The sequence below is a fragment of the Sus scrofa genome, chromosome 7 (genome assembly GCF_054392235.1).
Source record: "Sus scrofa isolate SSC_HxYL_T2T_F1_AM1 chromosome 7, Sscrofa_HxYL_maternal_Yorkshire_Landrace_v2.0, whole genome shotgun sequence".
Classification (NCBI taxonomy): domain Eukaryota; kingdom Metazoa; phylum Chordata; class Mammalia; order Artiodactyla; family Suidae; genus Sus; species Sus scrofa.
Genome location: NC_139389.1, coordinates 83,842,753 through 83,914,841, shown reverse-complemented (window position 1 = coordinate 83,914,841; position 72,089 = coordinate 83,842,753). Strand labels below are relative to the sequence as shown.

The 72,089-nt window shown below is 40.4% G+C and overlaps 2 long non-coding RNA genes across 4 annotated transcripts; one reads left to right on the top strand and one right to left on the bottom strand.

The window, feature by feature from the left end:
- Positions 1–18,798: 18,798 nt before the first annotated feature.
- LOC146401699 (uncharacterized) lies at positions 18,799–50,659 on the bottom strand. Of its 3 annotated transcripts, XR_014809250.1 has the most exons (5): positions 50,316–50,659; positions 48,265–48,378; positions 47,976–48,109; positions 30,826–30,933; positions 18,799–20,095 (listed from the first exon to the last, which is right to left on the bottom strand). It is a non-coding gene; the product is annotated as an uncharacterized LOC146401699 (long non-coding RNA). The 3 variants fall into 3 exon arrangements; XR_014809249.1 differs by lacking the exon at positions 30,826–30,933 and having other exon boundaries at positions 18,799–20,174; XR_014809251.1 differs by lacking the exon at positions 30,826–30,933.
- LOC106504468 (uncharacterized) lies at positions 31,764–44,969 on the top strand. Its single transcript, XR_001297958.3, has 3 exons — positions 31,764–31,962; positions 38,586–38,727; positions 41,350–44,969. It is a non-coding gene; the product is annotated as an uncharacterized LOC106504468 (long non-coding RNA).
- Positions 50,660–72,089: the final 21,430 nt, after the last annotated feature.

The following is a 72,089-nucleotide window of genomic DNA, read 5'->3' as shown; positions in this document are numbered from 1 at the left end:
AAAAGTATATCAAAGTCATGAAAAAGCAAGAAAGACTGAGGAATTATTACAAACAGGAGACACTAAAGAGGTAGATCAATTAAATGCCATATGGGATCCTGGGCCAGGAAACACTAGTGAAATTTGAATAAACTGTGTCGTTTAGTTAATAGTATTGTTTCAATGTCAATTTTTTGGTCTTGATCATTGTACTATGTTTATGTAAGGAGACATCAGGAAAGCTGGGAGTAATGCATATGTAAACTCTGTATGTACTGTTTTTGCAATTTTTCTGAAAATTTGAACTAATTTCAAAATAAAAAGTTAAGAGAAATCTAAAGAAATAAATTTTCAATTGGCTTTAAAAAACAATATTAACATATTTATATAAGCACTTCTAAATGGGAAGAACAAGAAATTCAAAGATATCTAAAGTATACCCCACAGGACCTTCATCAGACTTGTGAAACTGAAAAAAAAAAAGTCTAAACATATTTTTCTATTTCTTACACTTTGGTTCTTTAGGAAAATTTTTCTTGTTAGAGTTGTTAAAAAGAAGATTTTAACTGCAAGTTTAATAGTCTTGGTTACTATGTTTTAAGTAAATATCTTGTAAATAATATGATGTTTTAATATCTACTATATTGTTTTTTACAGGAAAAGAGCATGTAATATTCCTAACCAAGATGTCTTTTTGGACAAATTAAACTAACTTAATAATTTTGATTTAAAAGCAGCGCTATATCGTCTCCTTATTTCCACCATGTAAAAATGTTAGCACAACATTCTAGTTTATGAAAATCTTGGGTTTGTTTTCTTCCTTCCTTCCTTCTTTCGCCACAGCTGCAGCACATGGAATTTCCCAGGCTAGGGGTCCAATCAGAGTTGCAGCTGCCAGCCTACGCCATAGCCACAACATCAGATCTGAGCCACATCTGTGACCTACAACTCAGGGTCTTTAACCCACTGAGCAAGGCCAGGGATCAAACCCACATCCTCACAGAGACAGTGTCAGGTTCTTAACCCACTGAGCCACAATGGGAACTCCCTTGGGCTTATTTTCTCATGAAAAGCTTAATTTGAATTTCCTAAATTTTCTCTACTAGTTTCACTGGTCAAATAAACTAACATCACTTTAAGTTTATAAAATTACAAAATTATGTGCTGAACTAAATTACTTGATAATATGTAACATTTTTATAAAGAGAGGTTAATTTTTATGATTCCACCAATGTTTTAATACAGCAACTTAAAATGCAGTTTCCAGGAGTTTCTGTTGTAGGTAGGAACTCCTGGCGTAGGTCAAAGATGCAGCTCAGATCGTGTTGGCATGGCTGTGGTGTAAGCTGCAGCTGCAGCTCCAAATCAACCTTTGGCCTGGTAACTTCCATATGTCACAGGTGCAGCCCTAAAAAGAAAAAAAAAATACAGTTTCCAGATCTTTAGTTAATTTTCAGTCCTTAAGCCAATGTAAATTTGAGTTAACTCATAAACAACCTTTGGACAACATAATTTTAACATCCTATGCTTTTATTTAATTCTTTACACAGTAGCATTAAATACTAGATTTTAAAAGATGTACAAATGGGAATTCCTGTGGTGGCACAGTGGAAATGAATCTGACTAGGAACCATAAGGTTGAGGGTTCAATCCCTGGCCTCGCTCAGTGGGTTAAGGATCTGGCGTTGCTGTGAGCTGTGGTGTAGGTCACAGACTCAGCTCGGATCTGGCGTTGCTGTGTCTCTGGTGTAGGCTGGCGGCTACATCTCTGATTAGACTGCTAGCCTGGGAACCCCCATATGTTGTGGGCATGGCCCTAAAAAAGCAGAAGAAAAAAAAAAAAAGAAGATGTACAAATGCCTTTGGATTAAACATGGAAATTTGTTTTCTTAATGGGCGTTGCTTGTCGCTTCGAGCTAGTACTTCAGAGAAGATCCTCCCCTACATCTTGCATTTATGCTCCCATCTGGAGTGTATAATGGTCTATGTAGCTTGAGATTTTTGATATGTGGGAGGCTGGGCTTTGGGAGGACACACAAATATTTAAATAGCACATGACGTCAGGGAGTAACTGTAGCAACTAATTGAAGATATTCGAGAACAAAATTAATTTTGTCTGTATTTTACTTCGTTAGAGTATCAAAGAAGAGATAAGAGTCCTATTATGTGAACATCCAAAGCCTCTCCTCCTGAAAACAGGTGCTGCACACTTCAGTGGTGAGGGAGGATGTTGGTCTAGCACTTACAGACAGCTATTTGGCAATATTTATTCTAAACGGTGTATTGAATGTGCTGGTCTTAGCAGGGTGCACACTGCAGGGGGAGAGTACCATATATATTCATAACACTACCTTTCTTCCATGCTATGTTGCATCTTCATTTTCTACAGTAATGCAATCTTGGGTAGATCTGATAGCTTTTCTGGCCACTTTCAGTTATTAGCGAATAGTCTCATTTTCCAGGTATTAACAAGTTTGCTCCAGCTTCATAGCAAAGCTTTCATCTCATGCAATTTAAAACTTCTCCCCAACCCCTGAATTAGTCCTGACTCAGGCTGAGAAATCTGAAGCCTGGCGAGAGTCCTGGCTGCCTTTTCAGTCCTTTCATCTTGTTCTTTTCCCTCTGCTTCTCCCTGACTCTGTGGCCTGCGGCTCCCAAGGCTGGCGCTGGGGGGAAGAGGACAAGCAGAGGGTGGAAATGGTCTTTGGCAACTGAGACAGTTGTCATCTGGCCTTGGGGTCCTCTGTGTGTGTCCAAAGGCTTGTCTTTTTGTGGGACAGTTTGGAGAGACTTTACCTGAGCATTTTGGACCCCACCGACACACTCTCCCCCCGATGGTTGTGGCTCCCACCCTCAGATCTTGGCACCCTGCCTCCCTCCCCACCCTCACACCTCAAACCCATTCTCATAGGATCCTTTCCATTCTGGCTTCCTTCCCCAGGGCCCATAGCAGATCACAGGAAACAGACACCTTTGCCATTGATTGGAAGGGAGTGGCCGCTCTTCCCACTCTGCCCTCAGATTGTAGCCTTCACATGGTTTCCCTAGTGGTGACTCAAGCACTAGTGCCCACATCTCCCCAATTTCACAGGGTGCATGACAAACTCTCTGAGTGGCTCTGATGACCCCCCCCCCACACACACACACACACTTACCTTAAATTAAGAGGGAAATAAACCCAGAAAGGAGAATTAGCACACTGCTCTGTCAACACTGCAGTTTCTCTCTCTAAAAAGAAACCCTCTTTTCTGACATCCATTCCACCTCTCGATGAATTCCTAGCCTTCTCTTAAAGGACACTGAAGCGGAGGTGAGGCTACGGGTGGAAAGAAAATAGGTATTGCCATCTCTTCACAGATTCTGAATGGGGGAATTCCTGGCTATGTTTGGCCTTTGGGGCCTTTGCTGAAAATCTAAGACAACAGGAAAAGTCATAACTAATAACCTATTACTCCGTCAAAATTAAAAACACGTGTTTCCTAGGGAACCCTCCTACACTGTTGGTGGGGGTGTAAATTGGTGCAGCCACTATGGAAAACAGTACGGAGGTTCCTCAAAAAACTAAAAATAAAGATACCACATGATCCAGGGATCCCACTCCTGGGCATGTATCCAGAAAACACAAAAGCTCTAATTTAAAAACATACATGTACCCCAATGTTCCTAGCAGCACTGTTTACAATAGCCAAGACATAGAAGCAAACTAAGTGTCCCATCAACAGACAATTGGTTTAAGATATGGGATGTATGTGTGTGTGTGTAAAATGTGCATATATATACATATATATGTATATACACAAACATATATATAACCAATGAAATATTATTCAGCCATAAAAAGAATGAAATACTGCCATTTGCAGCCATACGGATGGACCTAGAAATTATCATACTAAGTGAAGTAAAAGTCAGACAAAAACAAATATATGGTTTCACTTATATGTGGAATGTAAAAAATAATATGAATGAATCTGTATACAAAACAGAAACAGACTCACAGACATAGAAAACAAACTTATGGTTACTAAAGGGCAAGAGGGTGAGGGATAAATTAGGAGTATGGGTCAAGAGATACAAGCTGCTATACGTAAAATAAATAAGCAACAAGGATTTACTGTAGAGCACAGGGAACTATATTCAATAACTTGTATCACTACAATGGAAAATAACCTAAAAAAAAATGTAACTGAATCTCTTTCCTATAGACCCAAAATTAACATGGTATTGTAAATTAACTATACTTCAATTCAATAATTCAATATTTTATTTTATTTATTTATTTATTTTGGTCTTTTTGCCATTTCTTGGGCCGCTCCCGCGGCATATGGAGGTTCCCAGGCTAGGGGTCAAATCGGAGCTGTAGCTGCCAGTCTACCCCAGTGCCACAGCAACGCGGGATCCAAGCCTTGTCTGCGACCTACACCACAGCTCAGGGCAACGCCGAATCCTTAACCCACTGAGCAAGGCCAGGGACCGAACCTACAACCTCATGGTTCCTAGTCAGATTCGTTAACCACTGCGCCACAACGGGAACTCCAATAATTCAAAATTTTAAAACACACATTTCTTTGGGTACAGCAATTCTACTTCTATGCATCTATTCCATAGATACATATGTACATGTATTATATATTCATTGTAGCTCTATTTTAAAAGCAAGAGTTTGAAAACAATATGAACACCAATTGCTAGAGGATTTACTACAGTGCATCCAGCCAGTAGAATACCACGTAGGCTTTGATAAGAAAGAGGCACCTTCAAGTTACCAATACAGTATGATCTCCCAAGATATATTTTTAAGTGAGAAAAGCAAGCCACCAATATGCAAAATTTGGTGCACTAAACAGCCTGCATATACGAGTTGATGGTAGTAAATGCACAGAATATTGTTGGAAAGACAAATGAATTCGATAAAAAAAAGTCAGCCTCTGAGAGGGGAAACTAGGGAGTGGGTGGAAAGGTGATTTATTTCTCACTGTTTGTACATTTTGAATTTTTTACTGTGTATATCTACTGCCCTTCCAATATATAAATCAATAGTCTCCCTCCTGCCCTTTGCCAAGCTATCCCTTGTAAGATTCTGAGCTCGATTTAGGAGCAGAGCTTTTTGCTCCTGATTCCTATTGTCCTATGCATTTGACCTGGCTGGGTAATGTAGAAAGCAGCCCCAAACTCCACTTCTCCCTTCTGCCTAAAAGCCAGGCTCTAGGAGTTCCCATCGTGGCACAGTGGTTAACAAATCCGACTAGGAACCATGAGGTTACAGGTTCAGTCCCTGGCCTTGCTGAGTGGGTTAATGATCCGGCCTTGCCGTAAGCTGTGGTGTGTGTAGGTTGCAGACGCAGCTCGGATCCCGCATTGCTGTGGCTCTGGCATAGGCCAGTGGCTACAGCTCCGATTCAACCCCTAGCCTGGGAACCTCCATATGCTGCAGGAAGCGGCCCTAGAAAAGACAAAAAGAAAAAAAAAAAAAAAGAAAAGAAAAAGCCAGGCTCTAGGACAATTATAATCACCCCAGCTGGCAGGTTCCCCTAGTGCCTTCTACAGTCTTTTAGAGCCACACACCCCCAAACTGTACCGCCACCCCATCCCATCCCATATCACTCCGGAAGTTAAAGAGAAGGAAAGAAAGTGGAGACGGTCCTTAAATTTTCTCACTCCAAGGATTTCCAACCCTCCTCTCTCCAGGCCTGGGTCACAGTCCACTGGTGACATTGCCCTAAGTTCTTTCTGCCAGAATAATCCTCTCCTCTTCTCTGCAGGAAGGAAGCTGGCGGATGGAGGAACAGAATATGAAGCCAGCCCTTGGCTCTAGCCCTGGCTCTGCCTTGAGTTAACCGTGAGGCCTCATTAGCAGTAGTACTAATGGCGCATTGACACGGAAATCCACCTCAGGCCAGGCACTGTGCCCATCACTCACATACTGCACTCAACTAATCCTCACGGAGATTCTGGGAAATAGGTGCCATTATTGATTCTGTTTTATAGATAAGTTGGCGACCTTGCCCAAGGTCACAGAGCAGAGCCAGGACACTAATATCTGCCAAGCGCCTGGAACAGTTCACTCAAGCTCTCCTGTACTCTAATCTTTTATTGGTACCATAGAGGGACTATGAAACAAGGTTTTCATGGTCCCTCACAGCTCTGATGATGTTGGAGACTTGAATGCTGTGACTCCCCAGCACCTGGGCCTTGTCTCCCTTCTTCACCCCCAGGGACCTCCCAAATCTTAGACAAAGGACTTTCCTGCTCAGCCCAGAAACCCTAATGACTCATCCAGACCTCTGACACTTCCCTCTGTGCATCTAACTCTCTCAGCCCTGGACCCCAACTTGGCCTGTTTGTTGAGTGTGTCTTGGTAAGCTTTTCTTTTTCTTTTTCTTTTTTTTTAAGGGCTGCACCCACGGCATATGGAGGTTCCCAGGCTAGGGGTCTAATCAGAGCTACAGCTGCCAGCCTACACCACAGCCACAGCAATGAAGGTTCCAAGCTGCATCTGAGACCTACACCACAGGTCACGGCAACGCCACTGAGACCCAGTGAGCGAGGCCAGGCATTGAACCTGAAACCTCATGGTTCCTAGTCAGATTCGTTTCCACTGAAACACGATGGGAACTCCTGTCTTGGTAAGTTTTTCAAGGGTCTTGGTAAATTTTTCCTCCCCTTTCCCACAAGGTCTGAAGCAGGACACCACACCGGCTTCAAGTCCACCTGCCCCACTGCAAGGCTCCCACCCTTCCTAAGTGTTCCTCAGTTTTGTGAGGATGTTTCAGGTGATCTCTGGTGAAAGGGCTTCAGACTTCCTCCGCCCCTGCCCTCTGGCAATGTCTCTGATTCCCAAGACAGACTTAGGTGCTTCTTCCTCTGTGACACTTAGCACCTCTACATTCAGTAAGTAGGACCCTAGAGATCATCCATTACATCACAGTGAATTCAAACTGTTTGTCTTTGTCCTCAGCAGATTATGAGATAACTGAGGGCGGAGACAAGGTCGTGTTTATCATTCTTTCACCAGCAAATTAGCACAGACCCCAACACATGACCTCCATAGATACTGCAAGGTTTTAAGCAGGAAAAACTCAGTAATATGTGTGCTTTAAAAGGATTGTTCTGGCAGCAACATGGAGGAGATGAGATGAGAGAGAAGGAGAAGTGTTAAAGGCAATGAAGATGAGGAAGAGGAGCAGAGGGTATAAACTGGCAATTTTTGGAACTACTGTGGCATTGACTTGGAACTACTGTGAGGGAGGTGGAACTTTCTATATTGACCTTGTGGTTCCCGGTTTGGGCATTGATGGATGTCATTGCCATTGCCTGAAATAAGAAAAAGTAAATGTATTAAAAAAAATCATATTTGGTTATAGGTTGACTTTGAGGTAAATGTTTCAGTAGAAAATATTCTATTTGGTGTTAAGACACAGAAGAAAAGTTTGGGCGAATGAGATATTTGAAAGGCACCAGTGTCTGCGAAAATAATCATATCGGTAAGAAATTCAAGCCAGAAGCAGATCTTTAGGAAGAAGAGTTTTCTGTGATTATTGGACATGCTTCCATTTCTACAAGGATGGGCATAAACCATCTAAAAACTACTGGAAACAATGTCTCCCATGGATGCCTAGCTGGCTACCAGCTGCTCTAGCTCCCAGCACTTTTAGCTTCAGTCAGATCCAAGCCGCTTTTGTGACCTACACCACTGCTCATGGCAACATCTGATCTTTAACCCACCAAGTGAGGCCAGGAATCAAACTTGCATCCTCATCAATGCTAATTAGATTCGTTTCCACTGATCCATGACGGGAACTCCCAAGACAGGATATTTTAAATAAATCCTAGCAGACAGTTACTTTGCAATAATGATACACTATGGCAGCAGCTAGTAGGTTGGCTCTGATGTCTTCTGTACACTGGACGCTGAAAGATCTTAAATTCCAGTCACAGTGAATCTGTCTAAAATCAGGTCCACCATTCAGATGTTGCTGGGATGTTTTCATCAGTGAGTGTTATTTTGGTTCTTGTGCGGAAAAGGCTCAGCGATAATTTGCCTTTGGCCAAACGGACCAATGAGAAAAATATTCATGACATTTTCTTGCATGTGCAGGCCAGACCTCTAGATTTCCAGAATCTGAAAATCAGGGAGTAGAATGGCTGTGGAAAACCAGCAATACACACAATGATTTCCATTTCTATACTGATAGTTATTTATCTCTCTGTCCTCAACAAACAGAAGTCATCCGTCAAGAGGAAATGATACAAATGAACTTATTTACAAAACAGAAATAGACTCACAGAGGTAGAAAACAAACCTGGTTACTAAAAGGGGTTGGGGGATAGATAAATTAGGAGTTTGGGATTAATATATATACACCAGTATATTTAAAACAGATAACCAACAAGGACCTACTGTATAGCACAGAGAACTATATTCAATACCTTGTAATAAACTATAATGGAAAGAATCTTAAAAAGAATATATATACACATATATATATACATAACTGAATCATTTTGCTGAACACTTGAAATCAACACAGCAGTGTAAATTAACTATATACTTCAATTAAGAAAATAAAAGAGGAAAAGATCCTGACTAGCTAAGGAAACATAAAATTGCAGAATTTTGAAGAACAAAAACTAATGAGATTATGGACTTTCTTGGTCAAGAATTGTGGACGAACTGTTAAAAATCAAATCATCTCTTGGCACAGTTTGTAAAATGTTGGGGACAGAGACTCATTAAGGAGAATGTATTTAGGAATTTTAAAACGCCAACATACATGACCTTAATTTCATTATGATAATGTCAGTAGATTAAACCACAAAACTTAGAAAAAAGAGGATCTGATACAACCACAAGCGATAATTTTGGTGGAAAGCAAAACATGACAACAAATGGATATGGTTAAATTACTGAGAAGGTATTTGAGAAGCAAATAATTTCACTAGTGTTTCAGAACAGAATAAACAACAATGCCTGGAAAGAAATGGAAATATTGTACTGTAGACACATGCTGAAATTGCTCCAAGGAATAAAGTTTCTAGGAGAACTTTTATTTAAATTACAAGTTTCTCTTAAGGTCTCACGTAAAGCACTTCAAGATCTCTTAGTGCCAGCCGACAGCCATGCCACATAGAGACACACCTAGCTTGAGCTGCCAATGTTTTACTACAAAAAAATCTCTCTCCAAAAGAATAACATCTTGTCCAAAGGCCAAAGGCCTCCGTCTTGTTATATTCTGTACACACAGAGAATGTCTTATGGTGTGTTGGCTTAATTTCACAAAAAACAAAGGGGAAGGGAGCCAAAGATATTGTTACTCGCTTACATAGTGATTAGTTGAGTGGATAAGTTACTAAACCTTTCATCTATTGTTAAACCTACAGGTTGCTTCCATATTTTGCTATAACAACAATGCCACACTGAACATCCTTGTATATACATCTTTGCTTTACTGTAGGATAAATTCTGAGATTGCTGAGTCATATATTAGTCCTGTAAATTATGACACAAAATAATTGAGTTATATTTGTTTTAAATCCTTTAGTTCAGATTTTGCATTTGATATTCTTGGTTTATATAAGAATTATGCTATGCATAGTTTTTATTTCACTCTCATATTTTGGTTCTGATTAATAAAGAATTATATAGACGTTCCAACGGTATGCTCAGAAATATGTAAAAAAATGTAAATTTCAATTTCATTTTTCTTTAAGAAATGTTTAAAACACAAAGCTATTAAAATAATGACAGAGATATGATCTGTCATTTGGGATTATTTTTAGTCTATTATGGTTTGTTTAAATGGTAAAGTAATAACAGCTTTAGTTACAGACACATTAATTAAATAATTCACCAAGAGGAATTATAATAAACTCTAATAACTCTGGCTTTAGGATCTCAAACATTTTCCTCTAACTTTAATTTGCCAATACCGTACATGGGTGATTTTAAAATAAATAAATTCAGGGAAGATAGAGGTCCAGAATTGCTGGCATTTAGTGTATAAATAAAAGCTAACACTATAGGAACATTATTGACCATCCTCATCAATAATAATGAAATTACTTTCAGTAATTAAAATATATTATCTTGTAGTAAACTTGAAAAAGTTCCTCTATTCACATTTACAAAAAGATGACATTTCTAATAGTACCCTTGAAAGGACATTCTGAAGAAATTATATAAGCTGGTAGGCATGTGAATGTTACTGTGTAAAAAAATTCAGTTGCTTAAATTCATACAGATGAATTTGATTTCGCAGTAAATGCACGTGCGAAATCAAATTATTTCATACATAAATTCCAATAAGTAAGATAGATGGGCTACATTTTTAAATGGAAGAAACCACGTGGTAAAAGTTTGTTTTAAAATATTCAAAACTTCTGTATGTCAAAAATCATAAATTATAAAATAGTCTGATATTGGTGTAGGAATAGAAAAGTAGAACCATCAGAACAGAGAGTCAAGGAACAGACTCAAGTGTGTGTGGGGATCTAATAAATGATTAAGGTGACATTTTAAATCAATGAGGAACAAATGGATCTTTTGTTTGGGAAACTGACCACTGAATGGGAAATCAATAAAGTTAGATCCTTATCTGACATCATATATATACATATATTCAAATGGATTAAATACTTAAATGTGAAAAAATAAAATTATTGAAGTACTGGGTCAAAATATAGGGAAATTTTTTTTAAAGGGCAAGGATTTCTAAATAACTTGAACCCCCAAAACTACAAAAGAGAAGACTTAATTATAATAAAATTTAAAACTTCTGCACAGTAGAAAATAGACAGGCAAAGTAAAAAGACAGATGACAAACTTGTAACACATGTAAGTATTAGCTGCTGTTACAGTCTAAGGAAGTGAGCCTCTTCCGTGTTCACAGCAAGTTAAAAGGAGGCCTGAAAACGTGTCTAGTTTCCATGCACACATATTTACAGAGTATGTGCTAGATGCCAGCCATGGTCCAAGGCACTGGAGATTCACACCTAAACTTTATGGTGAGGGTAGTAGGGTACCATTAAAATATTTTAAATGGTTCAGGGAAGTTCACGCTCAGATTTGAGTCTTAGAACAATTGTTTTTGCTATGGTGCAGAGAATCAATTGGAAAGGTTGTTGAGTAGGTAAATTTCAAGGTAGGAAAACCAGTTGGGAGGCTGGTGTGGCAGTCGCCCAGGTAGAGATGTTGCTGACTAGTATGGGGCTACGTTTGGGATGTGGGAGGGTGGGAGAGAAATGGTGAGTAGGCTAGCTAGATGGTAGACTAGACAAAACGTCGTAGATTGAATATGGGGGTTGAAGGAAATACAGGAATAAAATAGGATGTAAAGTTTCTGGCTTGAGTGACTGGGAGAAAATAGTGCCAATTTATGAAGATAAGGAAGGCAGTGGAGGAGAAGAGGGTAGATGAAAGACAATGAGTTTAGTTATGGGCATGATGAGTGTTTGGTAACGTGGAACATCCAAGTGGAGATGTCCAGAGACCAGCTTAGTAGAGAAAGCCGGGCTGACAAGTTATGTATCCCCAGTGTCTCAAGTTTCATCATCCAGGGACAATAGATTTAGTCTCATTGTTATTACTTCCCAAGTTCTCTGTGTTCAGATCTACCACTTACATGATCATAGGAATTCTCTTCTCCTGTACCAGCTCTTTCTCTCCGAGAATTTCCAGCCGTGCTCATGCAATGCATGTAAGTGTCCAGGAATTTAACCCACCCTTGCTTTACAGGATTAGACCTCTTCCCATCACTCCTGCCCCACTTATTTCACCACTCAGTTTGGCTGAGCTGGGAATTCATGACACACAATGCTTCAGAAACTTGTTACACTAAAGGCCAGGCCACACCACCAGATCACACTCAAGCTCTGATGAAGAGTGAGTTTATTTCACAGGGACCACTGCCCCTCTCTCCAACAGCGCATACACTTTGGGGACATATTGTGTTCCAGTGAGCCCAGACCCACCCTGCTCTCTGATCTGAGGCATCAATACTGATCCTGGGTCTTTTTGCTTAATTTTGTTCCTTACGGTGAATTCTCTTCTAGGTTCCTTGATGTCTGTTCTGACAACCCACCTCCTTCCGGGTGCCCCCAGCCATCAGGTAATTTTCTAAATATCTGAATCTCAGGGGGCCTTCAGCCCTTATGGAAATAAATGGCTACAAATAGTTAGTGGGAGAAGTGTCATTCAATCTTCCTCACTAGCAACATCTGAGCTCCCCTTGCAAGACCGGATTCTGTTACATACTTAATATGATAATGCATTTGTCTAAGCCAAAACCCTGCTTAAAAACTTAGGAAGCTCCAAAAGTATCATTTAAGACCCTCCACATTCTGGCACAGGTCTGTCTTTACAACCTTCCATCCACTTCACACCACCTATTATCCACTGACATGAAATCATGTCCCCTTCTCTAATGTGTCTCACACTCTGCCAATGTGTCTATAGTCATGGAGTCATGGACAGCACTGTCCTCCTGTCCATTCCTCCGAGTCCCATTCACCTCTGAGGAACCATCTGATATGCTATCAAACAGCCATCTATGGGATCAAACCTTCTCATTCCATAGACTTATAGCAGTTTGTTTGAACTTCAGTATAAACCTCATTGTTTACTCTTGCCACAAATATCCTTGAACGAAGTTATTAAAAAGCAATCTAGCATAGTAGTGAAGAAAACTGGAATAACATTGCCTGGGACCACAGCCTGGATTTGCCACTTACTAGCTGTACAAACTCTGGCTCGTGACTTCAGCTCTTGGTGCCTTAGTTTCCTGACATGTAAAAATGAGGGAAATGGAAGCACCTCTTTCTTAAGGTTCTCATGAGAATTAAATCAATGCACTGTTGCAAAGCACTTAAGTTGGGGACCACACAAGTAAGTGCTCAATAGGTTTTAGTTATTGTTATATATTTTATGTTTAAAATCTAGCATAGCACTTGCTACATTAAGTTGCCTCTCGGTCACTTTCTTTGGGTCAGTATATAGGACAAATACAAAAGCTTACCACCTGCCTCTGATCATACCATACCTGACATGCTTTATTGAAAATGCTTTGACATTTTCATTTTTAACAATTTTTATCCCGCAGAGAATTGTCCCAGAATACATGAGCTGAACACTTTTTTTTTTTTTTTTTTTTGGTCCTGACTACACCAACTTTTCTTGGCTTCATTTCTCATTGGATGATAATTATTTGAATCCTATCACATGCCAGGGCTCTGCTAAGTCTAGATAGGCCATTATGAGCAAAATGCATGTGATCCTGCCCTTAGTGAAACTTTAGGGAGATGAGCCCTCAAAACGTTTAAAAAAGTAAATGCACGAATAAATATATACTAGAAAAACCGTGGTAAGTGCTTGAATAAACAGGGTAGAAAGGAGACAAAACCAGAAGCACCTAATTTACACTTAATGGTTAATGGAGATCCATTTAAAGAAGGGATGTTTAGGAGTTCCCTGGTGGCCTAGCGGTTAAGGAGTTTGCATTGTCACTCCTGTGGCTTGGGTCACTTCTGTGGCCAAGTGTGTGACCCCTGGCCCCAGAACTTCCATATGCCATAGGCACAGACAAAAAAAAAGGGTGGGGGATGTTTAATCAGAGACCTGATTTGAGCAGGACTAGCCAATGAAGAGTAAAAGGAAGAATCTAGGTATATGCAAAGGCCAGAAGGAAGGAAGGAACTGTTGAGGTCTAAAAAATGAGAGTTCCCTGGTGATTCAGTGGCTTAAGGATCTGGCGTTGTCACTGCTGTGGCTCTGGCTATTGCTGTGGCACAGGTTTGACATAAATAAATAAATAAATAAACAAACTAACTAACTAACTAACTAACTAACTAACTAACTAACAAACAGACCTTAGTCCAGGGAGTGAGATGAGACCAGTGAGGTCAGGTGACATGGGGACCAGTGGCTATTCCAAGAGCAATGGAAAGCTACTGAAGGGTTTTATGCAGTGGCATGACAAATAATTATATCTTTGAAAGATTGCTCTCGCTGTGGTGTGAAATATAGACTGAAAAGCAGTGAAAACAGACGAATTGCAGCTTCCCATAACAACGAATATGACTCCCAAAACATTGCTAAGCAAAAAAAAAAAAAAAAAAAAAAGCGTATCATAGAAGAATGCATTCAGATTGATTTTACTTATATAAAGGTAAAAAAAAGCCACTCTCTCTTTATGGTTTTTCCAGTCACCCCAAGCAGCTGCAGAGGGAGTGTGACACAGAGGATGCCCTCCTGAGGGACCCCAGAGGCTGGACTGACTTCACTATACCTCTAGAATTCTTCTTATATGTCCATTCCTGCTAAACACCATGGATTATACTCACGTACTTAAGTTCCAAAGACACAGATTTCACTCAGGAAAATAGCTGCTGGTATGTGCTGCACTTCCCGTCCCATGGCATGTGCACTACACTGTCCATTATTACCTGGTCCTACTTCTCCGCCAGAGTCGGTCAGCCTTCCTAGCACCTCCATCAGCAGCCACCCCGGCACAATGCATGGTGCCATGATGGCGGGCCCTGGTTATAGGAGGTATAGCCCAGGGGGCGCCTTCTTATCTGTCTCCCCTGTACCTCAAGGTACAGACTTTTGTGCAATGATTGAAAGAGGTTGATTAGGGATCAACCTCCGAGCTCAGCCCATCCGGGTAGAACTGTGAGGATCTCTGGTGCACTGTGGCACCTGGGGACACCCATGTGATAGCTAACAGAGCAACAGAACCATCATCTCTGGTTCAGTCAAACAGTGCTGTTTGAGGTTTCTCCATTGAGAAGCACTGGGTTGGACGTGGTGTAAAGAAATGAACAAGACAGTCAAAATACCACTTGTACTTTGTGAAGGTGTATTGTGTATTCTGAGAGCTAATTTGAAAAGTTACTGTCTTTCCTACCCATGCACTACATTTTTCTACCTTTCTTAAAATTTTTGCTCATGTAACTGTCTTTTATCCATTTTACTAGAAGGGTTTATATTCAGTTTGTCTTCATTTTTAGCAATGGAATATTACTAAGCTGGTTTTCAAAAATCGATTGGATATTTTTTGTTCAGCAAGTTTTTCTACTGGGAGTTTTTAAAGCCTGTGGTCTTAAGCTGATGCTAATGATCTGACTGCATTTCTCCTGGCTTGTCTTACTCGTGGCAAAAGAATATTAATGATGTTTGCTCTTGGGCTTCTGTATGTAAGGGACAAATAGGGAGGTAGGTGTGAAACACAACAGCAGCCACATTCAATTCAATTCACCAGTATGCAATGAGCAACTCACAGTGGGGGATATCATGGTTTATATTGAGCCTTTGATACTAAAACCTGACAAAGAAAGCAAATGAAATGAGCATCATAGACCAATTTTATCTATGAATATAGACAGAAAAAAATGTTAGTAAGAGTAGGTTCAACATTATGGTAAAAGAATAATGACCAAGGAATTTTATTTCTGAAATGAATATGTAGTTTACAATAAATAAATTTATTATAGTCATAAATTATAAGAGAAAAACAATGAAATCATTTCCAAAAGATGCCAAAAAGAGACTTAATATTATTTAACAGGCATTTCTAATTCAATAAAAGCTATTAGTGTATTACAATAAAAAGAATATGAGAAACTAAAAGCAACATTAGATTAACAGTGAAACTCTAGCAGCTGTTCCATTGAAGTCAGGAAGAAGACAATGATATTCACTATCATTGCTATTTTAATTGCTCAGGAAATCAATTTGTTAGGCCAAGTTTTACAAAAATTCTAAAAATATTAGAAGAGACAAACTTTTCACTATTTTCAGATGTTATCATTGTTTTCCTAAAAAGTTTCAAGAAAATGAGCTACAAAATGATTAGAAAAACAAAGGTGTAGCATAGTAACAAATTGCAAAATATTCTGAAATGAATAGCTTTCTATATACTTGCAAGAGGCAGAAATATAACTGAGATGAATCTATTCACAGTTGCAACAATAAAGCAGTCAAATATCTAAGAGTAAGTGTAAGCTGAAAATAAATGTATAAAATTTATATGAACAAAACTGTTCAATGTTGCCGAAGAATAGAGAAGAAAATCTGAACATGTGGCGTGACGTACCATATTCATAGGTGAGAAAATTTGATATGGTTAAGATGCCAATTTTCCCCCAAGCAGATTTTTTTTTTTTTTTTTTTTTTTTTTTGGCCTGTTGCATGAGGAAGTTCTCTGGTCAGGAATTGAATCGAGCCATAGTCTGACAGCAGGGAGGCCTTAGCCGCCAGGGAACTCCCCAAGTAGATTTTTAAATTGAAAACAATTCCATTAAAAGTATTCTACATTTGAAATTGTGAAAGTGCATAATCTACATAAAAGATGAAAATAGTGCAATAAACCTTTGTACACCCCTTACCACTGCATACCAATTGTTAACATCCTGCCACCTTTAACCATGGCCACACCCACAGCATAAGGAAGTTCTGGGCCAGGGATTGAATCTGAATGGCAGCTGTGACCCCAGCTGCTACAGTTGGATTTTTACCCCACTGTGCCACAGTGGGACCTCCCAGTTTCAATTTCCGAACATTTTGAATGCAAGTTACAGACAATGATGGCACTTCACCCCTAAATACTTAAACATGCATCACTAAGAACTACGGCATTTTGGAGTTTCCGTCGTGGCTCAGCGGAAATGAATGCGACTAGCATCCATGAGGATGCAGGTTGATCCCTGACCTTGCTCAGTGGTTTAAGGATAAGGTGTTGCTATGAGCTGTGGTGGCAGACGCAGCTCAGATCTGGCCTTGCTGTGGCTCTGGCATAGGCTGGCAGCAACAGCTCCGATTAGACTCCTATCCTGGGAACCTCTATATGCCATGGGTGCAGCCCTAGAAAAGACAAAACAAACAAACAAACCCAATGCTTATCTAACTTTTCTATGTAGGTGAGCCACGTAGGGATCTTGTCAAAATGCAGATTCTGATTCAGCAGTCTGGGGGGGCTGAATCATCTAGACTAAAAAAGAAGGATTAATACTGCCTTTACCCATAGATAATATGATTATCTATGTAGAAAATCCAATGAAATCTACTATAAAGCTATGAGAAGTGTTAAGTGAGTTTACCACGGTTGAAGGATATAAGACCAATATACAAAGATCAATTCATTTCTATACACTGGCAATTAACAATAAGAAATTTTTTTTTGTCTTTTTTGCCATTTCTTGGGCCGCTTCCACAGCATATGGAGATTCCCAGGCCAGGGGTGGAATCGGAGCTGTAGCCGCTGGCCTACACCATAGCCACAGTAACGCTGGATCCTTAACCCACTGAGCAAGGCCAGGGATTGAACCCACAACCTCATGGTTCCTAGTCGGATTCATTAAACACTGAGCCACGACGGGAACTCCAACAATAAGAAATTTTTTAAAAAATCACTTAAAATAGTATCAAAAACATGATATATTTAGGAATAAATCTGACAAATAGTTTGATGCCTGTAAACTGAACAATCTAAAACATCTCTGAGATCAATTAAAGAAGGCCTAAATAAATGAAAAGGCACCATGTTCATGGGCTGGAAGGGCGAAATCTCGTCATTTTTCCCCAAATTTATCTACAGAGTTAAAGTAATCCTAGAAAAATCCCAACAGATTTTTTCATAGAAACCAATAGTCTGATTCTAAAATCTATGTGGAAATACAAATGACCTGGAAAGCCAAAATAGTTTTGTAAAAGAACAAAGTTGGAAGCCTAATGCATTGATTTCAAGATTCATATAAAGCTACAATAATTAACACAGTTGGTATAAAGATAGACAAATAGATTAATGAAAAAAAAATAGAGTCCAGAAAGAGACCCACATATGTATAGACATCTGATTTTTGACAAAGATGTAAAGGAAATGAAAAGAAGAGTCTTTTTAACAAATGGTGTTGGAATAACTGGATATCCATATATGAAATAATAACTTTGACTCATACTTTATATCATATAAAAATATTAACTCAATATGGATCCTAAGTCTAAGTGTAAGATGTAAAACCGTATCATTCTAGAATAAAATATAAGAGAAAAATCTCTATCATCTTAGGCTAGGCAAAGATTTCTTAGATACATGTCTCAAAAGCCTACAATAATCATCTGTGCTGGGAAGTCCCGACCCTCATCCTGGACATTTTTTTTTTCTGTTCTGTTCTTCCTTAGCAATCTATATGTTATAATCATCAAACTGTATCTTTTTATATTTCTCTCCTCCATTGAGCACACCTAGAGTAAAATCATAGTTATTTTAACATCTCCAGCGTTCAATAAATGTTAATTACATGGTGTCTCCAACTCCAAGCTTAATCAGGGAGCAAATTTTTCCTAGGAACCTCCCAGCATGTTTCCTGATGTCTCATTGGCCAGAACTGGATCACAGGGTGATCTTTAAGCAAATCACTAGCTAATGGAATTACTAGGATTTACTTGGACCAATTATGCTTCACCCTTAGGAGATGGGCTAATCTTCCCCAAGGAGTTATGGCTGTTGGGTAGGCCGGCTGTTGAGAACTTACAGAAGTGTGGTGATGGTGGAGATGGTGTCACTAACCAGGCTGCTTCCTCTTCCACTGTGAGGGTATAATTCATAAACAAGCTCATCGTGTACCTAGATTTTGGAAGGAAAAACTGCCAGATATCCCTGTATTTGAAAGTAAAAAGAACACAGCACTGCTACAATAGGAAGAGTGAAATCTTTCATCTGAAACAGCAAGACTTTGCACTGAGCTTTTTATAGCTTCTTAGATAATGCATCTATAGAAAAGGCTTGCTAAGCTTTACTGCTGAATCATTTACACCAACTCATACAATTTTGAATATTTATTATTTCACAAAGGCCATTGTTTTAGAACACATGTTATTATATAAACATTCTTCACAAACCTTAAAACTAATGGAAGCATAGATATCTTTATAGTACATGTTAGAAGCAAATATATATATATATATACACACATACACATATATTTATACATAACCAGTGTTGTGGGTACTAGAAGTTTGTATTTTCTCTGTGAATATAGGTATTTAGAGAAAACAGAGTGCAAGAAAAACTGTGTACATGTTGAGAGTTGTTTCTAACCTAACAAATCTGAGAAAAACTGGCTTCTTAAAGGAAAAATTCACATTTCTTATTTTACGTGGTTTTGTTGGTTGCTTGGTTTTGCTTCATTAAATAGGGTCTTATATTTGTCTTCTATACCATGAATCTCAGGCACTCTCTGGACCACTTCAGAATATGGAAGCCTTAAAGCAACCTCTCAATCCAGAGTACCTGAAAGGATGGTTTTCAGGTCTGGGAACAGCAGATGGGGAGAAGAGGAGAGGTTGGAGCTCCATTTTCATCCCCTCCCTCAGACTATACAATAATTTATGCCTTTAGAGCCTTGAGAAAAAAGAGGGGGGGCGGTTAACTGTGCTTAGTTGCCCTTCCTCCAATCCATATGCCAAAGGGACATCTCTCAGCTTCAAGACTCACCTCCCTGACTCTTCAAACCAATCCGGTGACACCCAGATGGGTCAAAACTGCCATCAGAGCCACCTTGGCTGGTCCAGGAAGTTTTGACAGGCACCTCCCCCACGCCTTGTTTTGATCTGCACAGTATCAGGAACCAGAAATGCTGACCTCACAGTGAGCTCTATATGCTGCCCCTTTCCTAGAGTCTTGTCCTCTTGGGACCAAAGAATCAGAGGTATGCAGAGTTTGTAGATTCAGTTGTCTCTGAGGAGTTGGGAGAAGGCCCAACTTCAGGAAGAGATACCATGAGAAACTTTCCAGCTTAGTTCCTTTTTCTGAAGTTGAGGACAGCATTATCTGAGGCTGGAGGCTAGAGGACAAAAATGATACAGCCGAGTAACTTGTTCCTCCATGGATCCCAGCCATGAGGTATTCGGAGCTGCAGGATCCCAAGGGTGGGATGTATGATCTGCATCCAGAGCAGAGGCCGAGGCCAGAGCTCATCATCTATCACCTCTGCTTGCTGATCATCCAGGATTGAGCAATGGCAGACTGAGCATATCACGTTCTCCAGGTGCTTAGAGAGCAACACTGTGGTTGAATTTTCCTTCAAAGCTCTAACCCTGAAAATGTAGTGCTGCAGGATCCTGGGTTCAGGAGGAAAGATGAGCTGGACTATGAATTGAAACAATGATACCAGGGCAAGTGTGGTTTCTTGTAATTGTTCTGCAGTATGGATATAAAACTATCTTAAATTTCCTGTGATACTCGAAGGTTCACTAAAAACAATTTGCAGGAGTTCCCATCTTGGCGCAGCAGAAATGAATCTGACTAGGAACCATGAGGTTGCGGGTTCAATTCCTGGCCTTACTGAGTGAGGTTAAGGATCCATTGTTGCCGTGAGCTGTGGTGTAGGTCACAGACGAGGCTCGGATCTGGTGTTGCTGTCTGTGGCTCTGGCATAGGCTGGCAGCAACAGCTCTGACTAGACCCTCAGCCTGGGAACCTCCATATGCTGCCCAGGCAGCCCTAAAAGGACAAAAGACAAAAAAAAAAAAAAAAAAAAAAAAAAAAAAAGAAAGAGGGGCAGAGCCTCTTTGCCTGCCTGCTTGAGTCTCTCACAAGCATCCTATCCTAATAAATCTATTTCTTGCCTATCACTTTGTCTCTTGCTAAATTCCTTCTGTGTGGAGGCATGAAGAACCTGAACCTCAGTGAGCACAGACACCAATACTGTTATTCCAGGCAATAACCCAGAAGACTACTACCAGGGTCATGCTGTGATTTCCCAATGCCAGCTTGGAGGACAAAGATTCCCCCAAAGAAAGAAGAATGCATGTTTGCCCCAATCCTGATTCTTATCTTGAAACTCTGTTTTTCTCATTTTAGACTATAAAACTCCCAGCAATTCTTCCCCAAGCAGGGGCACAGTCTTTAGGGCATTAGCCTGCTGTGTTGTGGCTCCCTTTGCCTGGCAATACAATAAAAGTTATTTTTTCTCTTTCACCGCCCCCCCAAAAAGAAAGAAAACAATTTGCAGTATTTGCATAATCTAGATGCAAGCTGAAATAATTCTGCTATTTCAGAGGAAAATAAAATTATATTGAGGGTCATAGTATAAAAACTTTCCTTATTCCTAAAGCTGTTATTTCATAAAAGGGACTATCAAGAAATAAGTAATAAAGACTTCCATTCAAATCCTTGGCTGTGCATGAACCAAGGGCAAGAATCTAAGAAACTCAATGGGAGAGCAACAGCTGGGGTTTGTGGTAGAGATTTCGGTAGTGGTCTGGTGCTCAGGAGAGGGGATTTTCACTTGAGGTCCAGAAGGGCTTAATAATGAGGATTAAGTTCAAGGACTTAGGACTTCACTCTAGGACAGAAGACAAAACTGAAATAGCCCCATTCTAATAAAGCTTAAAACCAAACCTCCATAAAATCAAAGTAAACTTCCAATGATTTAACTGCTGCTAGGACAAATTTAGAGCTCTTCAAGAATCCACAATCTCTTATAATATATCATCCAAAATGTAGAATAACATACAGCCTAAAGTTTGCATATATATGAATAAGCAAGAGTATGTGATCTATAGTTTTAAAAAGTTGTCATTTGAGGAGTTCCCGTCGTGGCGCAGTGGTTAACGAATCTGACTAGGAACCATGAGGTTGCCGGTTCGGTCCCTGCCCTTGCTCAGCGGGTTAAGAATCCGGCGTTGCTGTGAGCTGTGGTGTAGGTTGCAGACGTGGCTCAGATCCCGTGTTGCTGTGGCCCTGGCGAAGGCCTGCAGCTACAGCTCCAATTGGACCCCTAGCCTGGGAACCTCCATATGCCGCGGGATCGGCCCTAGAAAAGGCAAAAAGACAAAAAGACAAAAAAAAAAAAAAAAAAAAAAAAAAAAGTTGTCATTTGAAATAGACCCACAGAAAACCTAGATGTTTGAATTAGTAGACAAGAAATTTTAAATACCTGTAAAATATATCAAAGGAATTAGGGAAAGGCAAATATAATGGGTGAAAACTAAGTATGCTAGAAAAATAACCAAATAGAACCCTTAGAACTGAAAAATACAACGTATCAATTTTTAAAATCTGTTGGATGAGATTAATAGCAAGTTGATCAATGCAGAGGAACAGATGGATAACTTTGAAGATAGGTAGGAAGAAATCATCCAAATTGATGTATGGAAAGAAGAAAATATATGTGTGTGTACACACACACACACACACACACACACACACACACACACACACACCAAAAAAACCCATCAGAGTCTCAAAGACCTGGCAAACAGTCTTAAATTGTCGTAACTGGAATCCCAGAAGAAGAGAGACCAGGGCAGAAGATAGCTTTGAAGAAATATGAGTTCCTGCTGTGGAGCAATAGGTTAATGATCTGGCTTATCTCTGTGAAGACACTGGTTGCTGTGGCTGTGGTGTAGGTAGCAGCTCTTGATCCCTGGCCAAGGAATTTCCATATGCTATGGGTGCGGCTGAAAAAGAAATATATATATTTAAAGAAATAAAGAACAAAATTTTTTCCAAATTTGATTAAAAACATTGTGTCATAGATCCAAGAATCTTGGTGAACCTCAAACAGGATAATTACAAAGAAAACCACATCTAAGCACATCATAATCTAACTTCTGAAAAACTAAGATCAAGAGAAAATTTTAAAAGCAGCCAGAGGAAAAAAGGACATGTTACATACAAAGAAAAGTAAGAATTAGGCCTGACCTCATCAGAAATAATGGAGGCCAGAAAACCATAGAAATACCTTTTCAGAGTGCTGAGAGAAAAACAATAACAAAGCTATCAACCTATAATTCTATTAAGTAAAAAAATCCTTCAGAATTGAAGGAGAAATGAAGACATTCAGAATCGTAAAAAGCTGAGAGACTTCATTGCTAAAAAACTCGTCCTGCCAAGGAAAATTCTGGTGGAAGGCAAATGGTACCAGATGGAAACTTAGAACAACAGGAAAAAATTATAATCATTGCAAATTGTAGATATACGGGTAAACATAAGGACATTTTTTTCTCACTCTCCTTAATTTTTTTTTTTTTTGTGTGTGTGTGTGTTTGTATTTTTAGAGCCACACCCACGGCCTATGGAGGTTCCCAGGCTAGGGGTCTAATTGGCGCTGCTGCTGCCAGCCTAGGTCAGAGCCACAGCAACACCAGATCTGTGCCGTGTCTGAGACCTACACCACAGCTCACCACAACACCGGATCCTTAACCCACTAAGTGAGGCCAGGGATTGAACCCTAAACCTCATGGTTCCTAGTCAGATTCGTTTCTGCTGCGCCATGACGGGAACTACTCTCCTTAATTTTTTTTATAAAATAGTTGAGTACTTCTAGCAAAAAAATTAACAATGTAACATGAGATTTATAATTTATATAGAAGTAAAACACGTGATGACAGTTACACAAAGGATGGGAGGATGAATTAAATAAAATGATGCAGTTGAAAGAGTCTTATGTTACATGTAAAGTAGTGTAATATTAAATCAAGTTAAACTGTAATAAATTAATGCAGGTTGTCATTGTGATAGCAACCACTAAAAACATAATACTTTTTTTTTTTTTTTTTTTTGCTCAAAAGCTAATAGAAGTTAAATGCTGAAAAATGCTTGATGAATCCAAAAGAGCAGAAAGAGAGAAAAGAACAGAGAGGACAAATAGGAATCAATAGTAAGATGGTAGACTCAAATCTAGTCTTTTCTATAGTTACATTACATGTACAAGAATTAACCAGTCCATTTAAGAAGCAGAGATGGTCAGCTGGATAAAAAAGCAAGACCTGCTATTTACAAAAGACAACTTAAATACAAAGGCACAGACACATTAAAAGCAAATTGATAGCAAAAGATGAATCTTGAAAATGTTAAGCATAAGAAAAATGGTGTGGCAAAGTTACTATCAAAGTGGACTTCAAAATAGAGTATTTTAGGATATAAAATAATCATTTCACAATGATAAGCAAATTAATTTTTTTCAATAGTTATGACAACCCTGAATTATGTGAGCCTAAATGCAGCTTTAAAATACATGGAAATAGGAGTTCCTGTCATGGCTCAGTGGTTAACGGGATCCAACTAGGAACCATGAGGCTGCAGGTTTGATCTCTGGCCTCGTTCAGTGGGTTAAGGATCCGGCGTTGCTGTGAGCTGTGGTGTAGGTCGCAGATGCGGCTCGGATCCTGCATTGCCGTGGCTCTGGCATGGGCTGGCAGCTACAGCTCTGATTAGACCCCTAGCCTGGGAACCTCCATATGCCATGGGAGTGGCCCCAGAAAAGGCAAAAAGACAAAATAAAATAAAATACATGGAAATAAAACCATAAAATTACCTAAATTAAAAACTAAAAACTAAGTAAATGTTTATCAAATCACAGGATGGTAAACCTACCTTAAAAATATGCAAAGACAGGGAGTTCCCATTGTGGCTCAGCAAAAACAAATCCAACCAGGAACCATGAAGTTGTGCGTTGGCTCAGTGGGCTAAGGATCTGGCGTTGCCACGAGCTGTGGTGTAGCTCCAATTAGACCCCTAGCCTGGGAACCTCCATATGCTGCAAGTGTGGCCCTGAAAAAACTTCCTAGATGTTTAAACTTTGATACATTAAAATAAAACCACAGACTACAAAAAAGAAAAATGAGAAATTAGGAAAAAAATGTAATATCTATGAACAGCAAAAGACCTCTGAGCAAAGTCCAGAGACATCAACAAATTAAGGCTTTTGTCATTCTAGGGAGAATAGTTTCAAACTGAAGGTCTGCACTTGACACCGATCCTAGGCAGATGATTAGATTATAGACACAACTCAGAGGTATTGTGGGTTCAGTTCCAGACCACTGACATAAAGCAAATATTCTAAGAGTTACACTTATTTTTTGGTTTCCCAGTACCTATAAAAGTTATGTTCACCTTATACTATAGCCCATTGTTATACAAGAGCATTGTATCAAAATTCACAATATACATATCCTAATTAAAAATATTTTATTGCTGGAGTTCCCATTGTGACGCAGCAGTTAATGAACCTGGCTAGCTTCTATGAGGTCAAGGGTTTGATCCCTGGCCTTGCTCACTGGGTTAAGGATTCAACGTTGCCATGAACTGTGGTGTAGGTCACAGGCACAGCTTGGATCTCACATTGCTGTGGCTGTGGGTGGGGTAGGCCAGCAGCTACAGCTGCAATTGGACCCCTAGCCTGAGAATCTCCATATGCCTCGGGTGCGGCCCTAAAAAAAAAAGACAAAAAAAAATTTACTGATAAAAAACACTAACCATCATCTGAGCCATCACATAGTAACATCAAAGATCACAGATCACAGATAACCATAACAAACATAATAATTTAAATTTTTGAGACAGTATGAGAATTATCAAAATGTGACAAAGATAGAGTAAGCAAATACTGTTGGGAAAATGGTGTGAATAGACTTGCTTGATGCAGGGTTGATGCAGGGCTCTCTCACCCTGCTTACTCAGGGCTCCCTCGCCCTCCTCACTCAGAGCACCTCACACCTTCTCTCCAGCTTATCTTATCCAGCTCACCCAAATATATATAGTCAATGACAACTGCGTTGTGGCATCCTAGATTATCCAGAGGCCATCAAGGTAGCCTAGACCAGAGCCACCAATCCTTCCAATGTACAGAATTATGAGGCAAATAATAAATGTCTACTGTTTTAATCTATTCAGTTGAGATGGCTTGTTATGCAACAAAAGTTAACTAACACATCATTCCAGAAAAAGCTTTCTGAGTATCCACAAATTATATGATGAATGTGATGATAATACATGAGAAAGAATAAGCATGTTCCTTTCTTAAAGACCCTTATAATCTTGCAGTAGAAATAGAAATAAACGTGTAATTAGCTGAAATACTTTATTACGTCATTACAAAACTTCCTTTTTGGCAGAGGTGAGTCTGAGAATCTCTTGATTACTTTTACTGTGGGTTAGACTTTCTAGAACCAGCCATAAGCCTCCAGTATACGCCATGCTGGTCTCTCCCCCACCTCACCTGAAGCTCTGCAAACTTTTTGCACAGTAAGAACAGCTAACTAAACTTGGGGGAGACTTAATCATCCATCAGAATTCAGGGAAAACTATAACTTCATTTTTATATTTATTTTTATTGCGACTTTAAAAAATTTATGTTTTTGTTTAAAAAATTTTATACCCAAAATATATTAGTACAGTACTATAAACATAAAATTTTTGAAGTTATAAATGCTCATAATAACTTTGATAGCATTATAGTCATCTGGAGACTCCTAATACAGACATAACACACATCTCTAAATTTCTATATGTCAGACATCATAGCACACAGAAAATGCAGGTCATTTAAATCCATCATCAAGGAAATTCTTCTCACTTACTACAGCCAGCAGATCCCACCCTTTTACGTTCCTTCCCATGAAACTACTTCTCATGGGTCTTAGAGCTTGTCCTTTAAGTGTAGCTAATGGAGCACTGGTTCTGTGCCTGAGCTAGTTCATGGTTGTAAGTACTGAACAAGAGTCCTTTATCCTAATGGAACTTGCAAGCTGTTTTAATCTGTTTGGGCTGCTATAACAGAGTACCAATAGGATGAGTATACAGTTTTGTTTTGTTGTGTTTTGTTTTTTGCTATGCAATTGGTAGGTGGAAGTGCTCAGGCCATGCAGAAGTTCCGGGGGGCCAGGGATCTAACCCTTGCCACAGCAGTGACAAAAGGTTTTTAACCCACTGAGCCACCAGGGAACTCTGATGGCTATTTTTAATGAAGAGAATGTGTAATAATTTCCAAACATCAGAAAATTAACTGATTTTGCTTTAAATGTTGAAATCAGTAAGACCTAAAAGTAAATAAAGCAACCTAAAAGAGAAAAAATATTGGGGGATAAGGAGATACTCAGGTTCTTAAGAACAGGAAAAGTTAAGAGAAGTGACAAGATGGGTAGACCCAAAGGACAATGTGCTTGTCTTCTTAAATAGAAGTGCCCCAAATTGCACTTAATTCAGTAGATTTAAATCAATAAATTTTAGGGTTATAAAATATTAAACAGAATATTTAAAAGTTTTTTCTTCAAATACTTCAAAAGGCTAAAGGAGAAGGAAAGCTCTGCCCTGCCTCAGAGTTCAGTGTCTGAGTAGGAGGGTGCCCCTGAAGCCACCGCACATGACTTTGCCTTAAGCAGAAAAGAGACATGACCAGATTTGTATTTTAAAATGTCAAAAGTGGAATGGATCCTTCTTACTGCTTCATTTATGCTCCTGGGTCTCTCACCTAATCTAATACTGAGATTAGCAAGTTTACTGAACCAGAATACCTGGTGTACTGTCAGCATATCTCAGAGGGAAGATGCCCTCAGTCAGTGTGGGGCAACAGCATCATTGTCACAGAAGCTGTATCTAGTTGTCACTTTTAACAACATTAGCTGTTAAGACCTGATTCCAGCATCTCCAACGAACTTGATTATAACTAACTTTTCTTATGTATTTATCCCTTGTAAGATACTAAGCTGGTTAATGAACGTTTTTCTCCATTGGAAATCAAGAACTTAGCATTATGGTTTTCTTTTTCTTAAGTGTGTATTTCTATGAAGCCCCAATCTGCTATCTTTATTATTTTGATAAAAGCCCATAATCTCTTATACACTACTCTGAAATCCAAAAAGAAAGTTTGTTTTTTTTTTTTCATTTGGCAGTAAAACTTGACATGAACAGATGGAAGTCTATTTATAGTCTATCCTCCTCAAGGAAAATACTCATATATTTTGCTGCAGAAGTATAATGTGTTTGATTACAAGGTATCTTTTATCTGTATATATTGAGATATGGTTTTTGTCCTTTTTCTTCATCTTTTGAGATAATATGGTGTTTGTTCTTTATTATGCTTTATGGTGAATGATACTGATTGATTTCTTAATGTTAAATCCAATTTACTTGTAAAGTAGTTTTTTAATATATTGCTAGATTTGGTTTCCTGATATTTTGCTTAGGATTTTTATATCTATGTTCATGAGAGACTAGCCTGAAATTTACTTTTGTAATATTCTTGTCAGATTTTGAAATGAAAGTTTATACTGGCCTTATAAAGTGAGTTGAAAAAAGTTCTATTTTCTGGAAGAGTCTGGGTAAGGCTGGCATTATCTCTTTCATAAATGCTTGGTAAAATTCACAGGTCTAGAATTTTCCTTGTGGGTTTTTTTTTTAATTGTTATGGAGTTGTCCACATTTTTCTATTTCTTCTAATTTAATTTTGGTGAGCTGTATTTTCTAGGAGTTTTTTCATTTCACCTAAATTTTTAATGCCATTGGCACAAAATTACTTCTCATATTTTCTTCTTCTTTTTATTTTTTTGGTCTTTTTAGGGCCAAACCCTCGGCATATAGAGGTTCCCAGGCTAGGGGTCGAATTGGAGCTGTAGCTGCTGGCCACAGCCACAGCCACAGCCATGCAGGATCCTTAAACCGCTGAGTGAGGCCGGGAATTCAATCTGCATCCTCATGGATACTAGTTAGATTGTTTCTGCTGAGCCAAGACAGGAACTCCTCTTATCTTTTTCTTATCTGCAGGATCAATAGAAATGCTTCTTTACATCCTAATATGGATTACTTGCATTCTCTCTCTTCTGTCAGTCATTTATCAGTCTCATTAGCCTTTCCAGACTACCAAATTTTGGCTTTTTTGTTCCTGTCATTATATCTCATTAATTCCTTTGAGTTATTCTTTTCTTTCGTCTACTTTGAGTTTATTTTGCTGTCCTTTTTATAATTTCTAAAAATGGATGCTTAGTTTACTTATTTTGCAGCTGCTCTTATTTTTGAATAATTCACTCAAGACTAATAAGTTTCCCAATAGGAAGCTTCATTACACAGGTTTTGATATGAACTATTTTATTTTCATTCAACTTCAAATATTTTTAAATGACCATTTTGACTGATTCTTTAACACAAGTTATGTGGAAATATATGCCTTAATTTCCAAACATATGTAGACCTTTTAGTTTTTGCTGTTGTGTTTGTTAGTTGAGTTCTGGTACAACTAAACTGAAGACAGAGAACATGCTCTATGTGATTTCTATCTTTTTGCAACTTGTTTCATGGCCCTTCATTCCTGCCATGTATTTTTGCCAGGTTGGTAGTTATTTTATGTCTTTGAAGATATCTATTCATTGTCTTCTGTTGTTTCCATTGAGAAAACCAACCATCTTTTGGCTAGTTGGGAAAGTGATTTCATTGGACCACTTCATTGAGAAATTCATCCTGGTGGTGACTGACATGTGTTCTGGGTAAGAGATTTGCCTTTCCTGCTCACAGTGCCCGCGCCAACACCATTAACCAAGGACTCACTGGGTATCTGGTTTACCGCAGGGGCATTCCACATATACACCCAGGTTCATGACCACAGGATCTACTGATTCTACCATATGCCATGTCATCCAGAAGCTGCTCAACAGAAAGAGTACTGGAACTGTTTGAAGGCATACTAAGGCACCAGTGTGGAGAAAATAGGGTGTCTTCCAGGATGCAGCATATGTCTTAAACAAATGGTCACTAGACTGATGATGCTGTGTCTCCACAGATAGAATATGTACATCCAGGAACAAAGTAGGAGTAGTCTATTTTACTATCAATCCTGGCAACTCACTTGGGTAATCCATGCTTCCTATTCCCATGACTTTAATTTCTGCAAGTATAGAGGCCCTGGGTCCAGCAAAAACTACAAGTGGCTTCCTAGTCACTGTGTTCCTCTCATGTACATAGGCCAGCAGGCAAAGGAAGGCGTTAGGGCACTTGCAGGGACAACTGATCCTGATCATCTTGAGGAAATAGGTTGCTGCTACATTACAGGGGCAAAGAGAAATATGTCTGGAACTCAGGGAACCCCTGCGGCATCTCTTGGTGCTCCCACGCCCAGATTTAACTATGTATGGGAAATTAGTCAACCTTGCCTGACAAAGCCGTGACAAGCCACCTAGGCCTACAGAAATACTAGCCAAGAATGAAAGGAATCTAGAGTGTTGTAGGTGAATATCATTTATAGCGCCAGGACCAACTGCAGTTGTGGGTACATAGATTGCCCAATTAACTCTCTCAAGTGTTTGACATGAGTGGTGACTGACTGACATCTTGAAATATGTGTTGGGGAGTTCCTGCTGTGGCCCAGGAGCTTAAGGACCCAGCATTGTTTCTGCAGTGGCTTGGGTCACTGCTGAAGTCGTGGTTCAATCTCTGGCCCAGTGCAGTGGCTTAAGGATCTGGCATTGCCACGGTTGTGGCATAGGTCAGAGCTGCAGCTTGGATTTGATCCCTGGCCCAGGAACTTGCATATGCCACAGGTGTGTCCAAAAAAAAAAAAAAGAGGAAGAAGAAGTAAAAGAAAGAGAAAAAAGAAAAGAAAGAAGGAAGGAAAAAGAAAGGGAAAAGAAACGTGTGTTGGGATAGAGTGAACTAAAGGGAAGCTTGAGTGCATATGAGTGACACAAGGTGTGGACTATAAAAGGACAGTATTTGTGCTTTTCTCAACAAAGCCTCTTTCCCCATGGCTTTCTTCTTAGGCTTTCTGAGTGTGCCATCGGGCTAAGTGTATTTTCATTTCCAATGGTCAGCTATTATGACCTTCTTTTAAGGACTGCCCTCCAACCTCATTGAGAGCTAGAGGATCAGTGTTTATATCCTGCCTTATCTCCCTCCCAAAGGAAGCCCTTCATCAAAGACTATCAGGGGCAGGATTGCGGAAGCCCAACACCATTTTCAGGGTGTGAACAACTCTCAGGTGTAATTTACACTCCCAGGTTTCCTCCTGGAATATACTAAAGCCCACCCTCTGCAGGACTTGTGCTTGAAATTGCTCTTGATTGTCTTCTTCCCTTACCTGTTCTGTCTCTCCTCCTCCACTCACTAGTCTCTTCTCAGAGCATTTCCTTCAGAAATTATTTGCATGAGGCTCTGCCTGTCAGGATCTTCTTCCCAATGTATACTCCTAATACATTCCCAAACACAGACAAGTTACCAAGTGTTTGAGGGTAATGAGAGGTTTCATTGCTGCAATAGAAACATCTTTAAATGGAATACTGGATACTCTTGTCCCATCTTCCTCCGTATGACCATCTTCCTCCACAGGCCACACCTCAGCAATGTCGCTTGACCCATTTACTCCCATGAAACTCTTCTCACTTCTCTATTTTCTTTGATTCCCAAGCACTCTTACCTCTAGTTATAACTACTCACCTCTGAATCCAAATTCTCCTCTCTCCCCCAATCAGTTCAGAGCCTACTGAAGACTCATAAACGTGCTCTGCTAAAGAAAAGCCAGTGTGCTCTGGTCTAGTCTTTATCAGCAAAGAAGAAGCAATTGCCCCAGTTGTCCCACATCACACATGCTTAGATGTCTTGTATTGTGGATGACTGAGAGTTGCCAAAGAAAGGACTCTGGGCATACACAGTAAAAGGCCCATGTAGATAAGACTCCTATGCATAATTTATTGAATTTCTACCCTCATTGTCAATTCTTGTGTTGGTTTTCTTATCAATGTATTTCTCTCTTTCTTTGGAGTTATTCACGCTTGACAGCACCCCTCACCCACTTTCTTTCTTCCTCACCTTCATCCTTCTGGTCCAGTAATTGCAGTAAATATTCCTAAAGACACAAATGTGCCTCTCAGTCCTCGAATCAGATGCCTCTTTTGTCCAAATATAGCCTGCCTCTAGTTGGGGGTGGAGGTGGGGGAGTTCTCAAGAAATAGGATGTGGCTGTGATTCAGGAAGTCTAGGGAGGATTCTGAGTATCCTCATCTTTCATAAAACTCCAGTGGCATTCCTGACATGCTTTTCCAGCTGAGAACTGCTGCCCGAAGTCATTCTCTCTACAGCTTTGCTCCATTCCTCACTTGTTACCAAATGGACATTCCCCACTATGAAGGAGAGGACATTTCAGCTATGAGAGTGAGTAAAAGACTCACCATCCCTGAGAACTGCTTTTGTTCTGGAGTAAGTTCCAGATTGGGTGAGAGTATCCTTTGCAATCAAAAGAGCTTAAGTAACACAACTAGTATGCTGTGATGGTTAATTTTTTTGTGTCAACTTGATTGCTTTCGGATGTTGCTGGGAAGGTTTTTTTGTTTGTTTTGTCTTTTTGCCTTTTCTAGGGCCGCTCCTGCGGCATATGGAGGTTACCAGGCTAGGGGTCTAATTGGAGTTGTAGCCGCCAGCCTATGCCACAGCCACAGCAACTCGGGATCCAAGCCGTGTCTGCGACCTACGCCACAGCTCACGGCAACGCTGGATCCTTAACCCACTGAGCAAGGCCAGGGATTGAACCCACAACCTCATGGTTCCTAGTCAGATTCATTAACCACTGAGACACAACGGGAACTCCTGGGAAGGTGTTTTTTACATGAGATTGAATTTTAAATCAGCAGACTTTTAGTCAAACAGACCATCTTTTGTAATGAGGTTAGGTTTCATCCATTCATTGAAGGCCTTAAAAAATAGACTGAGGGACTCCAAGGAAGAGAGAATTATGCCTCCAAACTGTCTTTGAGCCTGAGGTGCAATGTTAGTTCTTCCCTGGATCTCTGGCAAAGCAGCCTCTTTTTTTTTTTCTTTTTTTTTTCTTTTTGGCCCCACCAGCAGCATGTGGAAGTTCCCAGGCCAGGGATGGAACCCACACCACAGCAGCGACCCAAGCCACTGCAGTGACAATGGCAGATCCTTAATCTGCTGGGCTACAAGGGAACCTCAGCATAGCAGATTTTAGACTTCTCAGCCTCCACAACTCCACAGTCTCTTCAGCCAGTCCCTCAAAATCTCTCTCCCTCTTCATCTCCTTCTCCCTCTCTCAACAGATAGATGATGATCAAGATAGATAGATAGAGATACATGTTTTTTTGGAAAACGTTAACATATGCATTTACTGGTTTCTTACTCATTGTTCTTAGCGCCAAAATAAACCTGGCCACTGGATAATCAGAATCATGCCCTGAAAGAGGCTGCAGTTTCTGTATGGTTGGAGATGGGCTCATTGGAATGAGACCCAAGGCCTGGACTGGATGTTGATGTTAACACTCTCATAACTGTTAAAGGACAGGTTTAACATGACATGCAATGAATAACTACAAAGAATTGTGCATAAATTTTAAAAAGGTACTTTATCAATGAACAAATGTCCTGGTTTTATCTTTTTTTTTCTTTTTTTTTTTCTGTCTCTCTTGTCTCTGGGGATCCTGAGGAGCAAAGTCCCCCTGACATTCAGGCTCATGACTCTCAGTGACAAATTTCTGACAATTAGCTTCTTTCTAACTAGCTTTCTTCAGAGTTCACAGGAGCACAAGTCCATTCCAGCAAAAACATTGTACTGGAACAGGAAAGACTCTCTTTCTTGTTTTTCCCTTAAGCTTCCGTGAATCTTTTCGCAAGTTTCTTTAGTTATGTGACACAAAAATGTTTCTGAAAATGTGGCAACCAATGAATCAAAGTGAGAAACTACCCACCTTCGAGGCAGACATTGATCTTGAGTGCTTTTCTGAGATATACGCATCATTTCAGTGAGCTCATGCTTTCACTCATTTTTTTCTATGCCCTTTCTCACCCAGTGGTGCCTCAGTTTCCCTAACCTGTCCACACTCAACAGAACGCAAAGGAATATAGACCGATCTGATCATTTCTAATGGAGTTTTGGATGAGTCATCATTTTCTAAACAAATAAACAAGGGTCAAATATCTGCCTTCAACTAAGTGACGTGTTCTGTAGAAATCTTTGGAGTCATTAACAGCCTGTCTGGTTTTTTTCCTCCTTTTTCTTTGCTATATTTTCCTTCACTCATCCAGAACCTTGATGAATACAGAAATCATTATCTCTGATACTTTGGCTACCGGCTTTAATGCATTCCCAGAATGTGTCCACACTTCCTGCCTCCAACCCTCGGAAGCCTGTCCCAGGCTTCTCGGCATAATGGGAAGACCCAGGGGAAGGGCTATTTAGGGGAAAGGAGGAACTCGGGCTCTCTGTAGTGTCCTGTTTCTCATGGCTTTTCCCTAGAGCTCTCCTTGCAGGCCGCAACCCTTCTCCCATCCCACAGTTATTAAGTCATCATGAATTCCAGCTCTAACTGCGTGAGAGACCTTGTTTGTCAAAGATGCAAGGAAGACAAACACGCTACATTTTTTATTTCTGCCTGACAGGATCATAAATATTTTCACTTCCAGCCATCCTGGTTGAGTAGTGAGTTAGTGTTGTGATGATCTGAACAGAAGCCCATTTTGACCTAAATCAAGTCCATGACACACTTTCCAGCCCCCTCACCCTCACACTTTTACAAGAAGAACCTGGTGTGCAATACACTCAACTGTTTTGATGCTGTAGTGAGGAGACTATGACTGACTCACAAAAGACCATCACGGAACATCAAGATGTTTACCTTTGCCCCATTCCTGATCCCACAGGAAGCTTTGGGAGCTAAGCTGCGATCCTGTATGTCTGCTGAGTAACTTACCTGCAATTTTATTTTATTTTATTTTTAAATTTTTTGTGTGTGGTTGTACCTTCAAATGAATGCTTTGTTTCATTTTGCTAGTGATCTTTAGAGATGACTTTATTTTATGATTATGTTGCAAGGTTCCAAAGTCAAATCTGCTAAACAAGGTATATTCAAAGAAATTTAGCATCTATCCCCCGCCTCCCCCCCTCCCCCACTTTTTTTGTCTTTTTAGGGCCCCACCCTTGGCATATGGAAGTTCCCAGGCTAGGAGTTGAATTGGAATTGGAGCTGCTGGCCTAAGCCACAGCCACAGCAACGTGGGATCCAAGCTGTGTCTGCGACCTACACCACAGCTCATGGCAATGCCAGATCCTTAACCCACTGAGTGAGGCCAGGGATTGAACCCACGTCCTCATGGATACTAGTCAGGTTTGTTACAGCTGAGCCAGAACAGGAACTCCTTACCTGCAAATTTAAAACAAACCCCTTTGAGGAGAGGATTGGATAGGAGATTTGGAAATTTAGGGTTTTGGGGGACAGTAGTAATTGTCAAATTAAAGAAAATTGAAGTAAAGCACTTCCTTCTTCTTCCCAAAGTTTGGGGTGGGCTGGGTATTAATGGCAAAGGATCATCTCTTTCTAAAGAAATATCCTCACAAATCTCTTCAGAAACAGAGTATGTCCCTCTCCCATACTGATTTCTTCTTTGTGTCCTTAAACTGGGTGAGAGGTTTAAAAGTCATAGAACAAGATTTTAAGTATTTACTTTGAATATTTGCATATATGGTCACTTGACTTCAGAATTTCTCACCTAGAGTATCTCGGTACCTTGATCGAAATTTCAATTTTAACATCCTGTTACATATATAAAATAAAAAATAGAATTACAAAGCGATTAAAGGCAAATCTAAAAATATTAGGAGGAGGAGTTCCCATCATGGCTCAGAGGTTAACCAACCCGACTAGTATCCATGAGGATTTGGGTTTGATCCCTGGCCTTGCTTGGTAGGTTAAGAATCTGGCATTGCTGTGAGCTGTGGTCACAGATGCAGCTTGAATCTGGTTTTGCTATGGCTGAGGCATAGGCTGGCAGCTACAGCTCCAATTTGGCCCCTAGCCTGGAAACTTCCATATGCCACAGATGTGGCCCTAGAAAGACACACACACAAAAATTTTAAAACTTTTTAAAAATGGCAGAGGAAAAATAAAGGAGCACGAATAGTTTAGACAATTTTAAAATAGAAAAACACAGGTATGTGTGTGTGAGATCTCTTGCCCCATTAGATAGGATATATTGAAGACCCTAGAGTTTTAAAATAGTGTGGTATCAGGAGGGATAAATTAGGAGTTTGGGATTAAGAGACACACACTACTATATATAAAATAAACAATGAGGTCCTACTGTCGAGCACAGGGAACTATGTTAAGTAACTTATAACAAGCTATAATAGAAAAGAATCTGAAAAGGAATGTATATATGAATCAATTTGCTGTACACCTGAAACATTGTAAAGCAACTATACTTCAATTAAAAATAAGTTAAAATAATAGTATTGGAGTTCCCATCATGGCTCAGCGGAAATGAATCCAATTAGTATCCATGAGGATGCAGGTTCAATCCCTGGCCTCTCTCAGTGGATCGGGGGTCCAGCATTGCTGTGAGCTGTGGGGTAGGTCACAGACACAGCTCGGATCCTGCGTTGATGTGGCTGTGGCAGTGGTGTAGGCTAGCAGCTCCAGCTCCAAATTGACCCCTAGCCTGGGAACTTCCATATGCAGCAGGTGTGGCCCTAAAAAGCAATAATAATAATAATAATAATAATAATAATGTAGTATCATCATAGGAGAAGAGAAATAAATCAGTGAGATAGAATAGAGAACCCAGGCACAGATCTATGCACATGTGGGACTTGGTGAGCAGTAGAGAAGTCATCAAAACCCAGCAAAGAAGGATAAACTATTCAGAAAAAGAGCTGGAAAACTGGCTCATATTTTGGAATAAAATAAAATTAGATCACAATCTTAGAAGTGGAAGAAAACCCAAATTTTAGATCAATTTTACATTAAAGCAAAAGTTTAAAACTATTAGATAAATATATAGAAGTTTATCTCTGTGACTTGAGGATGGGTCAACCTCCTAAACCAGACACAAAGAGCGCAACCCATAAAAGAAAAAGTCAGTAAATTTGATTATATTACAATTGAAAACCTCCTTTTGGCCAGAAACTCCAAAAACAAATTTAAAAGACAAGTGTCAAGAGTTCCTGTTGTGGTGCAGTGGAAAGAAATCTCACTAATATACATGAGGATGTGGGTTCAATCCCTGGCCTCACTCAGTGACTTAGGTATCTGGTGTTGCTGTGGTGTAGGTTGGTGTAGGTTGCAGACGTGGCCCATGTTGCTGTGACTGTGGCATAGGCGGATTTCGACCACTAGCCTGGGAACTTCCATATTCCACAGATGTGGCCCTAAAAAGCAAAAAGTAAATAAATAAATAAAAGACAAGTGGCAGACTATCAGAACACACTTGCAATATACATAGCAAATGAAGGATTTGTGTCCAAATGTACAAAAAACTCCTACAACATAAAGACAATGTGGAAATGTTGCCAAATGAGGAACAGACAATTCACAGATGAAGACACTCAAACAGTAAATAAAAATGTAAAAGAGGAGTTCCTGTCATGGCTCAGGGGTTAATGAATCTGACTAGGAACTATGAAGTTGCAGGTTCGATCCCTGGCCTTGCTCAGTGGATTCAGGATCTGGTGTTGCCGTGAACTGTGGTGTAGGTTGCAGACATGGCTCGGATCCCACGTTGCTGTGGCTGTGGTGTAGACCGGTGGCTACAGCTCCGATTAAACCCCTAGCCTGGAACCTCCATATGCCGTGGGTGCAGCCCTAGAAAATGTAAAAAGACAAAAAAAAAAAAAGTAAAAGATCCTCAAACTTCTAGCAACTATGGAAAATAAAATTGATACTAATTTATATATTTAATATATATATTAAAGAAGTCATTAGGGCCGGCCCTAATCCAGTGTGACTTGTGTCCTTATAAGAAAAGGAGATTAGGGAGCTCAGGGGAAATGAATCCAACTAGTAACCCTGAGGTTGAGAGTTCAATCCCTGGCCCTGCTCAGTGGGTTAAGGATCTGGCGCTGCCATCAGCTGTGGTGTAGGTCGCAGACATGGCTCAGATCTGGCATTGCTGTGGTTGTGATGTGGGCCGGCAGTTGTAGCTCTGATTCTACCCCTAGCCTGGGAACCTTCGAAAGCAAAAAAACAACTAACCAACCAACCAACCAACCAAAGAAGAGGAGATTAGGACACAGAAGCACAGAGGAAAGACAGAAGGAGAAGGTGGGCCTCTGCAAGCCAAGGAGAGAAGCCTCAGAATGAAACCAAAACTGCTCACACCTTGATCTTAGACTTTGAGATTCCAGAACTAAGGGGAAATAAATTTCTGCTGTTTAAGCCACCCAGTCTGTGGTATTTTATTATGGTAACCCTAGGAAACTAATACAATATTTCGGATGATTATTGCATCACAATCTTCTATTGGTAAAAATTTGCCTCCCAAAATAAAGAACACTTACTCTCACACAGAAGTTCCAAACTCCCTTCCAAACAGGTAGAAGTTAAGTCTCTGTCTAAAACTCTACTGTCTAATACGTTAGCCAATTGTGACTCCTGAGAACTTGCTTTGTGGCCAATGTGGCTAAGAAGCTAAATTTTTAATTTTAAGTAATTTTAAGGCCAGCTTTCCATCAAGCATAACCATTTACAGAGATGCCAAATCTACCCACAGTGGAAACAAACAGTTGCATTATTTGCATTACAGTGTGTTTCATTACCTTCTTTCCACTCCAGAATTATATTTTGTTTGACTTTGAACAACCAAAGGGCCACTGAGATATGTTCACAATGTCAAAAAGCAAGCCCTCTGCTCCCCAAATATGAATTTAAACTTTTACCTTTGACAAATCAAAACTTCCTGACATTTTAAAATATCCTTCTTCATACTTTCAGCCACTGAATTTTTTTTTTTTCTTTTTCTTTTTTTGGCCATCTTGCGACCTATGGAGTTCCTGGGCCCTTCCTGGGCCAGGGATCAGATCCAACCTACACAATGTGGATCCTTAACCCGCTGTGCCAGCCCCTATCCCAGCACTCCAGAGATGCTGCTGATCCTGTTGCGCCAAAGCAGGGGCTCCATTGCTGAGTTGTTGTTTTTTAAGTAGGGGTTTAAACTCAACTATAAAAATCAAGAAAATATGTTCTATGGTGTTTCCTGGGAGGTAAGCATTATGATTTTAATATTTCAAGGTTGACATGGATTTTGGAGTGAGCCAATAATGAAGTTAAATATGGTGAAAGGCCACACTGAAGAAAAGGAAGGGTATCCCTCCAAGACTGAAATATTTCAAGGTTGACGTGGTTTTTGGAGTGAGTGAATAATGAGGTTAAATATGGCGAAAGGCTGTACTGAAGAAAAGGAAGGGGTATCTTTCCAAGATTGAGAGGAAAGAGGCCCACACAGGGAAGAGCAGACCACAAATTTTAAAGCTCATCAAACACTTCACCCTACTCTTTACTTAATAATTTAGGAGATGACAGTTCTGAGAAATAGGTGATTGAGCCAAAAGAAGATATCTAATTAGTGGCAGGGACAAGTGGATACATCAGGCCTCTTGACTCACTATCCATTTTTCTTTCCACCACATCAGGCTGCCTTGAGCAGAGGACAGGTGGGCAAGGCAGTAACAGAGGGCCCCTTAAACAGAGATTTCAACCCCTGCCCTGGAAGAGCAGTGGAACCAGTCTCCCCTTTTAACTGTGAATCCTTTGAGGGAGCACCTTGAAGAGAGTGTTAATGAACCTGGGGTGGAAGAACTGGAGCTGGAAGACAGGACACCTGGCACTTCTATAGGTTGACTGAATGCCAGCAAGTTTGTTGCCCATAGTTCCAGGAAATCACTTTTACTTAACTTGTGGTAAACGTTTTATCGTAGGACAAGACGCTGACACTTTACAAAATGCTTTTTTTTAAGAGAAGGAGACACTCAGATCACAACCCATGCCACAACCCATGGGTGTAGCTAACCCATGAAGTTGGGAACTGGATATTCATACATTCTTTAAGAGCAGTAATGATGAGTATCACATTATTAAGGTATTTAAGTCCCATTGGACATCTTTAAGAGAGTGATATAACAGTTTTATTTTGAAATATGAATATTTAAAATATGCCAGAAATTACTTCCTCTCTAGTGATTTAAATGTAGATATTGACCCAAGAATGTATGAGGGCTGAACCAGTTTTTCAGGATCCTTTGAGGATTCATGGACAAGAGTGTGGGGACCACTGCTTGCTCTGGCACTGCATTATCTTTGCCTGTGTGACAGTGGTGTGGACAAGAGAATGCTGGACCTTCTACCAACCAGGTTCAAGTTCCAGCGCTCACAAGGCTCACTCTCCCACCCACAACATTCAGGTCTACACTCAGAAGTCACTTCCTCCAAAGCCTTCTCTGGCCCACTTGTAAAGCAGCAGGCTCATGCCTTTTGCCATAGAACTACATGGCTTTGCTTCGCAGCACTTACCTCTCTGCAACACTGCACAGTTCTTTGTCCACCATCTGCCTCCACTAGAAGGTGACCTCCTTGAGGGCAGGACCTGGGTCTCTCTTGTTCTCTGTGGCATCTTCTGAGCTTAGGACCTCAGGGTGAGATAGATTGGTTCACCCAACATTCTAGCCCCTGGACTTGCCTGACCCTGGCGGACAGCAAGTTCCCTGTGACCTAGCAGTTAAGGATCCAGTGTTGCTACTGCAGTGGCTTGGATTGCTGCTGTGGCTCAATTTTGATCCCTGACCTGGGAACTTCCACATGTCCTGGGCGCAGCGCTCCCCCCCCCCAAAAAAAAAGACATAGTGGACAGAGGCAAGGCGCAATCACCACGACAAATAACAAGCAACTCTGCAGCCCTGCTGAATTAATAAGCACAGGAACAGAAACAACACAGCCACAGCACTCCCTTCACTTCTGCTTTCCTAGCTCTTAAAAAATCTTCACAGACCAAACACAGATTGGAAACCATGAGATAGAGAATGCTTTAAGGACTCTTTTTTAAAAGTACAAACAATATGAATACGCAATTTAAGAAGGCAAACAATTTTTAGTTACTTAGAAAACACAGATGCATGCTAATTGTGTTCCAATCTCAGCAGCAGGGGCGGGGGGGAGGGGTCAAGGAAGAGTCTTGAAGAACAGGGTGTTCTTCAAGTGTGTTCTAGCAGAGGCCTGGTGTGAGCAAACATGGGCAGGTGCAGTAAAAGGGCATTGAACTCGGCTCGCAGAGAGGGATCACTGCAGGGGAAAATGAGAAGCTATCTATTGGGTCTGTCATGACCTCCATCCCAGGCTAAGTTCGTCAAGAGGGTGACCCAGACAGAGGCCAGCATGTTTAAGATGGTGGCCTAGGCCTCCCACCCCTTGCAGTCTCACTCTCCTGGAGAAGCACCAACAGTGGAGCCAACAGCAGGAGCACATCGGTCAACCAGCTTACTGTGATCATGGGGTCCACAGTGATTAAGTGCCCCTCATGGCACATACTTCTAGAAGGGATGCACATGGCAGCCTCATGGTGAGGGGGGAGTCCACGGGGTGATGAGTGACACTGGGTTGTTTGCCTCAGGCCAACCCAGACTCACCCCATTACTCAGGCCAACCCAGACTCACCCCATTACTCTAATCCTTTGACCATCCATAGGTAGAGGGAGTGCTTATCAGCTCTGGGCAGTGGAGAGAATCCAGATGATGGGGGGCAGGGGAGAAGGTCTCAGAGAAAGAAGCTCAGCCCGGACAGAAGGGGTCAGCCCAGAGATGAATTGCCATATCCTCTCTATCTCTGTCTGCAGGATCTGCTTCACCACTGTCCAGTGTCTGGCCCAAGATGGAGCCCATATGGCGGTCAGCAGCCAGGAAGCAGCAGAATGTGGACCAGGCAGTGGCAATGCTGCAGGGGGAGGGGCTGAGCGTGACAAGCAGGGTGTGCCACCTGGGGAAGGTCAAGGACCAGGAGCGGCTGGTGGCCACAGTGAGGGAGAGTGGTTATCATTTCTCTCTGCAGAACACGGAACTTCTGGGATAGAGATTCCAAAAGATCCACTAGGAAGAATCTTTAGTATTACTCCTACCCATGCCTGGTATAGAACACTCTGAAGCCAAAAGAGAGATCATTAGTCTAGAATAAAGGCAAATTTGGCTGTATTTCACAAAAGTGTCCATACTAGTATTCCTTATTGGATATTGAGTATTCAAGTGTGGCATGAAAACAAAAAATTGGTCCTGGCCCTCAGAATGCTTCGAGACAGAGGAGACAAGTGGATGAAGGCAGAAGAGGGCTCTAATCCTGACCTAACCTCCTCTTGCTCACTTTCATAATCCTCAGTCTCCACTTCTGTCTGTATGTGCCCCATTCATACGTGGCTCCATCTGCGTGTACCCCTTCTTTCTCTTCCCAAGGGAAGCTCTGTGGTTCTTGTCTCCTTGATTGAGGTGTACACCCAGAAGCTGTAAGTATGAACTTCTGTGGCTCTAGAGAAAGCACACAACCCTATTTGCCAACAAAAGGGGAAATGTCCAAGAAGATCCCAGGGCCAGCCATTGCTAGGTGGGGCACACCTACATAAAGTTTGATCGGTGGGTGTCTCAGATCTTCTTTCTCTAGAAGGGACACACATGGCACCTTTTACCCCATCAATGATCTTTGCACTTGCTGCTGAAGGGATGTATTTCTAGGCACAGGCCTAGAAATCCAATTGAAATTCTCCCCAGTTACCATACTTGTCAGCTACTTCCCTTTCTGTTCACAGAAACTAGGGGCCTACAACCTCAGTAAAACAGCCATTCTAGGACTCTCCCAGAACTGGCATCAAAGATCTAGGTGAACTGTCTACTGCCAGGAGTCACTGATGCAGACTTCAGCCAAATGATACGGACGAAGGACAGCTCCTGCTCCTGCCCCACTAAGCAGGAGGGTGCCTTCCCCTGCCAGGCCATGCCCCACAGGGACCTGGAGTTTCAGACCTCAACCTATGGACTCTCATTCTGATGCTCCAATCCATAGCCTTTGGGATCAGCAGCAGAATCAGGACTTCAGTCCTCTGTGAGAGACCAGCCCAGAGTGCCCACAGCAGCCCTTCCACAAAGACACTAGGTTGCAGGATGTGGAACCATGTGACTCCATCTACATGAGCAACACTAACCTTTTGACTTTCCTTTAGCTATTTGAGGACTCAGCCTTTTGGGTGCATATGAAGGGACTCCATGAAATAAAGATACAGGTTTGAGTGAGGCAGTGTCCTTTGTAGATCCGGATTAATGGAACCCCAGAAACTTAATGATGGATAAAAGATAGTACACCATCCCTCTGCAGGCTATTGCCTATTCCTCTTTCTGAGTCTGATGACCCATCTAGCGCTGGGTAAGTAAAAGTCTCTGCAGAGCCTACATATCCCCACCTGCAGCCCTTCACTCATCCCTATGGGAATCTTAACTTCACAGCATCCCACAGGAGTCCAGGGCTCATGGGGACACATCATCACTCTCAGCCCCACCTCCTCTTTCCAGGCAGAGTGGGGTGGCCCAAGGACTGTGTGGGACTGGTGTTCTTCCTGTGCTCTCCAGATGCCAGCTACATCAATGGCAAGAATATCATGGTGACTGATATGATGAACTCAGGGCTTAAGTTTGCCTCTGGATGTGAACGCCCCATGTGGCCCCATCGTGTTGCAACACCTCTATTAATGATACACACTCTAAAATACACACTCTAGTTCAAAACCTTCCGTGCCAGAAATAATAAAGGGCATCAGAAAAGAGGGCTTATGGTATGAAACTATCATTAAAACCAGCTAAAATAATGTCAGCTTTGCTAGAAAATAAAATATGTGCTTGAAAGTCGTAGGGGAAAGGAAGGAGCTAAAAATAGAAAGGGAGAGGGCCGTAAGGAAGAGGAAAATGCATTTTGAGGACACTGTAAATGCTTCCAAGTAGATAATCTCCTAAATATTTCTATGAGGTTGATGTTTACATCTCTAATTAATTCTATGGTTGAGGAAGCCAAGACTTAGAGAGACTGAAGAAAAATGCTTTAAGAACACACAGCTAGTCCACAAGCAGGAACTGAACCCCAGCTTTGGCACAAGAGAAAAGGACCATGATGGAGCTGGAGGTGTCTAAGGGGAAAGATCAGCTCTTAGGTCCTCACTCTTCCCCAGATCCCCATCCTAAGAGACTAGATTTAGCCTACCTATATCCATACAACCCAGCATTCCACAGATATGTGCCAGGGCCATAGCTGTTACCTCTTACACAATAAATTTAGAACCTTGGTGCCTGAAAGTCAGGGACAGCAGCAGACCCTATGTGTATTCAGCTCATATCCCCTTGGCCCACATCTAATTCACAAGCATCTGCAGTGGATGATTCCCATATACAGTGAATGCTTCACTTCTCTCTGTGGTCACAGTACTGTGCTCTGCACATGGGAGCAGTTAGTGCCTGCACGGAAGCCAGCCCAAAAAAGGAACGGAGTTGAGGGATTAGTACCCCAGCTGCTTGCCACGTGGGACAATTGCTGAAACGTGTTCTACACAACATCTCAGAGGGTGCCCAGCAGTGGACTCCAGCCCACAGTGATAACTTGCTCTTAAACACACACTTGATTGGCTCTTCTTCTTTCCCTGACTCATTCCCCATTCCCTCATTATTCTCCCCTGGTTCCTCCCAAGGAAACTACCTACATCTAAATGTTGGCCTGCGAGTGTGCTTTTGGCGCAATCCTAACTAAACTGGAGACAAAACCTTTCACCTCACATTTATAAATAAAAGGCTAAAAATGCAAGTTGAAACAACAGTATGGCTGAAAATCATTCACCCTAAAGTATAAGTCAATTATTATTTACAATAAGCACACACAGTTGGAATCAGATTATCTTTCTTTCAATAGGCACAGAGAGTTAGAAATCAGGATAGTTGTAGCATGATAGTTGAGGAGAATGATTATCAAGTTTGGAAAGAATCAAAGAAAAATAAGAATTTCTGCAAATGACTAACGTCAGACCCTTTCTAAGGTTATTAGGAAGGGGATAGTGAGCAAGATGACACTGAGTACCTAGAAGATAAGGAGGAGTTAACCCTAGAGAGGTGATACAGAGCAGGGACAGAGAACAGGACCTCAAAACCCCTGACGGTCAACAATGCTGTCTTCACAACGTTTCTGAACCTCTACCTTCCTCATTTGTTCTTGGATTCACAGAAGACTCCTGGAGGTATCTGCAGCCCATAAAACTGTGTGCACAGGGAGGATTCTGGGAAGATGGCAGAGTAGGAAGAACCAGGAATCTACCTCCCCACCTAGACGACAAATGCACCAGCAGAATCCACCTGATGTAAATATTTTGGAACTCTGGAGTCTGTTGAAGGCTTGCAACTTCCAGGGGAAGACTTGGATATTAAATTGCCATTAATTTCAGCCAATTTCTTTCTTTCTTTTTTTTTTTTTTTAAACAGTAGCAATTACCCATCCCCCACCCTTAACCACCTGGTAAGAGGGGAGCTGTGCATGTGTTCCTGGAGGAGTTTTCACACAGCTCCCGGGAGCCAATGTAAACCAAAAGGACCCCATTCTCCAAATATCAACCAAAGGCTCTGACTGATGATTGCTGCTTCTGATCACAGAAGTGCAAAGAGGCAGAGAGTCACTGTTATCACACTTCCCCCCATTATTGCAAGCCTCTTGCAGAAGGACTTCTGGGGGAATTTAAAAGGCAGTCACTTTCCGCTTACACTTCATTTTTTGCCTTCTTCCCCCCCCTTTGGGAACCAGACATTAAAGACTAGGACATTCAAAAACAACTGTGTATCCAAGGAAAATTAGAAAGTGACTTGCAAGCCCAAGGCTCAGAAAAGATCTAAGAAGATTTTAAGTTTGCACTCACCCCTACAACATTTAAAAAAAAACAAACAAACAAAAAAAACAAACAAACAAACAAACAAAAAAACAGCAAACCCCGGGGAAAGGGAGGAATCTGATTTCCAGAGTTTCCACATTATTACATTCAAATATTATATTATTACATTCAACAGCAACAAAATCACAAGGCATACAGGCAAAGTATGGCCCATTCAAAGGAAAAAAAATCAACAGAAACTGTTCCTGAAAAAGACCACATGGCAGGTCTACTTAACAAAGACCTTAAAATAATTATCTTAAAGATGCTCAAACAACTAAAGGAAAATGAGAAGAAAGGCAGGAAAACGATTGATGAATGACACGAAAATGTCGATAAGGAGAAAAAAACTAAAAATAAACCAAAAAAAAAAATCCCTGATCTGAAAATTAGAATAACTGAAATGAAAAATTCACTAGAGGGGAGTTCCCGTCGTGGCGCAGTGGTTGACGAATCCGACTAGGAACCATGAGGTTGCGGGTTCGGTCCCTGCCCTTGCTCAGTGGGTTGACGATCCGGCGTTGCCGTGAGCTGTGGGGTAGGTTGCAGACGCGGCTCGAATCCTGCGTTGCTGTGCCTCTGGCGTAGGCCGGTGGCTACAGCTCCGATTCAACCCCTAGCCTGGGAACCTCTATATGCTGCGGGAGCGGCCCAGGAAATAGCAACAACAACAACAACAAAAGACAAAAAGACAAAAGACAAAAAAAAAAAAAAAAAAAAGAAAGAAAGAAAAATTCACTAGAGGGATTAAAAGGCAGATTTGAGCAGGCAGAAAAAAAAAAAACCAGTAAACTTGAAGATAGGACAAAGAAAATTATTGAGTCTGATGAACAGAGAGAAAAAAAAAATTGAAGAAAAGGGAACAGACCCTGTGGGGCATCATCATATGGACCAATTTATGGATCGGGGGTCCTAGGAGGAGTGAGAGAAAGGGGTCGAGAGAACATTTAAAGAAATAATGGTTAAATTTTTTCCAAATTTAGTGAAAGATATGAGTATAAACATTCAAGAAGCTCAGTGAACTCCAAGTTAGATGAGGTCAGTGACACAATAAGTTACCCCCACACATGCCTTGGGCACAACTCCACAGATCTGTGCACAGTGGTCTTTACGCCTTCTCTCTACCCCACACCGTCTCATTTCCCATTTGACTCCACCCTTCCCCCGTCATCTTCTCCACCTCTTTGTCCTAACCTAAAGATAAGGCTAGGACAATGCACTCATTCCAGAGAAGTGCCACTTGGGTGGTTGCAGTTGACTTAAACTCTTATACCAGAGATGGAATTAGCTCTCCAGAAAAACCCTTCTTAGGGCTACTTGTGCCTGTAGTCTGATTTGAAGATGCCTCACTGGGGAGTTACAGGGGGACACACTCTCTCCATCACCAAGAAGCAGACAAGTTAAGTGTAATCCATAAGACTTATCCAGAAGCTTGAGAAACTTCAATGTACAAGGAAATTCTTTTGATGTGGGCGTGGCTGGCGCTGCAATTTAAAAAATGACAACAGAAGTGCATTCTATCAAGTTTAGATATAGGAATGTTAAAGTAAAAAGGCACATCATTTTATATTGAGTAATCTGTAGGAGAAAGACAACAGGAAAACCTGATCCACATTAAATGTTCCTTAGCTGAGATGGGTAATAAATTGTCTATGAATTTGAAGAAAATGTTACAATCTGCCCAATATTATTGTCAAATCCACAGTTCATATTCAAATTACATTTGAGTATTTGAAATACTCATTTCAATATTATTGTACCTACAGTACAAACTCAGTGATCTAAACAGTTCAATTAATAGTTGACCATTAGACTGGATTTTTTAAAGGCAATACCAAAATATGCACTGCCTATAGGAAATACATTTTAAATATAAAAACACAAATAAGTTAAAAGAAAAAAGGATGAAGAAAGATACACCATGCTAGCTAAACAAAGGAAAGCTGAAGCCATATTAACATCAAACAGAGTAGATTTCAAAGTAAAGAATATTACCAGGGATAAAATCATTTCATGATGATAAAGGGGTCAATTTTTTATAAGCATGTAACAACTCTAAATGTTTATTCATCTAAAAAGTATTTCCAAATACACAAAGCAAAAATTGATAGAACTGCAAGAAGTAGACACAATTACAGTCAGCAGTCTAACACCTCTACAAAAGATGTGAAAGACCTGTCCATTGATAACTACAAAACTCTGTTGAAAGAAATTTTTTTTTTTTTTTTTTTTTTTTTTGTCTTTTTGCCATTTCTTGGGCCGCTCCCGCGGCATATGGAGGTTCCCAGGCTAGGGGTCCAATCGGAGCTGTAGCCACCGGCCTACGCCAGAGCCACAGCAACGCGGGATCCGAGCCGCGTCTGCAACCTACACCACAGCTCACGGCAACGCCGGATCGTTAACCCACTGAGCAAGGGCAGGGACCGAACCCGCAACCTCATGGTTCCTAGTCGGATTCGTTAACCACTGCGCCACGACGGGAACTCCTGTTGAAAGAAATTTTAAAAGACTTAAAATAAGAGATATACCTTGTTTGTAGATTGGAAGGCTCAATATTGTTAGGATGTTAATTCTTTCCAGATTAATTTATAAATTCAGTGCAACACCAATCAAAATCCCAGCTGGTCTTTTTCTGGGAACTGACAAACTGATCCTAAAACACCTATGGAAATGCAAATGAGAAAACTGCCAAAACAACTTTGAAAAAGAACAAAGTTGGAGAACAAATATTACCTAATTTCCAGACTTATTTTTAAACTCTAATAATCAAGAATGTAATACTGTTCCCCAATATTAGAAAATTAAATATATACCTACCTTATAATCCAATCATTTCTCCTGGAAATATTATCCAAGAAACTCTTGAGGACACAGGTATGGAGTGAACTCACAGCAAAGGCTTGACTCTCTAAATGGACACCATATGTGACCCTGTAGATTAAAGTAGTATATCTTTTTCTGACTTATCAGATTTTCCAAATCTTTATCTTCATTTGTACTCAGAGACATGGAAAATATCCACAGGTATGTCTGGCCTACACAACAGCACATACATGTGGGGGTTTTGGTACACTATACTGTATCCTGCGGCTTTTTTTTTTTTTTTTAAGGGCTGCACCTATGGCATATGGAAGTTCCCAGACTAGGAGTCAAATTGGAGCTGCAGCTGCTAGCCCATATACCACAGCCACAGCCACGGCAGATCCGAGCTACATCTGTAAACTATGATGCAGCCTGCAGCAACACCAGATCCTTAACCCACCGAATGAGGCCAGGGACTGAACCCACACCTTCATGGATACTAGTCAGGTTCTTAACCCACTGAGCCACAACAGGAACTCCTCCTGTCAAGCTTTAAAGGGAACATCTCAGGGAGTTTCCGTCATGGTTCAATGGAAATGCATCTGACTAGCATTCATGAGGACACAGGTTCAATTCCTGGCCTCTCTCAGTGGGTTAAGGATCCAGCATTGCTGTGAACTGTGGTGTAGGTCACAGATGCGGCTTGGATCTGGCATTGCTGTGGTTGTGGTATAGGCCAGCAGCTATAGCTGATTTGACCCCTAGCCTGGGAACCTCCATATGCTGTGGTGTGCCCCTAAAAAGGCAAAATAAAAAATAAAAATAAAGGGAACATCTCAATATTGTAAATAATTTCCTTTATACTTTGGCCAATTTGATTCTAAGAACAATTTGTTCCTATAGACTCATTAAGTAAATTGTCACCGCACTTAAAGTCAACTGAAGCACAAACTATTTGGTTTCAGCAAAACAGTTTATCATAAATAAAGTACATTATAAGTGTAGAAGCTCCTTTTCTCCTAACATGACTTTAGAAGAAGTGATTGGTTTCATCCAATCATTAAGCATTTAATCATCTGGATTTTGCTCTGACCTGGCCATTGAAAGTTCTTTTGGCTTTTTCCTTCAAGTTTACCTTGATTTTTGTCAAAGACAAGAATCATATTCCAGTGTTGACAATATCATTTAACTTTAATCTTTAGCTGATATTTGAATTCCCTCCATAATACCCCTGCAAAATGATCATCCATCCTCTGTCTGGATAACTATAGTGTTAGGGAATTCACTATTCCTTACGGCAGTATATTTTATATACGGATAGCTCTGAGTGTCTGAAAATACGTTCTTAAATTGAGCTGAAAAATGTCTCCCCAGGAAGTTCCCGTTGTGGCTCGGCAGTAAGGAGCCCAACTAGTATCCATGAGGATGTGGGTTCCATCCCTGGGCTCGCTCACTCAGTGGGTTAAGGATCCAGCATTGCTCTGAGCTGTGGGGTAGTTCGCAGATACAGTTCCAATCCCATGTTGCTGTGGCTGTCGTATAAGCCAGCAGCTGTAGCTCTGATTTGACCTCTAGCCAGGAAACTTCCTTATGTTGCCAGTGCAGCCCTATGAAGAAAAAAAGGAAAGAAAAAAAAAAAAAAAAGAACAGTGAAAAAGCATCACGATTAACAAGCAATAGGAGTTCCTGCTGTGGCACAGTGGATTAAGAATATGACTACAGCAGCGTGGGTCTCTGCAGAGACACGGGCTTGACCCCTGGCCTGGCACAGTGAGTTAAAAGCATCTGTGGGGCGGAGCAAGATGGCGGAGTAAGACGTCGCTCTCACCTTCTCCCACAAACACATCAAAAAGCCACATCTATAAGTAAGAACAATTCAAACAGAACATCTACTGAACACTGGCAAAAGAACTTAAACCTCCAAAAAGGCAAGAAACCCTTGATATAACTGGGTAGAACAAAAGAAAAAGAGAGAGAGAAAAGAAATCAGGAGGGGACTAGCATTCCTGAGAGGGAGCTGTGAAGGAGAAAAGGAACCCGCATCCTGGTGAAGCCATTTAACCTACCAGGAGATCAGCCGAGATAGAGGGACCTTGAAGCAGCTGAGGAAAGCACAGCAGCTGGACTGAGGACCAAACAGAGTGAGAGCCGCACAGATCATCTGCGCCACCGCCCGGACACCACAGCTTGAGACGCTCGGGTGGGGGCTGGGCGCTGAGACTGAGGCTCTGAAGGTCAGTTCCGGGGAGAGGACTAGGGTTGGCTGTGTGGGGACAGCCTGAGGGACTGAGGAGCTAAGGAGTAGTGTGCTATGGGCTGGGGAGTGGAACACCACAGCAGAGGGAACCCGGGAAGAGGTCTGGGCCGACAGAAGCAAGCTGCCATGGTTGGGGAGGGCGAGAGGAGGAAGGGCGGACCGCTGTAGGAATCTCCCTGCGCATGCGTGGGCTCTCAGAGGGCGGAGCGCCTCTGGCCCAGGCCTCGGGTGGTGAGAAGCCACTAGCTGGGGCTACAGGAGACCAGGCGTTTCTTGAGTTGGCTGTGGGCAGCCGCACATCTTGTGTGGGCTAAGGGCATTGGGGGGAAAAGTGCGATGTGGTGCCTCTTGTGTGATCTACAAGCGTCAGGTATGAATCACAGAGGTTGTCTCAGAGGTAGCCTGCCACCACTGGGGGCCAATGAGAGGGGACCAGTCACCTCAGAGGTCCGCAAAAAAAAAAAAAAAAAGAGGGCACTGCAACTGAGCACCACCTGTTGTTGCTCTCATTCCCCTGGGTACACACCCACCCTGCTGCCACCACACCGCTGCCAAACGCTCTGGGCAGTGCCCAGACACTTGATCACTGTCCCTTCCCAAGACCCTGCAAGGAGGGTGGGCTATGCAGGACAGTGTGCTTCTTGCATGGTCTGCAGGTGGTGGGGGCAAAGCACAGCAGTTATCTCTGACTCCAGAGGTGGGCTTGGCCAACCACCACTGGGGGGCCCTGAACAGACACCACCTTTGGCCCCAGTCACCTCAGAGGACTCTACAGAGGAGGGCATTGCAACCAAATACCACCTGGTTATTGCTCTTGCACCCCTAGGAGCACACCAGCCCTGCTGTTGCCACTGCCAAACACTCTGGGCAGTGGCCACATGCTTGACCACTGTCACTTCCCAAGAGCCTGCAACTAGAAGTAGCTTGTGCAGCACCTTCTGTGTGGGCTATGTGGGATGGGGTGCATCTTGAGTGGTCTGCAGGTGGCAGGGGCAAATCACAGCAGTTATCCCTGACTCCATAGGTGGGCATGGACAATCACCACTGGGGGGCCCTGAACAGAAACCATTTGCAGCCCCAATCACCTCAGAGGGCACCACAGAGGAGAAAATTGTGATGGAACACCACTTGTTGTTCTCGCTCCATGAGAACACACCCGTCCTGCTGCTGCCACTGCCAAATGCTCTGGGCAGCGTCCAGAGGCTTGATCACTGTCCCTTCCCAGGAACCTACAATTAGGAGCAGCCTGTGCAGCACCTCCTACATGGGCTAAGCAGGAGGGGTTCTTCTTGCATGGTCTACAGGTGGTGGGGGCAAACCACCACAGTTATCACTGACTCCAGAGGTGGTCATGGCCCAATACCACTAGGGGTTCCTGAACAGGCACCACTTGTGGCCCCGATCACCTCAGAGGAAGGTGTCGTGATTGAACACTACCTTTTGTTGCTCTCACTCCCCTGGGAACTCACACACACTGCCACTGCCGAATGCTCTGGGTACCTCGTAAATTTGCCTAAGTCTCAATACCACTTCCCAGAGCCCTGCAACTAGGAGTAGACTGCGCCACCTTCATGAAGGTCCTTGCTGTGTTAAGAGCCCAGCAACCAGGCACTGACTACTAGACCTACCCACTGCCTCCTTCTTCCTGGAAACACACTCGGCACCCTGGGGATAACAGCCTGATCACACCAAAGAAAGAGACAGCAAATATCCAAACTCCCACACCAAAAATAAATAGTAACCCCCCACAAAATACAAAGGGGAGCTCTTGCATAGACGTAGCCCTCCAAGACTACAGTTTGGCTTCCCTAAACTCACAGAAGAAAGAAAAACATAAGCAGGATGAAGAAGCTCAGGAACCATTCCCATTTAAAAGAACAGGAGAATTCACCTGAAGCAGCAAACAATGAAATAAATAGACCCTGGCAGTCTGACAGACACTGAGTTCAAAAGGGAGAGAATGAAAATACTGAAGGAATTAAGGCTGACTATCAAGGAATTAAGAGGGGATATGAACAATAATGCAGATTACTTTAGAAAGGAACTAGAAAATATAAGGAAAAACATGGCAAAATTAGAAAATTCATTTGCAGAGATGGAAATAGAGCTAAAGGCACTAAATAGCAAAATGAATAATGCAGAGGAATGAATTAGGGACTTGGAAGATAGAATAATGGAAATCACCCAATCAGGACAGAAAACCAAATGAAAAAATATGAAAGCAGTATAAGAGATCTATGGGATAATATAAAGCAGGCAATCTATGCATAAGAGGAATTCCAGAAAGAGAAGAAAAAGAAAAGGGGATTGAAAATATATTTGAAGAAATTATGTTTGAATACATTCAAAATCTAAAGGGAACTGATATCAAGATACAGGAAGTACAGAGGGCCCCAAACAAGTTGAACCCAAATAGGCCCACACCAAGACATATTATAATAAAAATGGCAAAAGTTAGATAAAGAGAGGATTCTAAAGGCAGCAAGAGAAAAAGAGTTAATTATAAGGGAACTCCCATAAGGCTATCAGCTGATTTCTCTACAGAAACACTACAGGCCAGAAGAGAGTGGCAAGATACATTCAAAGTTCTGAAAAGAAAAAAATTGCAGCCTAGAATACTCTATCCAGCAAGAATATCATTTAAAAGAAAAGGATGAATAAAGCATTTCTCCGACAAACAAAAGCTAAAAGAGTACAGCAATACTAAACCCATTCTAAAAGAAATACTTAAAGGTTCTCTAAATAAAAAATAAGAAGAAGAAGAAGAAGAAATAGTATGGAGGAAACCACAATTAGAAACCAATCACTTAAATAAGCCAGCTAGCTTACAAACCTAAAAGTGGGAAAGAAAAAAAAAAACTACTGTAAAAGCAATGATAAACACAAGGAACATCAAAAAGACAACATGAAGATGTTAAAAAAAAGACTTCAAAATCATAGAATGTGGGGAAGGAAAGTAAGAAATATATGATTCCTTTTTTTTTTTTTTTAACGTGTTTGAGCCTATATGACTATCAGGCTAAAGCAAGCAGATACAGAAAGGGGTTAACATACTTAAAAAACAAGGCAACCACAAATCAAAACTACACCAAACATTGCATTCACAAAAACTAAAAAGAAAAGTACACAAGCATAAAATAAGTGGAAATCATCCAACCAAAAAAAAAAAAAAGGAAGGAAGAAAAGAGAAACATAGAATCAACTGGAAAACAAAGTTTAAAATGACAATAAATACATATTTATCAAGAATTACCTTAAATGTCAATGGACTGAATGCTCCAATCAAAAGACAGAGAGTGGCAGATTGGATAAAAAAGCAAAAACCAACAATCTGCTGTGCACACGAGACCTACCTTAGGACAAAGGACACACATACATTGAACGTGAGGGGATGGGAAAATATATTTCATGCTAATGGACAAGACAGGAAAGCAGGAGTTGCAGTACTCATATTACATAAAATACTCTTTAAAATAAAGGCCATAAAGACAGACAAAGAAGGACACTATTTAATGGTAAAAGGATCCATTCAAGAAGAGGATATTACAATCATCCTCAATACATATGTCCTTAATATAGGAGCACCCAGATACCTACAACAAATACTAACAGACATAAAAGGAGAAATTTATGGGAATACAATAAAGGTAGGAGACTTACCCCACTCCCATCATGGACAGATCCTCTATACATAAAATCAATAAGGCAACAGAGATCCTAAATGACACAATAGAAAATTTAGACTTAATGGACATTTTAAGGACCCTACATCCAAAAAACATCAGAATATACATTCTTCTCAAGTGCACATGGAAAATTTTCAAGGATTGATCACATGCTGGGGCACAAAGCTAACCTCAACAAATTTAAGAGTTTATTAAATGCTTATAATTCAAGCATCTTCTCTGATCACTATGGCATGAAACTAGCAATCAACCACAGGGAAAGAAATAAGAAAAAACTAACTACACGGAGACTAAACAGCATGCTTCTAAAAAACCATTTGGTCAATGAGGAAATCAAGAAGCAAATTTAAAAATACCTCAAGACAAATGATAATGAAAACACAACCATTCAAAATCTATGGGATGCCACAATAGCAGTGCTTAGAGGGAAATTCATAGCAATACAGGCCTTCCTCAAAAAAGAAGAAAAAATCTCAAATCAAATCTTTTAACCCACTACCTAAATGAATTAGAAATGGAAGAACAAACAAAACCTAAAGTCAGCAGAAGGAAGGAAATCATAAAGATCACAGAGGAAATCAATAAAATAGAGATTCAAAAAACAATAGAACAAATCAACAAAACCAAGAGCTGGTTCTTTGAAAAGGTAAACAAAACTGACAAACCTCTGGCCAGACTCACCAAGAAGAGGAGAGAAAAAACCCAAATAAACAAAATAAGAAGTGAAAAAGGAGAAATCACAGTGGATACTGCAGAAATACAAAAAAACCATAAGAGAATACTATGAGCAATTATATGCCAACAAATTTGACAACCTAGAAGAAATGGACAACTTTCTAGACACTTACAACCTGCCAAAACTGAATCAAGAAGAAATAGATCAATTGAACAGATTGATCACTAGAAATGAAATTGAATATGTCATAAAAACACTCCCCACAAATAAAAGTCCAGGGCCAGATGGCTTCACAGCCAAACTCTACCAAACAGTCAAAGAGGAAATGACACCCATCCTCCTTAAATTTTCCAAAAGGTTGAAAGAGAAGGAACACTCCCAAAGACATTCTATGCTGCCAGCATCATCCTAATACCAAAACCAGACAAAGATACTGCCAAAAAAGAAAACTATAGGCCAATATCTTTGATGAATATAGACCCAAAAATTCTCAACAAAATTTTAGCCAACTGAATCCAACAACATATAAAAAAGATCATACGCCATGACCAGGTGGGATTCATTCCAGGCTCACAAGGATGGTTCAACATGTGCAAATCAATCAATGTCATACCCACATTAACAAAAGAAAAGTCGAAGACCACATGATCATCTCAAGAGATGCAGCAAAACATCTGACAAAGTCTAACATCTATTCATGATAAATACTCTTGCCAAAGTGGGTATAGAGGGAATATACCTTAATATCATAAAAGCCATTTATGACAAACACACAGCCAATATATATAATGTCCTCAATGGAGAAAAGCTGAAAGCCTTCCCACTAAAATCTGAAACAAGGCAAGGATGCCCATTCTCACCACTTTTATTCAACACAGTGTCAGAAGTCCTAGCCACAGCAATCAGACAAACAAAAGAAATAAAACATATCCAAATTGGAAGAGAAGAGGTAAAATTGTCACTGGATGCCCTTGATATGATCCTATATATAGAAAATCCTAAGGACTCAATCCAAAAACTACTCGAACTGATCAACAAATTCAGCAAAGTTGCAGGATATGAGATTAACATTCAGAAATCAGTCACATTTCTGTATACTAACAATGAAATGTTAGAAAAGGAATACAAAAATATAATACCTTTTGAAATTGCACCCCAAAGAAGAATCAAATACCTGGAAATAAACCTGACCCAGGAGGTGAAAGACTTTTATGCTGAGAATTATAAAACATTCATCAAGGAAATCAAAGAGGATTCAAAGAAATGGAAAGATATTCCTTGCTCCTGGGGTAAAAAATTAATATTGTAAAAATGGCCATGCTACCCAAAGAAATCTACAGATTCAGTGCAATCCCTATCAAATTACCCATGACATTTTCCACAGAACTACAACAAACAATCCAAAAATTCATATGGAACCACAAAAGACCCAGAATTGCCAAAGCAATCCTGAGGAACAAAAACCAAGCAGGAGGCACAACTCTCCCAGTCTTAAGGCACTATTACAAAGCCACAGTAATCAGGACAGTGTGGTACTGGTACCAAAACAGACATACAGACCAATGGAACAGAATAGAGAACCCAGAAATAAACCCAGACACCTATGGTCAATTAATTTTCAACAAAGGAGGCAAGGGTATAAAATGGGAAGAAGACATTCTTTTCAGTAAGTGATGCTAGGAAAACTGGACAGCCGCATGTAAATCAATGAAACTGGAACACACCCTCACATCATGCACAAAAAATAAACTCAAAATGGCCTAAAGACTTAAACATAAGACAAGATACTATCAAACTCCCAGAAGAGAACATAGGCAAAACATTCTCTGACATCAATCTTACAAATTCTCTCTCAGGTTAGTCTCCCAAGGCAACAGAAATAAAAGCAAAAATAAACCAATGAGGGATTTCCCGTCATGGCACAGTGGAAATGAATCTGACTGTGAACCATGAGGTTGCAGGTTCAATTCCTGACCTTGCTCAGTGGGTTAGGGATCCAGCATTGCTGTGAGCTGTGGTGTAGGTTGCAGACATGGCTCAGATCCTGCGTTGCTATGGCTATGGTGTAGGCCAGCAGCTATAGCTCTGATTAGACCTCTAGCCTAGGAACTTCCATATGCCTCACGTGTGGCCGTAAAAAACAAAAATAAAATAAATAAATCCATGGGACATTATCAAACTGACAAGTTGCACAGCAAAGGAAACCATAAAAAAAAAAAAAACCAAAAAGACAACTTAGAGAATGGGAGAAGATAGTTTGAAAGGATGCAACTGACAAGGGCTTAATCTCTAAATTCTATAAACAACTTATACAACTCAATAGCAAAAAAGCCAACAACCCAATTGAAAAATGGGCAAAAGACCTGAATAGACATTTTCCCAAAGAGATATACAGATGGCCAATAAGCACATGAAAAAATGCTCAACATCACTGATTATTCAAGAAATGAAAATCAAAACTCCTATGAGGTATAACCTCACACCAGTCAGAATGGCCATCATTAATAAGTCCACATATGACAAATGCTGGAAAGGGTGTATAGAAAAGGCAACCCTCCTGCACTGTTGGTGGGAATGTAAATTGGCAAACAACTATGGAAAACAGTATGGAGGTATCTTAGGAAACTATATATAGAACTACCATATGATCCAGCAATCCCACTCAGGCATATATCTGGACTAAACTTTCCTTGAAAAAGACACAAGCACCTGCATGTTCATTGCAGCACTATTCTCAATAGCTGAGACATGGAAACAACCTAAATGTCCATCAACAGATGAATGGATTAAGAAGATGTGGTACATATACACAATGGAATACTACTCAGCCATAAAGAGAACAAAATAATGCCATTTGTAGCAACATGGATGGCAATAGACTTTCATACTGAGTGAAGAAAGTCAGAAAGAGAAAAACAAATACCATATGATATTACTTATCACTGTAATCTAATATATGGCACAATGAACCTTTCAACAGAAAAGAAAATCATGGACATGGAGAACAGAATTGTGGTTGCCAAGGGGGAGGGTGAGGGAGTGGGATGGGCTGGGAATTTGGGGTTAATAGATGCAAACTATTGCCTTTGGAATGGATAAGTAATGAGATCCTGCTGTATAGCACTGGAGACTATATCTAATCACTTACGGTGGAGCAATAATGTGAGAAAAAAGAATGTATATGTGTATGTGTGACTGGGTCACCTTGCTGTGTAGTAGAAAATTGACAGAACACTGTAAACCAGCTGTAATGGAAAAAAATTAAAATCATTAATTAAAAAAAAAAAAAAGGCATCTGGCTTTGCTACAGCTGCAGCTGTGGCTCATATTCAGTCCCTGGCCAAGGAACTGCCATATGACACAGATGTGGCCATTAAAAAAAAAAAAAAAAAGCAAGCAACCACAGGGGCTTCTGGGTTTTTGGCAGTGGTCCATTTCTTAACTGGAATGGTAATTACCTAGGTGACATTTAAAGTCATTAAGTGGTAGGGAGTTCCTGTTGTGGTGCAGCAGAAATGAATCTGACTAGGAACAATGAGGTTTCAGATTAGATCCCTAGCCTCATTCAGTGGGTTAAGGATCCAGCATTGCTGTGAGCTGTGGTGTAGGTCAGCAGTTACAGTTCCGTTTCAAGCCCTAGCCTGGGAACCTCCATATGCTGCAAGTGCAGCCCTAAAAAAAGACAAAACAACCATAAACTAAACATTGTGTGATATTGGCATAAGAACAAAAAATTGGACAGTGAAACTGAGTGAAGAACTGAGAAATAATTCATACCCATAGCTGAGAATTTGATATACGACAAACATTGAATCACAATTTAATGACAAAGGATACATTGTTTAGAAGAAGGGGCTGGAAAAACTGGCTCCCTATGGAGAGAAAAAACTGAATCCCTACCTTCTAGAGTATACAAAGAAAGCTCCAGAAAGATTAAAGACTTCAAGGCAAAAGACTTTAAGTTAATGGTAACTATTGTGGATTAATGCCTTCCTGCCACTTGAGGCAGGGAAGGACTTCTAAATTATCATGCTAAGTGAAGTCAGTCAATGAGACACCAATGCCAAATGCTATCACTTACATGTGGAATCCGAAAAAAGGACACAATGAACTTTGCAGAACAGATACTGACTCACAGACTTTGAAAAACTTATGGTTTCCAAAGGAGATAGGTTGGGGGGTGGGGGGATGCACTGGGGGTTTGGGATGGAAATGTTATACAATTGGGTTGTGATGATCATTGTACAACTATAAATGTAATAAATTCATTGAGTAATATAAAAAAATAGCAAAAGAAGAAATCATAAGGCCAAAGCTAATTAAGTTAATTGCATTAAATTAAGAAACTTTGTTCAGGAGTTCCCGTCTTCGCGCAGCAAAAACAAATCCATCTAGGAACCATGAGGTTGAGGGTTCGATCCCTGGCCTCAGTGGGTTGGTGATCTGGCGTTGCCATGAGCTGTGGTGTAAGTCGAAGATGTGGCTCAGATCTGGTGTTGCTGTGGCTGTGGCATTGGCTGGCAGCAATAGCACTGATTAGACCCCTAGCCTGGGAACCTCCATATGCCGCAGGTGCAGCCCTAAAGAGACAAAAGATCCTCCAAAAAAAAAGAAAGAAAATTTGTTCAGTGAGGAACATCATGATCAAAGATGACAAATTGAGTGTTAATTGTTATGCCTAAAACATATTTATTTAAAAAATAATAGATAACATATTCAAGGAACTCTTAAAAGATTAAAAAACAAGAACCCCAAAAGATAAATGGACAAAGGAATGAAAAGACAGTTTTCAGAATTTTTAAATTTTTAAAAATTTTAAATTTTATTTTAAGGTTTTAAAATAATGAGATATTACTTTATTAAGCTGGAAAAAGCAATACAGCTGAGAATACCAAGTGTTGGCAGAATGTGGGGATAGTGGGACCTCTTATGTTGTTGGTGGGACTGGGGCAGCCACTCTAGAATAATTCAGACAGTTCTTAGTAACTATTGTTGTATTTCATAACCAGCAAGCCCCACATCTGGATATATTTCTCCAAAACATTCCCAATCGAATTCACATGAGGACATCTATAAGGATGTTTATTCCACTGTTTGTGGTGGGGAAGAGCTGGAGGTAATCCAGAGTCTATCCCAGGAGTAAATGGGAAAATAAGGAGTACCAAGCAGCAGTCAGAAGCAACAATTACTTGTAGCAGAGCAGCATGCATCATGCCGAGTGAAAACAGGAAGGATATAATGAGACCTAGAGCATATATCGCTTATATAAATTAATACATCATACCAAACAGACAATACACTTCTTACAAGAATGCATACAACTGAAAGCACATACATTGTACAGGATGTTTTTCTATAAGGGGAAAGAGGCAAATGAAAGTCTAATTGGGGGAGTTCCCGTCATAGCGCAGTAGAAACGAATCCGACTAGGAACCATGAGGTTGAGGGTTCGAATCCTGAACTTTCTCAGTGGGTTAAGGATCCAGCATTGCCGTGAGCTGTGGTGTAAGTCACAGACACAGCTGAGATCTGGCATTTCTGTGGCTGTGGTGTAGGCCAGCAGCTGTAGCTCCGATTGGACCTCTAGCCTGGGAACCTCCATGTGCCATGGGTACAGCCCTAAAAAGCAAAAAAAAAAAAAAAAGAAAGAAAGTCTGATTGGGATTATGGGTCCTGCCCAAACCATTGAGTGCCATGAACCAAAGACTATAAGACTATATTGAACTCAATCATCTAGCTCCAACGTTCCTTCAAAAGAGTAAAATCTCAAAAAAAAAAAAAAAAAAGGAGTTCCCGTCGTGGCACAGTGGTTAACGAATCCGACTAGGAACCATGAGGTTGCGGGTTCGGTCCCTGCCCTTGCTCAGTGGGTTAACGATCCGGCGTTGCCGTGAGCTGTGGTGTAGGTTGCAGACACGGCTCGGATCCTGCGTTGCTGTGCCTCTGGCGTAGGCCGGTGGCTACAGCTCCGATTGGACCCCTAGCCTGGGAACCTCCATATGCCGTGGGAGCGACCCAAGAAATAGCAACAACAACAACAAAAAGACCCAAAAAAAAAAAAAAAAAAAAAAAAAAAGAGTAAAATCTCAAGGAGAACAAGGTTTGAAATGAAAAAATAAAACCTTTCTTCCTCTGTAGTTTCTCTCTCCATGGGATCTTCCATCTGTGTGTGCGTGTGTGTGTGTGTGTGTGTGTGTGTGTGTGTGTGTGTGTTGTACATTTTTGAAGAAAAATGCTGAATGCATTTACTAAGCACCAGTTTGTATTTCCGTCACATTTCTATCTCTGCCTTGTTCTCTTTCCTTCAGAATGTACTTTGGACACCTTTCCATTTAAACACTTACAAACCTATCTACAAATCTATTAACAGCTGTATTATATTGATATACTCCAATTTAATTGTCTTACCAGTAGATATTTAAGTTTGCTTTTTAAGTTGTTTGCTATTAAATAAATTTTCTTTTCAAGTTGTTTATTATTAAACAATGTCTTGCAAACATTCTTGCACATAAATTTAGGGGAAATTTTAGCAAGCATATTCACAATGTAAACCCCAAGTAGTGAAATTCCTCAATCAAAATATACACTTACTTAGAAATTCCCATTGTGGCTCAGCATATAATGAACCCAACTAGTATCCATGAGGATGTGGGTTCGATCCGTGGCCTCCCTCAGTGGCTTAAGGATCTGGCGTTGCTGTGAGCTCTGATGTAGGCTGGCAGCTGCAGCTACTATTAGGCCCCTAGCCTGGGAACTTCGACATGCAAAGAAAAAAAAAAAAAAAAAAACTACACTTGAATAAATATTGGTATTGATAGGTATTGCCAAATTGCTTTCCCAAAGGTTGCAACAAAATAAAATCTCATCAAAATATCTGAAATTACCTGTTTCCCCATATCTTGTCAGCTCTGGACATTATAAAGCTTTTCTTTTTTGCCAACTTAAAAGTTGAAAAATTACATTTTGTTGATGTTTTGATCTCCATGTTTTTAAATAGTGAGATGAGTATGTTACCATAATTTTATAGACCATTTGTATTTTTCCTGTGAACTGTCTGTTCTTATAACTCGCCTATTTTCTTGAGTTGTTTTACTTTCTCTCATTCATTTGCATGAGGGTTATTTTGCAGATTAAGGCAATTAGCCATTTTATCATATGTTCTGCAATTACATTTTCACAGTCTGTCTTGTCTTTTGCCAAACAGAAGTTTAAATTTTTTACACAAATTTATCAATCTGTTCCTTTATAGCTTCTGGGGAACAGATATTTTAAATTTTATTTTGTCACTTGCAAGTTTAACCGCTTTTTCAAAGAAGATTGATTTAAGTGTCTGAGGTGAAGAGGGAGGAGGGGAATAATTGAGACATTTGCAACTTTCAGGCAGAACAAAAATTTATACAAAGAGGTGGTAGGGGTGCTGGAGGCAGCAGAGATAACAGCCCAGCTGGGGCAGTTCTGGGGCAGCAACATCCCGGCAAAGCCTGCTGGATCCTTGCACTTACTGGGAACTCTTGGCTACACAGGTGAGCATCCCAGACTAGTTGTAAGACTTGAGAAAACACCCAGTGCTTCCTGGGTGCATCAAGGAAGGGACCTACCAGGTAACTGAAATTCATAATTGTCTAGGCCTTTGGAGACATTTCAAATTGGGGGTCACTGTTTATTAGGCTGATCAAACTGGACATACGTTTATACGTACATATAAACCTCTCAGTCTGAGTTTCTCAACTAAGGCTCCAAGAGAGATTAAGATAATAAACAAGTTTTGAACTTTGCAAATGGGTGATGCTGAAGTTTGCCAGGTCAAGTCATTGCCAAAATTCAGCCTCTGTCTGCTGGTGCCAAATTGAAATGCAAAGACAGAGTCTGGGGTAAAGGAGGAAAAATTAGCTTTATTGCTTTGCCAGGCAAATGCCTTAAAGACTTGTCTCCATTGGAAAGAATTACAAGGCGTTTTATAGGGGGAAAAAAAAAACCAACAAAAAACATGTTTTCAGATAGGAATCAGGCTTGGGGCAAACCTGCATTCATCTTTCTTGGGGGAATCTAAATCATCAAAGCTGGAGTCAGGAGATCTCCATACAATCAGGATGGTGGTCTTCTGGGTTATTGCCTAGAATAACAGTACTTGTGAAAAGGGTTTATTGATCAGAGATTAGAACAAACTAGCAAACTTCCTGAAAAACATCATGTGCTAATAATCTTTAACCCACAGGCTCAGGGTGCCTAATCTTTAGCTTCCAGGTGATTGTGTTTAGGGTGCAATTAAGTCAGGGAGAAGGACAAGGAAGGACTCTAAGCTGTTCAGTTTTAAAGTATTCATTTCTAGAAGAAGCATAAGGAATATAACTTTTCTCTTAGGTGTGTAAGATGCCTGTATTATTATGTGTATCCCTTGAGAGGGAACCAGGAACCTGACCCAAGGCTGTACTATTGTTGCTTGACTCTTCCTTCCTTCCCCGGATCAGCAACTGTCTGAACCTTCCCCTAGGAACTTACGGAAGGTTATGGTGGCTGAATGAGGCCCATTTCCTAAGAACAAGAAATAGGGGACACAAAGTCTTTTGTGCCCAGGAGCCCCGCAGGCTCCTGCTCAGTGACAAGGTCAGTGAGAGCGTAGCTCTGTCAGCAATTTGGGTTTTTCTCTTCTGCTTTGTTTTCTAAATTTTATTGAAGTATAGTTAATGTACAAGGCTGTGATAATTTCTGCTGTTCAACAAAGTGACCCAGTCATACATATACACATATCCATTCTCTCTGATTCTTTTCCCACATAGATTATCACAGAATAATTGGATAGAGTTCTTTGTGCTGTACAGCAGGTCCCATTGCTGATCATTCCATATACCTCAGTGTGCATATGCCAATAATCTTTCAAAGCCCCCTATGCCAGTGAGGGTGTAATAGGGGGCACTTGGTTGAGCCCATCCTCAGTTTTTTATTTGAGAGAAGGGAATGTAACCTAGCAGAAACCTGTGGGGCCTTTCTAAGACAGACCCCTTCCCCATGTCCTCTGCTGTAACTCCTTCCTAAAGGACCCAGATAATAGTATCTCATGCATATTTCCTAAGTTTTTCAGATGCTAAAAACGACCACTAAATGGAAGAAATTAACTCCCTGATGACCATGAGCACATAGAACCCAGACCTGCTGCCATCTAAGGATTAATAATGTTAACCCTTGTGACACCACCCAATTACCCCAACATCAACCAATCAGAGAATGGTGCACAGCTGATCATATACCCTGGGACACCTCTCCCTCACCTGGCCTTTAAAAATGCTTTGCTGAAACCCTAGGGAGAGTTCAGGGGTTTTTGAGCATGAGCCACCAGTTCTCCTTGCTTGTCCCTACAATAAACATTTCTCTGCTCCAAACCCTGACATTTTGTTTGTTTGGCTTCACTGTGCTGGGCACAGGAACTTGCCTTTGGTAACGAGAGAACATTGATAATTGGTAAGCATTGTATTGTAGAGAGGCAGGGAAGTAACTGATAATATCAGCCTCTCCCTCGTGATGATTCAAACTTCCCTGACGTGCCGCTGACCACTGGGCAGAAGTGAAAGGGCTCTACAAGGTTAACAAAAAATCAGAAGGAAATTTTCTCTTTTTTTAATTGTTATTTATTTATGAATTTTATTTCTTAAATTTAGTTCAATGAATTTTATTATATTTACAGTTGTACAACCATCATCTCAACTTCAATTTTAGAACTTTCCTATCCCAAACCCCCAGTCTGTCCCTTCCCCCTCAACTTGATTCCTTTGGCGACCATAAGTTTTTCAAAGTCTGTGAGTTTGTTTCTGTTCTGTTCATTGTATCCTTTTTTTAGATTCCACATATAAGTGATAGCATATGATGTTTGTGTCTCACTGTCTGACTAACTTCACTTACCATGATAATTTCTAGGTCCATCCATGTTGCTGCAAATGCCATTATTTCATTCCTTTTAATGGCTGAGTAATATTCCATTGTGTATATGTACCACATCTTCTTTATCCACTTCTCTGTTGATGGACATTTAGATTGCTTCCATGTCTTAGCTATTGTATATAGTGCTGCACTGAACATTGGAGTACATGTATCTTTTTGAATCGTGGTTTTCTTCAAATAGATAGATATCCAGGAGTGGGATTGCTGGATCATATGGTAATTCTATTTTTAGTTTTTTGAAGAATCTCCATACTGTTGCCATAGTGGTTGTACCAATTTACATTTCCACCAACAGTGTAAGAGGATTCCCTTTTCTCCACACCCTCTCCAGCCTCTATTGTTTGGAGACTTTTTGATGATGGCCATTCTGGCTGGTGTAAGGTGGTACCTCATAGCAGTTTTGATTTGCATTTCTCTAAAAATTAGTTATGTTGAGCATCTTTTCATGTGTTTTTTTGGCCATCTGTATGTCTTCTTTGGAAAATTGTCTGCTTAGATTTTCTGCCCATTTTTTGATTGGTTTCTTTGTTTTGCTTTGTTTTTTGATATTGACCTGCAGTAGGTATTTATATTTTTTGGAGATTAATCCTTTGTCAATCACTTCATTTGCAAATATTTTCTCCCTTCTGTGGGTTGTTTTTTGTTTTGTTTAGGGTTTCCTTTGCTGTGAAAAAACCTTTAAGTTTAATTAGGTCCCTTTTGTTTATTTTTGTTTCTATTGTCATTGCTCTAGGAGGTGGATCTGAGACGATATTGCTGTGATCTATATCAGAGAGCATTTGGCCTATGTTTTGCTCTAAATGTTTTATGGTATTTAGGTCTTTAATGCATTTTGAGTTTATTTTTGTGTATGGTGTTAGAGTGTTCTTTTTTTAATTTATTTTTTATTGTTATTTCCCCAACACAATTTTTTTTGGTGTGAGAGTGTTCTAATTTCATTCTTTTATGGGTAGCTTTCCAGTTTTCCCAGAACCACTTATCGAAGGGACTGTCTCTTCTCCATTGTATATTCTTGCCTCCTTTGTCATAGATTAGTTGACCATAGGTGCACAAGTTTATTTCTGGGCTTTCTATCTTTTTCCACTCATCTATATTTCTATTTTTGTGCCAGTAACATACTGTTTTGACAAGTGTAGCCTTGTAGTGTAGTCTGAAGTTAGGGAGCCTGATTCCTCCAGCTCCATTTTTCTTTCTCAGGATTGCTGTGGCTATTCTGAGTCTTTTGCACTTCCAAACTTTAAAATATTTTATTCTACTTCTGTGAAAAATTCTGTGGGTAATTTGATAGAGATTGCATTGAATCTGTAGATGCCTTGCATAGTTTAGTCATTTTGATAATATTGATTATTCCAATCCAAGAGCATTGTATATTTTTTCATCTGTTTATGTCATCTTTGATTTCTTTCATCAGCATCGTATAGTTTTCAGAGTACAGGTCTTTTGACTCTTTAGTTAGATTTATTCCTGGGTATTTTATTTTATCTTTTTTTTTTTTTTTACTCAATGAATTTCATTACATTTATAGTTATACAATGATCATCACAACCCTATTTTATAGCATTTCCATCCCAAACCCCCTATTTTATTTTATTGATGCAATGGTAAATGGGATTGATTCCCTAATTTCTCTTTCTGGTCTTTCATTGTTAGTATATAGAAATACAGTTGATTTCTATATTAATTTTGTATCCTGCAACTTTACCAAATTCATTACTGAGCCCTAACAGTTTTCTGGGAGCATCTTTAGGATTTTCTAGGTATAGTATCATGTCATCTGCAAATAGTGATAGTTTTTCCTTCCTTTCCAATTTGGATTCCTTTTATTTCTTTTTCTTCTTTGATTGCCATGGCTAGGACTTCCAAAACTATGTTGAATAGAAGTGGTGAGAGCAGACCCATTTCTTGTTCCTGATCTTCTCCCAGATTTTCACCATTGAGGATGAGGTTAGCTGTGGGTTTGTCATATATGGCCTTTATTATGTTGAGTTAGGTTCCCTCTAGGCCCACTTTCTGGAGTTTGTTTTTTTGTTTTTGTTTTATAAATCAGAAATGGATGTTGGATTTTGTCAAAAGGTTTTTTGCAACTATTGAAAGGATCATATGGTTTTTGTTCTTCAGTTTTTTTAATGTGGTGTATCACACTGATTGATTTGTGGATATTGAAAAATGTTTGCATCCTTGGGATAAATACCACTTGATCATGGTGTATGATCCTTTTAATGTATTGCTGGATCAGTTTGCTAGTATTTTGTTCAGGGTTTGTGCATCTATGTTCATCAGTGATATTGGCCTGTAGTTTTATCTTTTTTGTGGTATCTTTGTCTGGTTTTGGTATCAGGGGTGATGGTGCCCTCATAGAATGAGTTTGGGAGTGTTCCTTCCTCTGCAATTTTTTGGAATAGTTTTAGAAAGATGGGTGTTAACTCTTCTCTAAATTTTTGATAGAATTCAACTGTGAAGCCATCTAGTCCTGGACTTTTGTGTTTGTTGGAATTTTTTAATCACAGTTTCAATTTCAATACTCGTGATTGGTCCATTCATCTTTTCTATTTCATCTTGCTTTAATCCTGGAAGATTGTACTTTTCTAAGAATTTGTCCATTTCTTCCAGGTTGTCGATTTTATTGGCATATAGTTGCTTGTAGTACTCTCTTGTGATCCTTTGTATTTCTGTGATGTCCATTGTAACTTCTCCTTTTTCATTTCTAATTTTATTGATTTGAGTCCTCTCTCTTTTTTTCTTGATGAGTCTGGTTAATGGTTTATTAATTTCATTGATCTTTTCAAAGAACCAGCTTTGTAGTTTCATTTATCTTTTCTATGATTTTCTTCATTTCTATTTCATTTATTTCTGCTCTGATCTTTATGATTTCTTTCCTTCTACTTACTAACTTTGGGGTTTGTTTTCTTTCTCTAATTGTTTTAGGTATAATGTTAGGTTGTTTATTTGAGATTTTTCTTGTTTCTGAGGTATAAACTTCCCTCTTAGAACTGCTTTTGCTGCATTTCATAGGTTTTGGATTTTGTGTCTTTGTTGTCATTTGCTTATAGGTATTTTTTAATTTCCCCTTTGATTTCTTCAGTGATCCATTGGTTGTGTAGTAGTGTGTTGTTTAGTCTCCACATGTTGGTATTTTTTGCCATTTTTTCTTGTTGTTGATTTCTAGTCAGGAAAGATGCTTGATATGATTTCAATTTTCTTAAAATTACTGAGGCTTGATTTGTGGCCCAGAATGTGATCTATCTTAGAGAATGTTCTGTGTGCACTTGAGAAAATGTGAATTCTGCTGCATTTGGATGGAATAGTCTATACATATCTATTAAGTCTATCTGGTCTAATGCCTCCTTTAAGGCCTGTGTTTCCTTGTTGATTTTCTGTCTGGATGATCTGTCCAATGTTGTAAGTGGGGTGTTAAAGTCCCCCACTATTGTTGCATTATTGTCGATTTCTCCCATTAATGCTGTTAGCAGTTGCCTTTTATAGTGAAGTGATCCTATGTTGGGTGCATATATATTATAATTGTTATATCTTCTTTTTGGATTGATCCTTTGATCATTATGTAATGTCCTTCTTTTTCTCTTACAACTTTCTTCATTTTAAGGTCTATTTTGTCTGATATGAGTATTGCTACTCCAGCTTTCTTTTGATTTCCATTTGCAAGGAATATTTTCTTCCATCCTTTCACTTTCAGTTTATATGTGTCCCTAGAACTGAAGTGCATCTCTTGAAGACAGCATAAATATGGGTCTTATTTTTGTATCCATTCAGCCAGTCTATGTCTTTTGATTGGGGCATTTGGTCCATTTACATTTAAGGTAATTATTGATATGTATACCCTTATTGCCATTTTGTTAATTGTTTTGGATTTGGTTTTTTGGGGCCTTTTTTCTTTCCTTCTTCTTTTGCTTTCTTGTGGTTTGATGACTATCTTTAGTGTTGTGTCTGGATTGCTTTTTCTTATTTGTGTGTGTATCTCATAGATTTTTGGTTTGCAGTTGCCATGAAGTTTTGATATAAGAGTCTATATATATACAAGACTGGTTTAAATTGTTGGTCTCTTAATTGCAAGTTGGTAATCTCCGAATCATTTGGCTGGTTTTCTGGATTTTTTTCTTGTTCCTTTATCTGAGTCATAATTCTCTGCCTTTTCATTTTGTCTAGATTTTTTGTGTGGTCTCCTTATTGCAGGCATATGGGCTGTAGCCTCTCTTGCTTCTAATCTCTGCCCCCTTGTGGCTAAAGTTGGTACAAGGGCTTGCTACAGACTTCCTGAGGGGAGAGTGGTGTCTGCCCACTTGTAGGTGGAGCTGATTCTTATTCATCTGGTGAGTAGGGCTTTGTTTCTTGGTGTGATTAGAGGTGGCTGTGTGCCTAGGAATCTTTAGGCAGCCTTTCCCACCTGTTTGTTGTTTGGTCTGGGGCTTCTCAGACATGATGGGTGGGGCCAGATTTTTCCAAAATGGCCATCTCCAGGGGAGTTCATGCTGACAATTATTCCCAAGACCTCTGCCTCCAATGTCCTTCCCCTACAATGAGCCACAGTCATCCCCTGTTTTCCCAGGAGATGCTCCAAGATCTGTGGGTAGGTCTGACCCAGATTCTTATGGAATCTTTGCTTTACCCTGGGACCAGTGCACATGAAAATCTGTGTGTGCCCTCTAAGGGTAGAGTCCCTGTTTCCCCCAGTCCTGTGGAGCTCCTGTGCACAAGCCCTTCTGGCCTTCAGAACCAAATGCTCCAGGGGCTCCTCCTCCCAATGCCAGAACTGCAGGCATGGTAACCTGACATGGGACTTGGAACTCTCACTCCTGCGAGTGAGCCTTTCCAGTCTGTGGATTGCCCACTGTCAGGTATGGGATTGCTTGTATTCTGTAGGCACCCTCCTACCATCTTGATATGGCTTCTTCTTTGTCTTTTGGTGTAGGATTTTTTTTTTTTTGTAGTTTCCATTCTATTTTTTCATGTGCGTGGTTCTTCATCAGTTCATTTATTTTCAAGAGAGAAGGTAAGCGCCAGTCTTTCTACTCCAGAAGGAAATTTTCATGCCACACAGCTGCCCCCCCCCAAGAATTTTGCTGTTGTAAATGTCACAAAACTTGGATTATGAAGGCTACTAGTGAATTATACAGTGATTTTTTTTTCCTGTTTCTTGCAGTTCTCTCATTAAGTTATTACGCCCTTCTGTTTTATGTTTTATTAGCACTTGCATCTCACAAAGTCCAATGTGGCAATTTTCGAAGATGAGGTGTGAGATGGAAGAGGAGGATTCTAAGCTTAGCCCTATTGTGCTGGAAGGTGGACCCCTTCCAGGGCCCAAAAATGGATAACACTTGGAAATGAATTGTCCAAGGAGACACACATGCTGACAAAGCAAAAGACTTTATTAGGAAGGGTACCCAGGTGGAGAGCAGCAGGAGAACTGCTCTGCCATATAGCTTGTGGTCTCAGGTTTTATGGGAATGGAGTTAGTTTCTGGGTTGTCTCTGGCCAGTCACCTTGTGCGGCCTGTACTTCTGGCTCAGGGTCCTTCTTGGTGGCATGTGCACCTCTTAGCCAAGATGGAGTCCAGCACCAAAGATCCTGGGAAGTTGGCTGTCTCCTCCCTCTTATCGGCCCCTCCCAAATCCTCCCAGTTAGTCTTCAGGCAGCACCTTGTTCCTTATCAGAGCTTCCTACTGTGAGACCACTCAAGCAAGCAGTTATTACCATGCAGGGCCGAGGTTGTCAGTTTCAGTCAGTGGTCCCTCTAACACTATGGACAATTCTAAGATTAATGATGAAGAATTACAATCTTCTGAGCCATTCCACTGCACCATTGCAAAAAGTGGCCTAAAAATAAAATCCTCTTTACAATGAAAACTATCCCTCAATGGATTTTTACGTGTGCTGGTGATCCAAGTTGTGCTAGTGCACTGTACTTCACCAGAAACAAACAACTTACAATTGCAGCAATGGCTGCAGCAAAATGGAAAAGCCACTTAACCATAAACCACAGTCGTTTGACCCAAAACTGCACTTAATATTTCTAATGGCTAGTGGAATCTTAAAGCAAAGAGAGAAAAATTTTGTTTACCAAAAAAAGTCGATGAAAAAGTTCAGGAGGCAAGCAATGGAGTAGCAAACTTACTGCCTAAAAAGGAAAAGTTAGGAGTTCCCGTCGTGGCGCAGTGGTTAACGAATCCAACTAGGAACCATGAGGTTGCGGGTTCGATCCCTGGCCTTGCTCAGTGGGTTAATGATCCGGCATTGCCGTGAGCTGTGGTGTAGGTTGCAGACGCGGCTCGGATCCCGTGTTGCTGTGGCTCTGGCATAGACTGGCAGCTACAGCTCCGATTAGACCCCTAGCCTGGGAAACTCCATATGCCGCGGGAGCGGCCCAAGAAATGGCAAAAAGACAAAAAAAAAAAGGAAAAGTTACAGAGTTGATGAAAACTTCCTAATTACACTACATAAAATTATAGTGAGTAAAATGCTTTGAAAGATGCAGTTCAAGACACTGAAAAAGTTCTGTAGTTGGATATGATGATGTATTTATGACTTGCCATGTGATGCTCAAAGATTTTTTAATATAATAAACAGGAAACAACCTCTTCTATATTCAGGTTAGTAAACCAACAAATTTCACCCATGAATGTCATGATGCAACATTTGTTAATAATGGTAAAATTAAAAAAAAAATTCTACTGCAAAGTGGTACTTGAAACAATCAAAGGCCAAGATACATTTCATGATTTGTTTAACATCTAGAAACAAAAGGTCTATCTTGGAGGATATTGACATTTGTATTGATGGTGTCTTGTAGACGGTTGGCTAAATGCAAGGCTTTGCCCCTATGCGAAAAAAAAAGACAATCCTGACATCACACATAGTGCTTTCTTCACAGGGAGGTGATTGTGTCAAAATCTCTAGGACATTAAATAGGAAACAGTTCTGTATGATGCTACAAAAGATTAACTTGGAGTTCCCATTGTGGCTCAGTGGGTTATGAACCAGACTAGTATCCATGAGGATTCAGATTCGATCCCTGGCCTCGATCAGTGGGTTAAGGATCCAGGGTTGCTGTGAGCTGTGGTGTAGGTCACAGATGGATCTCAGGTCTAGCATTGCTGTGGTTGTGTCATAGGCTGCCAGTTGCAGCACTGATTTAACCCCTAGCCTGGGAATATCAATATGCTGCTGGTTTGGCCCTAAAAAGAAAAAAATAATCCATTAACATTAGGAGTTGTTGCTGTGGCACAGTTGGATTGGTGGCATTTCTACAGCGCCAGGTTACAGGTTTGACCCCTGG